Source organism: Bradysia coprophila, assembly GCF_014529535.1.
Source record: "Bradysia coprophila strain Holo2 chromosome IV unlocalized genomic scaffold, BU_Bcop_v1 contig_81, whole genome shotgun sequence".
NCBI classification, from domain to species: Eukaryota; Metazoa; Arthropoda; class Insecta; order Diptera; family Sciaridae; genus Bradysia; species Bradysia coprophila.
This window is the reverse complement of record NW_023503375.1, coordinates 3,267,757-3,327,106: the sequence shown is the minus strand read 5'-3', so window position 1 is coordinate 3,327,106 and position 59,350 is coordinate 3,267,757. Positions and strand designations below refer to the sequence as shown.

General features: G+C 36.7%; 7 protein-coding genes across 7 annotated transcripts; 5 read left to right on the top strand and 2 right to left on the bottom strand.

Annotated features, from left to right (window-relative positions):
- The first annotated feature begins 1,552 nt into the window (after positions 1 to 1,552).
- On the top strand, positions 1,553 to 4,886 carry LOC119072465 (E3 ubiquitin-protein ligase RNF25). The gene is made up of 5 exons (XM_037177689.1): positions 1,553 to 1,791; positions 1,907 to 1,975; positions 2,065 to 2,524; positions 2,590 to 2,817; positions 2,886 to 4,886. The coding sequence occupies exons 1-5, from the start codon at positions 1,784 to 1,786 to the stop codon at positions 3,201 to 3,203; spliced, it is 1,083 nt and encodes a 360-aa protein (XP_037033584.1). The 5' UTR covers positions 1,553 to 1,783; the 3' UTR covers positions 3,204 to 4,886.
- A 2,765-nt stretch (positions 4,887 to 7,651) lies between these two features.
- LOC119072463 (DNA-directed RNA polymerase III subunit RPC7) lies at positions 7,652 to 8,712 on the top strand. Its single transcript, XM_037177687.1, has 4 exons — positions 7,652 to 7,908; positions 7,975 to 8,106; positions 8,164 to 8,388; positions 8,458 to 8,712. The coding sequence occupies exons 1-4, from the start codon at positions 7,765 to 7,767 to the stop codon at positions 8,578 to 8,580; spliced, it is 624 nt and encodes a 207-aa protein (XP_037033582.1). The 5' UTR covers positions 7,652 to 7,764; the 3' UTR covers positions 8,581 to 8,712.
- LOC119072458 (exocyst complex component 1) lies at positions 8,598 to 11,756 on the bottom strand. Its single transcript, XM_037177681.1, has 3 exons — positions 9,692 to 11,756; positions 9,097 to 9,607; positions 8,598 to 9,030 (listed from the first exon to the last, which is right to left on the bottom strand). The coding sequence occupies exons 1-3, from the start codon at positions 11,473 to 11,475 to the stop codon at positions 8,683 to 8,685; spliced, it is 2,643 nt and encodes an 880-aa protein (XP_037033576.1). The 5' UTR covers positions 11,476 to 11,756; the 3' UTR covers positions 8,598 to 8,682.
- A 5,686-nt stretch (positions 11,757 to 17,442) lies between these two features.
- Positions 17,443 to 39,943, bottom strand: LOC119072456 (toll-like receptor 3). Its single transcript, XM_037177680.1, has 5 exons — positions 39,464 to 39,943; positions 18,103 to 20,015; positions 17,929 to 18,038; positions 17,852 to 17,869; positions 17,443 to 17,769 (listed from the first exon to the last, which is right to left on the bottom strand). The coding sequence occupies exons 1-5, from the start codon at positions 39,819 to 39,821 to the stop codon at positions 17,514 to 17,516; spliced, it is 2,655 nt and encodes an 884-aa protein (XP_037033575.1). The 5' UTR covers positions 39,822 to 39,943; the 3' UTR covers positions 17,443 to 17,513.
- LOC119072460 (A disintegrin and metalloproteinase with thrombospondin motifs 9-like) lies at positions 25,778 to 28,204 on the top strand. The gene is made up of 10 exons (XM_037177683.1): positions 25,778 to 25,873; positions 26,056 to 26,103; positions 26,174 to 26,415; positions 26,482 to 26,586; positions 26,648 to 26,841; positions 26,897 to 27,028; positions 27,092 to 27,230; positions 27,292 to 27,403; positions 27,465 to 27,585; positions 27,648 to 28,204. The coding sequence occupies exons 1-10, from the start codon at positions 25,819 to 25,821 to the stop codon at positions 27,994 to 27,996; spliced, it is 1,497 nt and encodes a 498-aa protein (XP_037033578.1). The 5' UTR covers positions 25,778 to 25,818; the 3' UTR covers positions 27,997 to 28,204.
- LOC119072461 (A disintegrin and metalloproteinase with thrombospondin motifs 9-like) lies at positions 31,863 to 34,289 on the top strand. The gene is made up of 10 exons (XM_037177685.1): positions 31,863 to 31,958; positions 32,141 to 32,188; positions 32,259 to 32,500; positions 32,567 to 32,671; positions 32,733 to 32,926; positions 32,982 to 33,113; positions 33,177 to 33,315; positions 33,377 to 33,488; positions 33,550 to 33,670; positions 33,733 to 34,289. The coding sequence occupies exons 1-10, from the start codon at positions 31,904 to 31,906 to the stop codon at positions 34,079 to 34,081; spliced, it is 1,497 nt and encodes a 498-aa protein (XP_037033580.1). The 5' UTR covers positions 31,863 to 31,903; the 3' UTR covers positions 34,082 to 34,289.
- A 3,535-nt stretch (positions 39,944 to 43,478) lies between the features above and the next one.
- LOC119072459 lies at positions 43,479 to 57,304 on the top strand. Its single transcript, XM_037177682.1, has 7 exons — positions 43,479 to 43,946; positions 47,616 to 47,932; positions 52,049 to 52,402; positions 55,706 to 55,840; positions 55,897 to 56,216; positions 56,497 to 56,996; positions 57,053 to 57,304. Exons 2-7 carry the CDS (start codon positions 47,821 to 47,823, stop codon positions 57,171 to 57,173), a joined length of 1,542 nt encoding a protein of 513 aa, XP_037033577.1. The 5' UTR covers positions 43,479 to 43,946; positions 47,616 to 47,820; the 3' UTR covers positions 57,174 to 57,304.
- The last annotated feature ends 2,046 nt before the right edge of the window (positions 57,305 to 59,350 follow it).

The window sequence follows — 59,350 nt, the reverse complement described above, 5'->3', positions numbered from 1 at the left end:
AGAAACAAAACAGTCGAAGTAGTTTCTCAACATGTCATCAAAACAGTAGTGTTGCCAGTGATGCTTTCGGGATTAATATAATGAAGAAGTGTGAACCGATCTCATCAGCAGACTAGATTCGTTTTTAAACGTTTCAATGCAACAACAGATTTTTTTGTTGGTTTTGTGCTATCGGTAGTTTTTTTGTTTAGTATTAGTCTGGCAGTGAATGAAATAGCGCGACATAAATGTTGTGAAATTGTGCATTAATCTAAAATAATCTTTTGATATTCATGAGTCTGCCAATTGTCTCCTGGAACAGTGTTCCACGAACACTTTTGGTTTTGAACTCTCATGTCCTTGGGTGGGAAAATGTACTCGTAACAACAATATTCCGGGTGGATAGGCAATAAAACAGCATACGTTGGATGCTGCTTGGTAGTTCATTACACTCGGAATCAATTTTGTGAACTCCCGAACTCACTCGTGTGGTTTTAAGCAACTCGCTTTGGAAACGGTTATTTTGACTCGTCTAGTTGCATACCTCGCCTTCGGCTCGGATATGCAAACTCTACACTTGTCAAAATAACCGTTTCCAAAGCTTGTTGCTTATAAGCACACTTGTGAGTTCGGCTCGTATCACAAAATTGATCCCTCGTGTAATGAACTACCTCCGCCAAAAATGTCAACGCCTACATGTATTGGTGTAACATTCTACGTAAAATCGTGCGAAATGTGCATCTTTTACAAACTGATGTTGGTACGCATTACCAGTCTAGATCAAGGCTTTTATACTTGGTAAGGTCACGAGGTCACGCGTATCGCCATTTTATGGGGTATGGTCTAATATAGGTCATAGGTATGGTTTAATGTCAAAATTTGTATGGAGCGGAGCGGAGGAAATTTCGATTTCATATATATGAAAATCATTGAAAAGTGAGTTTTTTTATGTGAAATCGTGATTTCCTCCGGTCTGTATGGACAGACCATACCTGGTTTGTACTTTCATTGCATTAAAAGAATTCATCTATACTATGAAGTTGTCAACTTTAAGAATCCACGTACTACGTAAACGTATGAAACTGTCAAATTTTGTGTGTACCATGTGTCACCCACGTATCTGCATCTGCATGACCTCCCCAAGTATATAGCAGTGGTCTAGTTATGATTAGTCTAAGATATAAAAAGATTGATAACATGACAGCACCTTTAAGTATGGTTTCCACTCAACAAAAAGTACTTCTCGCGAGAGCCGTGAGAGAGCAAACTGTCAAGTAAACAAAGCAAAAATTGAAAAAAAAATCAAACTTGTCTCTAACACGGAGTACTATTTCGGTTAGTGGAAATCAAGCATTAAGGTGTTTGAGGACGGCAGCTTGAAAAATACGAAAATTGATGAAAACGAATTAGCACCATTTACTGCATACATAAAAATCCCAGCGACGCCTCGGAGTAGCAGTTCCACGTATAATACAATAACTTGTTGGATAACTAACCTATATGTCTCATCCTCCAAGGTTCTTTTGGAACCTTGTCATCCTCTGCCAAATTTACCATTGTAACATCAAAATTATCATACCCCGGTCTACGAACGAAAGGCAACGAATCAACAACGCATGTCCATTTTTGGGTCGGCAACTTTTTTTATGTCTTTTGACACTTACGAGAGTGAAAAATTTATTTTCCTGAATAATAATCATAATAATCATAACAAGAAATCAGTGTTTTGACCGGAAATCGTGTTTACAGCAAATATCTGAATCTATTTTATCAAAAGTGCACCACAATTACCAAATTCGAAGCAATGGAAGTGTAAGTTGTTGATTCGATTGATAAAATTTGTGATGTTTATCTCCTAACCTCATTCGTTTACATTTTCTTTCGATATTCTTCTTTCGTTTGCAAATAAAAAAAATAATGCAACCAGACTCATGGATGAAGTGGAATCGTTGGAAGCGATTTTGATGGATGACGTGAAAATTGTTCGGAATTCTGAGTGAGTTGATTCGCCTAACGTTCATCCATTTCAAAATGTTCATCGATTATTCAAAACAAATTTGTTGTTGTTTTGCTTGCCACGAATAGGGGTGGTGTCGAACTGATTGAAACCACTGTCCTGCCGACTGTTGGCGAAGACGTCGACAGACAGTACGTGTGCATAACTCTGCAAGTTATTCCTTGTGAACAATATCCCGATGTCAAACCGAAATGGAATCTACGAAATTCGCGAGGATTGGACGATATGTCCATCAATAAGATACGAAAGGCGATCGAAGAAAAACTGCATGAAGCTGTCGGTCAACCGGTGGTTTTCGATTTAATCGAAGTTATACGAGAACATTTGACTGATAGCAATCTTCCGTCGGGACAGTGTGTCATCTGCCTGTATGGCTTTCAAGACGGTGACGAATTTACCAAAACAATTTGTTATCACTATCTGCACAGCTACTGTCTGGCCAGGCATTTGATTGCGTCGCACAAGAACTATGAAGAAGAATTGGAAAAGCTGCCAGTCTGGCAACAGAAATCTTCGAAGCCATTCCAGGTGAGGGAATTTTCTTTGTCGTCGACGTAAAAACGTACACGTTCCGATAAAATCCATTCTTCCAGCCATGCTGTCCCGTTTGCCGAGAAGTGATCGACAATGACGTTCAACCGTTGTCTCAATGCCGGCCGCCAAATGAGTTACTTCAAGCTCCTCTTTTTGAAGTTACCACCGAATTGAGAGGTCTTCAGGAAAAGATGTCCAATTTGTTCATGCGCCAAAAGAGTCGCGGTGGCATCATTGACCTGAATGCAGAGGATAATAATGTGATTTCGATTGACAGTGAAGATGAGGTAGTTTCAATAAATGACAGAACGATTGCAGTCCATGTAATTCATGAATAAAATTCGTCTCATTTCAGGCGAGTAAAAGTCGCGAATCATTTGTCAATGCAGCTGATGTGGTGACTACCAATACGAATCGGCCAATTAATGGAAACGCAGCGCGTTCGAATAAAAATCCTCAACGGAAACCCGATATTCCGGCTAACAGATCCGATGACAGTCAGAACAACAAGAGCTCTCATTATGGTCACACCGGACGGCGTCAAGGCGGCAGGCGTGACGATCATCGTCATCACCATCAAAGGCGACGGCACGAGTTCCACCATCAAAATGGTGCTGACCAGGCGAACACAACATCATCAAATCAGCAGCCGTGTGGATCGAATCAAAGATGACAATGGTTCCGCATCACAGCAGATTCTTATGGCATTCGAATATTATGATTTTTTATTCAAAAAATTTTGTGGTATGTACCGCCACCGTTTAGTACTGTGATTACTTGTTTACTTTTGGTGTATCATCAATTCGTTGTGATTCCGTTCGGGTCATCAAATGTGCAGGCAATGATGTTGCACAATTTCCGGCAGAATCGTTCAATTCTCTTCCATTGTCTATTTTGTAGTCGTAAATTTGTAACGAATTTTGCTGATTTGTTGGTCAATTTTGTTCGTCTACGGAAAGCCATCACATGATATACATTCCTAATTTTCTTGCTCTAGTCAAATAAAGTAATCGTTTTAAGCTCTGAAATGACCAAAATCGTAGTGGATTTTCCTATTATGAACAGTGCTGTAGAGCGCAAGGAAATTGAAAGATTTTTTTTTTTGGTTTTAACGAAAATAATTTGTCGATTTGGCAACACTCCGAACTGTAGTAAAACCATGGATTGCTATTTCATTAGCATTAATGTTGACGAAACCACAGTAGACCTGCCACTCTTCCTAAATTTCATAAAAGTAGCACAAATTTCTTAAATTTCCTTAAATTCTTCAATTTATTGAAATGTGGGGCAACTGCAAAATGCTATGAGGTGTTGTTACAGCCTCACAATTTTTATTTTCCTAACGATAAACACTGCCCAAGACCGATTGTTTTTTTTTTAATTTCCGAGATATAAGAGCCTAGCGTTTATATCTCAGTCGATTTTGCATGGTCCATAGTGCCAACGAATTCAACAAATTTAAACAAAAATTTTTGTTTTTACTTTCCCCTTTTCATTTGTTTACAACATTAACGGTTCACTTACCGAAAACAAGTAACCTTTTACATGCAACAACCATATCACGATATAATCTTTGAATCTGTTACTTCTTCTGATAAAACTCAAGTCGAATGTTTGATACAAAATCTGTTACTTCAATAGTTTGAACCGAGGTTTGAACGTACATTTTGATAGAAAAACGACTTATTTTTGTCGTTGCTTTCGTTGTGTTCGGCTTGCCCGATGAACCATTAAAATTACATTTACTGGCTCCACAGATGTTTATTTACCATCTCAAGTGGCCTAAGGTCTTACACGTTTTTCTTCTTTTTTTGAGTGACAAGCTAATCGTAGTAGTGGTGTTGGTCTATTGGACTATTGGAATTTGACCAAAGACATCTTCCATATTAGTTAATTCTAACAAAAAATAAAAAATTTGAAGTAGAAAGTCCTTGTACGTTTCATAGCTAAATGATTAGCCAAAACGAGCGGATTATTTTTCGTTAAAATGAACGTCTTTCGTTTTCCACTTTTTTAGATTCGCACAAACGTATAATATTCATTCGAATTTGTTGTAAGTTTTTGTTGTTAATTTTTAGGGTTTTTTTTTCAATTTGTTTACAAATGTTAGTCGATAAGTTTTCAGTACAAACCAACAATACCGAATTTTGATATTCTAATTTGATATTAATTTTAAGTCAAATATCCCAAAATTCTGTTTTGATCGAGCAATGTGTGATTGATTATTTATACGATTTAAGAGTAAATTTTGAAATAATGGGCTGATTGATGAAGTTTGATTTTGTTTAGTTTTTTGTATTTATGTAAGAAGTCACAGGTGTTTCGTAAAACCGTAAAATACTCAATAAATCCTCTTAAAAAATTATTTTTTTTTGTGTGTAATTGAAGTTAAAATGGGGTAGAGGCTAATTCGTCAATTTAGGAAGGATGAAACCACCATAAGACCGCATTAAATTTTTTTTGCAAACATCCGTGAATTCAGTGCCAGCTCGAAAAGCCCCATACAAATGTGTGTTGTGTAAAATGCCGAAAAATGAAACATTTTTATACAAAAATATAAATGGCCCTCCGCGAATTGCCCTAATTCACAGTATTCACAGCTGGTGTGGGATTTTTTGATCGTGATCGTCGCAAGTGAAAATAATAAGAGAAAATTAATCTACGTCTGTAAAATGACTTGCCAGGGCCAATTTTTTGGAAATTAATTCTTAAAAATTACTTGAAGTTCTTTAAAAAATCCTTCAGGCCAGGTTAAAGCGGTTTACTATCGCAATGTTTACATGCTTTAACCTGGCCGCAATTTGTAAATACAGATTTTTATGGATTTTTTAAAAACTCTATTCCTAAAAACGGACTCTGACTTGCAGTCATTTCTTGTCTTGCACCGTTGTGGACTGTAACTGTCGAAAAATCTGGAAAACAATATAATTTTAACAATGTATTCCATATACGGGGTATGCGTGCGGGATATGGAACCTTCACTCTGTCCAAAGAAATCTCACACTACAATCATTCCATAATCATTTACTGTGGCATCATTTATAAAGCATATCAAGCGAAACCCAAGCGAAATTGATGCCGTTATAGTGCGCCTCAAAATTAGAATTTTTTGTGAACGAATGAATAAAAAATGAACCAAAAAATAAATATTAACCTGTCACATACGGCACTTCATTCAGGCGATTTGAGGCTGCGTAAGTTCCGTAAGATCACGGCAGAGTAAAATAAACAAGGCAGGAACGGTTCATTTTTGAAATGTCAAAGAAGGGACAACGTCTAACATATTACACAATTACACCACTAGGGTAACGAAAGAAGATATTTGGAGCTTACACGAAAACAGGACTTTTAGACTTTTTATCACTTGTTATGTAAATTTTGAAATATTATTTTGAAATTATTTGGTGATTATTTGGGTACAAATAATCACCAAATAATCCAAATAATCGTCATATAATCCAAATAATTCTACGACAAATAAAGAGTGGTTCACCCCTCAGGCCTAAAGCTGTATGAAAATGAATCAAATGAACACTGACATCAATTGAATAAATTTTTTTCCCAAAATATAAGGCTGAGGGGTGACTCACTTCTAGATTAAATGGATTAAATGGATTAAATGGATTAAATGGAATAAAAATTGGATTAAATAGGAAAAAAGTTAATTTTACCAAATACTTTAAAAGTCTTAAAAATGGTTGATTTTGATTGAACGACGTACTACAACTCATACTACAAAAGCGTAAAATTCCACTTTTAGAAGTCTTTGGTGTAAATGAATTAAATGGATTAGAGGTGAGCGCCGGCGCTAGTCGCGCCGATTGCCGCCGAAATTTTCAGTAAAAAGTCAGCCGCCGCCGGTCGAAATTTTAAATTGTTCAGCCGATTGCGCCGCCGCCGGTAGCAAGCGAAGCATATAGCTTTCGGCTCACATTTTACTGTCAGATTTTTTCAACTTTCTTCTTTATTGACCATGTAAAAGTATGAAACTAGTGCAGATTTCGAAAAATCTGGCAAAATAAGTTTGAATTTCGGCTGGTATGTTGCTGATTAGACTTTCTCGAATACTATATGGACGGTTTGGATTTTGAGAACTTGAAATTAGTGGAACATTGGTGGCCTTTTTACATAAAGTTTAATAGAAAGTCAATTACTTATTTTTCCGTTTGAATGTCCAATTTTTCTGGTAACAGCTACTTGAAATTTGAGTAACAACAAGATGAATTAAAAAATGGTTTCTGAGGTATTAGTTTCACTGAGAATGTCTTGGACCGCTTTTTGTCAAAACAAGAAATTGAATATTTAGCAAAGGTTTTCAAATGAAATATTATAAATCTAGAGTGAAGCGAAAAAACTTTTCCGAAAAGTAATAACAATTCGCCATATAGCGCCGATTTTTGCGCCGAAATGCGCCGCCGCCGCCGTTTCAAAATTGTATTCCGCCGAAGCGAGCCGACGAAAAAAAAACTTCAGTCGGTTCGCGCCGCCGCCGATACTATGAAAAATGTTTACAGCCGCCGCCGAACAAAAGTTGACCGGCGCACACCTCTAAAATGGATTAAATAAATTTAATACCATTTTTACTAAAAAATTTTTTTTTTACCTCACGAGTACTTAAACGCCCTGGAGATCGTGAAGATCTAATTTTCGTAATTAGTTTACAAATTTTTTAGGTGGGTAGCCTAATTATTTCGGTAAAACTAAAAAATTTTTTTTGGATATAAATGGATTTAACCTTTCGAGGCTACTAGATTAATCAGGTCACTAGCCAAATCAAGCGCTCCAGACTGTTTTATTTTACTCTCCCGTAATAAGATAGACACACCTTCACACGTTCCATTTCGAATTTGTAGCGGACGAAGTCTCACGGTCTCAATTTTTTTTGTTTTGTTTTTAGTCACGTTTTACGAGCTTTTGAGATTTTCAGTTTTTTGAAGTTTTAAGATTTTCATTTTTTCCCAGTGACTCGATGAGCACTCCGTTTAAAATCTCAGGTCCTGACAGTTATCCATCAGTGAATTTGAATTTTGCCACACTTACACTTAAAGAAAAGTGGTTAAATGTAATAGAGTTTCTCACTGCATCCAAACGTCATCGGGCTGTATCGCATAAATATTATGATGTCACTTTTAGAGGTTATGTGACTTTGTTTATATCGAGTGTGTCTGTTAATCACCCGAGTTTTCTCAATTTAATTTTATTCATTCGAATCGACACGAAAAATCATAAATAAAATGGCAGGCCGTGGCAGACCGGCAACATCTTTAACACAAGAACAGTTGATGGCTCTTGGCGTTAACAGCAAAGAAATGCAATCCGTCACAAATGCTCCACCACCGATATTTCCACCTTTATTTTCAAAACCCGCTCCATTAGAAGTAAGTCAAATGATTGTCATGGCCTATCGGTTTCCCAAAATAATTTAGTTTTATTCGTCCGTATAGACCCGCAATGCCCGAGACTACAAGATATTGTGGAAGGAAGATTTTGTTTCCTACTTGAAGGATTCTCCATACTACACAAATCCGACCGTGGATCATGACAAGAAGATTCAACGTTACTCGGACAAATACATCGTAAGTCCAGACTTTTGTAATCACATGAAAATGTTCTGGCACAGTGTCTCTTTACAGCAAGTCTTCTCAAAAACGAAAGACAGAAAAAACAGTGACTTTGCATGGGATCGAATGCCAGTGGAACTGCGACCGAACTGGAAGCGAAAGAAGGAGACTGTTGGCGCGCGAAAGAAAATCAAAGTGGTTAACATCGAGGAGACGCTTAAGGTACTCGAAGAGAAGGAAAAGGTCAAGGTGCCGGATGTCGTCGAAAAGGAAAGCGATGCCGATGATAATGATGAGGTAAATTTTTTGGTTGATGAGTGTATGGTTTCGTTGGTTCGATGTTAATTTACTCGTGATACTTTGCAGGAAGAGATAGACGAGCATGACGAGGAAATGGATGAAGACAACGATTATGGGAACAGCTATTTCGATAATGGTGATGCGTACAACGACGAAGACGACAATTTGGACGATGGCCCGGTGTACTAATAGGTAAACACTTGTAATGTTATAGCCATTAACTACAAAATATATTAACCAATTGTGTCTGTACATAATATCTCTAAAAATAAAATTGAGAAGCAGATCGACCTAGTGCGATCTGGCTATTTCCGAAAAGAAGTTCAAAATGTCTTCTATACTGAAGTCCAGGTTGATCATTGCGCCAGCGTAACATCGTTGAATTCTTTCCTCGAGGAAATTGTATTGAACGATGAACTCTTCCTGCATAGCTCGCCAAACCACTTGTAACAGATTCTCTTCATCGCACAAATGTTTTTCCACTTTTTTGTACAGACTCTCCAGTCCCTTCTTCACCTCTCTAGCCGGATACTGGCTGATAACTTTGCGCAGTTCTTGTTTGGAATACGCCATTTGATAACTGATTTCCGTTTCCTTTACACCTTGCGACACCTTCTGTTGAACACCTTCGAAGAATAGCTGAAAAACGGAAAATCGAATTGATTAACATTCCCTCCAGGAAGAGCTGCACAAAAGACAATTTACATTCAATTTCTCCAGCGGCCGTCCGAAATACTTTATCACATACGCTCGTAGTGCATCATTGTACCGAGACTTGGCGTCTTTCTTCAAATTGTCCAACACGGCTACTTTCAACTGAGCCAGCAGAGAGTGCATTCGATGGAAGTTTTCCATTTTGACCACTTGTTGCGGCGTTTTCGGATGATCGTTGGCGTGCACCGATATTTGCTCGAAAATTATGCCAACCAATTGGATGTACCATTTGTCTAAGTCGTTGCGGCGTTGCGCTTTACGGAATATGCTTTCGGCGGTGGTGGAAAATTCTTCGAAATTTTCGACATACGGAAGGAGGCCACACTTGGATCGTTTCGGTATTTTCGATTCCTTGATCGATTGCACCTGCATTTGCATGAATTTGTCAAAATTACGTTTGACTTGGACCAAGGATGAAGCGAAGGTCATGCTGAGGAATGATTGTGCGTCTTGGGCGGACATAACGTGTTGTGTTAAACGAACCAGCACGTACATGGAGTAGCTGAAAGAGGAAATAAACGAGTCAAAGTCAAAATTAGAGAAGGCAAATTCGTATAGTGGAAGCAACAGATGCATCAACACTTACAAACTGTCCAACTTTTCAAAGCTGACGATGAAATTGTTTAGCTCCGGCTCTAAGACGCCAAACAACGAAATCATCATCCGTCGCACTTCCTCATTGATCTGACGATCGATTCTTTTCTGTGGTACGACTATTGCCGCTCCCAATGCCGTATCCTTTTCGTCCTTCCCGACATCAGCTGCTACAGAATCCAATGTAGTTTGTGTATTCTTACCAGTTGGACTTAATACATCCAACTGGAAGAATCCGATGCAAAACATTTGTTCACTGAGTGCAACAGGTTCCAGTTCAGCCAGTACTCTTTCCAGTATCGAATCAAACTTCTGCCGTTCACTCGCTTCAACACCATTCGACCATAATTCCCGATTGATGCCCAACAGACCGTATGGTTGAGCCACTTGTTTCGTATTGGGTTGTGTCTTAAATTTGCTTGACATTGAGGTGCTCATCTCATCTTTGTTTGTCGCAATCATTTGCCGAGCCTGCTCGAAAAAATGTCTCATCTCCCGGTCATACACTTTCCCCATCGACGAAGTGTAAACTTTTGTCAGGCCGTCGTACGCTTTGCGATCCATAATTTTGGTCCAGTGCATCAGCTCGGCATACGTCGATAGTTCCTTGTGAACGGTGCTGTGCTTGGACAACGAAATTTCATGTGCCGGAGCATGCAGTTGCGCCTCATTCAAATCGTTGCCCAGGTGAATGAACATGTTGTTCAAATGACGGCTGATTGTTTGCGAAAATTTTGCCTTCCATTTTTCGAATCGTTTTCTCTGATCCTGAACGGCAGTCAAACGTAGCAGAGCCGTATCGATGTCAGAATTCATGGCATTTTGCAAAGCTTTACCGGCTGCTTTTGCTGCTGCTAATCCGACTGCTGTGGTGAGATCCGTATCGGTCAACGCAACTTGATGAACGTGTGGTAAGTCCAATTGAGTTATGACCTTTTCCAACTCATGCAGCAGCTTTATGTTGTTGTTATTGGCTATCTCAATCATCATGTTCTTCTCGCCCATTTTCTCCATGGTGTCCCTTGTATGACACAATATCTCATCGTATTCATCCAATCGTCGTTCAACCGATTCTGCTTCATTTATCGCTGTTTCAATTTGTTCCATTAGAGCGTCCACCTGCTTCTCCGACGCCAGAATCGTGCTGATATTTGCCCCATCCAAATCTTGAAGATTTTTGCTCAGCTGTTCCATAAACAGTTCGGCATTGCTTATAGCAAAATCACATTCCGATATCAATTTACTCAAATCCGATTCCTCCTTGTCCGTTAATGCATGAAAATCCTCATAACTGTCCGATTCCTCTGAATTTTCGTTGGCATCATTCTTACTGTCCCCTTTGATCGATTTCTCCGGCGAACTGTCCGATAGCCACGACCTGGGAACATTTTTGAAGACGGCCTTTTCGCCTTTAACATGCCGATTGATTTGCTTGTACAGAACGGCAATGAAATTTTGTCGCTCATGCAAATTAGCCGTAAACCATTTGTACTGTTTCTCTAGCACAATGTCGAATTCGTGACTCTCCGCGGACTCGCTTTTGCCATCAATCGATTTCACCTCATCCAGCATCCACGTTCGTTTCCGTTTGTATGTTTTGTCCTGCTGTTTCACTTGCACAATATTAACAACCAATTGTGGCTTTGTCGTGGCTACGATGCACAGATAGGAACTTTTCTTCTTTTTGATCAGTTTGGTGACATTGCAAACCGACAAAATTTTCTCGTCAGGTGAATCGAACACTTCCTTCTGTAGAATGTACTTGATACCAGCCATGATCAATAGCAGGATTTATTGAGTAGTGGAGAAACTGATTTGCTTCGGAACTAATGAATAAACGCCCACAGTGAGAATGGCATTCGATGCTATTAATTCGGCTTACAACTTTTGGAATTCAACTTAACTTTACATTGAAATTGAAGAATTTGTTTTTCGTCTTCTGATAGTGATTGCGTGATTGAAATTCAGATATCACTGGGACGGGTCCTTTAAAAATTCCAAGATTTATTTTTCAGATCACCAAAGTGACATTGTTATGACTGTTTTAATGACAGAGCATTTTTCGTCTAGAACTGACTAGCAATTTGTACTAGTTCATGGAAGTAAATATTATTCGGGCGGTAAAATTTAAATTTAAAAAAATCCAACTTGACATCGACATTTTATTTTGTAAGAAAGTTTACCTCTAGCATCTCATTTATTTTATGTAATTTACGACACATTCCAGTTAACCCATAGACGACAAGCAATTCGCTATGATAGTAATCGAATCTGTTACTTGAACTAGATCTCACCCAACAAAAATCTCTTCGAGAAAAGTGTGACGCAGTCTTTGAAATACAATTTCTAAAATGAATGATATCGCTAGAGTTGACGCTTTCAGCTTCGTTACGCAAAAATTAAATTTTACACCCAATTTTAGTTAAAACAAGCTGGCTTAGGTTTTCTCATCATCTGCCAAATAATTTTTACAAAAAAAAATTTAGACTGGAAACTACCAACATTTTACCAAAAAAATCTGCGTCGCATGTGGCAGATAAATTTTCTTGCTGGTCTGTTCCTGAACATCTGCCACTTTGCGACGCAGATTTTTTTGGTAAAATTTTGGTAGTTTCCAGTCTAATTTTTTTTTTTGTAAAAATTATTTGGGAGATGATGAGAAAACCTAAGCCAGCTTGTTTGAACTAATTGGGTATAAAATTTAATTTTTGCGTAACGAAGCTGAAAGCGTCAACTCTAGCGATATCATTCATTTTAGAAATTGTTTTTCAAAGACTGCGTCACACTTTTCTCGAAGAGATTTTTGTTGGGATATCAGTCGTTTTAGAAGTGTAGTCAACACTGCTTTTTATAACAGTTTACAGTTTTAATTCAAAAATTTGACGAAATTCGAAAATTTGACAAAATTCGAAAATTTGACGAAAGTAATTCTTTATCTGCCACCATTCAAGAAATATCTCCAAAACCCCAATTGACCCACCCATTTCCAACTTTCGACATTTTTCACATATGCCCCTCTGTTCTACTCGTAAAACTCTGAGACTTTGCCGAAGAAAGTAACTCGCTATCTGTCACCATTCAAGAAATACCTCTAAAAACATAATTGACCCACCCATTTCCAACTTTCGACATTTTTCACATATGCCCCTCTGTTCTACTCGTAAAACTCTGAGACTTTGCCGAAGAAAGTAATTCTCTATCTCTCATAACCCAAAAAAATATTAGTCCTTTCATCCTACGCTCGAGTAGCTCAAAATTTGGTCACTCTAATCACTCTAGCTCAAACGAATCTGCCCCGATTTTTTTAATTATTTTTTTGTTCGAATCGTGTTACGAATACCTTTCATTTGATGGGTCGCACGCCTCTGTAGGTTTCAATACAGCTAAGCTACAGCCGAAAACGCGTTCCCGACCCTCGAAAACCACACTCAGAAACCACTTCGAGGCCAATAAAACAAAATTCTGGTTTTTCCTGGGGTAATGGCGTATCACATTTTCATTTTTATGCCCACCCTGAGGTTCCTGCAAAATTTCATGGAGATTGGCTGACTAGTTTCCGAGATCGACCGTCGATAGATAGACAGATAGACAGATAGACAGATAGATAGAAACATACAGAGTAAGTTGAAAGATTTTGATTGTTTGGAAAACGTTAATTTGGTGCATTTTCTATCAAAATGACCAACTTCAAAACGATGTATTTCCGGCAATTTTAAAGTTACATAGTCGAGTGATAGCTCGTTTTGCTCGTATTTGAAGCGCGAATAAGATAGAATAGGATTTGTGGTGATACAGGCCAAAGGAAAGAAACTTAAATTCTCGCCTATATATAGTTGCCGCGTCTCAAAAAAATTTCTTCGTTCTTTTTTTGGAAGTTAGACTGCGTCAAGTCCTTCGCTATCGCTCCGGACATGATCCGATATTTTAAACAGACTGTGATGAAATCTACATCTTCTTTTGTTTTAATCAACACACTTCAAGCAAAAGTGCTATTTATGACAGCTGCCAAATAGAGTACTTTTTGTATGAAATTTTATCCCCACTCTTTTTACAGTGTAAAATTTTGTATGGAGCACTGTCAAGTTTTAGTACCCTATTTAGAGTATCACTTTTGCTTGAAGTGCGTTGTTTTAATACGTTATTTGCATATGTAAGACGGTGTAAGTTGAAACTATAGTCGTTCCACACTTAGAAAAAGAAAAACAATAAAATTAAATCATGAAAAAGAGTCTGTGATTATGAATTATGTCTTTGAATATCTGAATTCTCATTTATTTCAGATTAATTTGAATATCAAAGATTTTACAATTTAAAGATAGAAAATTTCGCCGAGGTTTTTCGATTCAGGTATTGTACCTAATATCGAAACCACATTTCCTTTTTGTATAGCTACACTTATTCGTTGAATTAAGTAAGTAGTTGAGCGCTTTTCGTTTGTTAAATCAGCAATTTTACTCCCTATTTTCTTTATCAAATTCATGGCAAGTTTTCCGAAAATTCCAGAAGTTTCTGAGGCGACCGGCACGAAAACAAATTGATTTGATAGTTCGGAATAGTGATTGATATTGTCAACTTTTGCTTTTTTGGCTGCATGTCCTGCATGTTTCGATGTTGAGCTCAAATATGATGGAGCGAAGGTGTCTCTGCACGTATAATCCCAGAGCAATGATTTGCCCTTTGTTGGAGTCCGCGAATCTTGGGACATGAGTTCAGTGATACAACGATTAATACGGAGAAAAGTTTAATACGTCAGAACATGACGAATATATAATTTAGACTAAATGTTACTTTGATTACAAATTGATACGATTTCTATGTCGATCTCCAACACTCCTCCTCAATCAAATCAATTTGTACGTCTCAATTTTGCATATTGATTCGTTGAACAAACAATTTAAAGAAGAATCCGTCTCCTCCTGAATTAACGATTTCCGTCGAGTCTATTAATTTATATATTCAAACAGTCCTTGTGCAATGCTTGATTATGCAACGCCATGCAAGACTATGCATTCTGCCATGCTCAGCTATGTGACCTTCTATGGTACTCCAATCACTATGCTCAGCTATACAAATTGCCATGTCGTTGCTATGCAATGCTACACCGAAGCTACGCCATCATATATCTTCACCGAAATAATGTGTCCATCTTCCAAATTACTTGTGAATCTCGAAACAATATTCAGCTATTCTGCTACGCCTTGCTACGCCGCTATGAATTGCTACGCTGCTATGCCTTGCTATGCCTTGCCATGCTCTTACGCTGCTATGCAATTCTCTCGTGGCATGCCAAATTACGCTTCATTAATTGATTTCCACACGATTTAATGAACGTCCCTGGGCCCATAACCTGTTGGAAACTGGGGAACGGATGGAAAGAACTGGTTCGGTCGAAATACTTTTTAATAGTGACAAACAACATTTAGAATTTTGATTAAGGCTACTAAGTAGAAACACAAATTAATTCCTGTAATTCATGCTACTTTGATTTCTCCAACACCCTTTGCCCAGGGTATTAGAGTCAATCCGTCTGGCTTCTTCCCATCTGGTCTAGAGCAACCAGGTGGTTCCAAATTTGCAGGTACTTCAGCTGATCGTAGCGATCGTTGAAGGATATTGTTCACTGTCGCATGGCATGTCTGACTTTTGTACCTTTGGCTTTTGAACAAGATAGCCCATGTCGTCCGAATTCGTCTACTTTCTCTCCACAGATGCACTTATGTATGAGGCTGGACAATGGTCGTACCAAGACGAAGAGACATTGCGATTCTGAATTCGTCATTAGACAAATGTGTTCCCAATTGTGGCGATGGTAATACTTGAAGCCAAGCGCCTGTTTCTGTTATAGAATTAGCCAAGAATCTTGCTTTGTCTACTGTTTTCTCGAAAGATGTGCTCAAGGAATCGATTTTGTTTTTGATTGCGTCCAATTCCCATATTTTTTGAAAACGTCGTAATCCTTCAACTGGCAATTTACCAAATAAAACTCTTCACACCAAAGTTCTTCTTCTTCAGATTTAGGAGGATCAGTCTGTTGGTATTCTTCAGATAACAGATCATCCACCAAATCAAAAACTTGGTAAATTGATGAGAGGAAGCATGGTAAAGCGATTTCGGTCGCGTGCCTGATTCCAATACCTCCACTTTTAATAGGCAGAGCGGATTCTGACCAGGCTTTTGGTGTTAATTGAATATTGAGCAGGGATTCCAATGATTCTTTAAAAACATCTTCATAGCGTTTTTAACCAACATGATTACGCCACATCGGTGTGGCGGATAAGTGAATAAGTGGATATTTTAATTGTCGATATCATTATTCTATAATTGTTACGCGAGAGATACGCAATGGTAAGGGATACTTTCATACCTAAATGCAGATGTCAAATTAGTGAATTATGCAAAGAATGACCTATCATTGATTTAACTTCGTTCATAATAGTCTGTCGTTTGATCCCTCAGAAGAAAAACAATCGTCAGTCTAGTTAGCAATTGAAAATGAGACTATATTAATACAATTTCATTTTTCATATAATTCACTAGTTGGACAGGTCACATTTTTGCATTTGGATATATTAATTACTCTAAATAAATCTCGATATTTCGTGTAGTACAATTTACGACATCGTCACAATATCATTACGAAATAGGCTTTTACATAACAAGAGATGAAAATTTAAGTTTTTGTGTGATTTTGTTTAGCCGAGTCGAAATCGAGGTCAATCAATACACGAAAACAAGACTCCTTTTTTATTCCGATCCAGCGAGCTATGTAATGGATTTTATAGTATACTGTGTATAGTGGGGAAACACCCCATCAAAATTATTCAACCAGTATGTATAATCGAAAATTATTCTTCTCTAATGGAAGAAATATGCAGCGCTCCCACAGTGTCCTACTTTTTCAATATTGGGTAGTGTCGATTTCAATTTTTATTTTTAGAGATTCCGACCTACAGCGATTCACCATCGCACTAGAAATAATAATCAGCAAAAAGTTTTTTTTTTAGAAGTCAATATACGCTTGCACAGCTACTTTAAAAAAAAATTCGAGCTAAACGAGGTATCTGGATTGTGGGTCCGAACAAAAAAAATTTACAGATGCTTTTGCAGAGTTCTCACTCTGTACGGCATCTAGAGGGTCTACTAGAACATACAAAAATAAAAAAAATTTAAAAAAATGTTTTACCGTCGTTTTGGTATAGCACCAAGTTTCACCGAGGTGCAATTTTCAAGAATTTTATAAGTGAAAAAATAATCTCTTTAGGGTGAAATCAAGGATGGTATTGACGTCTACAAGGGTGTTATGAATATTCCCATATCTGATTTAGAAAAAAGCAGCAGGACGAAAGAGCTGATCGTGAACATAAGGACAAAAAAACCGAAGGACGACAAGATAAGGGAAATCGATAAATTGGCAATGTTAAAAGTGGCGGAAAAGTTATTGATCGACAGTAACAAGTGTTTGCTTAAAGCTGTAACCGAGAAAATAAGTGAATTAAGGCATATGCAGTTCTAAAAGCTGCAATCCAGCGAACAAAGGAGAAAATAGAGGAATTGAAAAAACAGAAACCGTCAATAGAAACATAGTTATTTATGCAATCGAGGTGCAAAGTACTTTATTAGGCTGCTTTATGAAGCCTTAGCACACGAGGTTCATTCAGTTATTGCAAACATCCTGCCTCGTTTTCAAGCGAAAATACTATTTTATCTCTATGGATATTTTAGCAATTAAAACCATTTTTCTTTTTTCTTCTTTTTAATCAACTGATAAAATTTCAATACGATTGATTAAACCTAAGAAAAACCGATCGAGAAATTCAGCTACGACTTTCATCATAATCATACGGCACCAATGCTCTCGTCAAACGCCTCCAGAACATTTTTTTCTCTTCTTCGATGTGTAAACCCTCTTTGTCGACTCTGAAGCCATGATTGTCCGTCGTCGATTCACTTTGGGGCCACTTGATGTAAGTCTTCGTTTTCATCAAATAATGCAATGTTTTGGGTCGTTTTCTTGTTGGTATATCTTCGAGCAACACCAGTATGAGTTGGTCGCGATGCGTTTCTAGCAACCTGATTATGAAATAGAAATTTGGTTTTGATCAAAGACAAGTTAGTTACTGAAGTAATTGAAAAAAAAAATTATTGGACGAACCTATGCTGCGCAAGGTGCCTGAAAGACAAAATATTTAATTATCAAAATTCATTGAACTGACGTTACAATCGAATTACATTTCAAACTGGCACCACTGACTCAACAGAAAACTCTGTGAAACCACCAGTAACAAGCATCTGGAGCGATCCATGCACGAAATAATATTCTCCAAAATGCTTAATCCCACCTAACCGACAACAACAAAAACGTTGAATGCCTGATTCACCATTAGTTTATATTAAATCCTTTACCTGAAAATCTCGTTCGTGCAAGCACACCCTGATATCCCGATGATGTTCCACATTAGGAAGGAACTCGTCAATGATCCAATCGCGATTTTGTTCGCAGTAGCTGACGAAAACATCATACGTAAAAGCTTCGTCCTCTTCTTCCTCGCGCGAAACCTGGACGATTTTTTCCTTTCCCAGGTAACTCAAAATCGCCGCATTTTTTATGATCACAAAGAAGTATCGAACATACCACCACTTATAGTAGATGACCAGAAACGAAATGAGAATGAAGACGAATACCGATATGATGATGATCAATTTATTTGAAATGGATTGGATGTCACCGATGCCCAGTGATCGACTTTCGATGCACTCGTCGATTTCACTTAAATTGTGGTATTTATTCGAGGAGGAGTTGATGCATTTGTAGTTGTCTTCAAAGAAGTCAAGCAGCTGAAAAGTGAAATCTAAATCGTCGTCGTCGACCTCGTTCTCGACGTCGGTTGGAGTTTCCTCGTCATCCGTACTCCGTTTGATAATTTTCGGATTTCCTGCTGGTTTCGGTTTGTAAACTTGTAGATTATACTTCACGTTCTTCTTCTTCGTTTTCAAAATGTTTTCGTAGCTGGTGTCTATCGTAGCTAGATAATCGTACAATATGCGCTGGCGAATGTTGTACGAAAATGTTAAATTCTTGTTGAGCATAGCTTCGTAACCACTCGCTACAATGTCACTCAGTGTATCGGCTACGGTTGGCATTTCACTTTCGATATGGCTTGAATTTACCCTGTGGCTATTCTCAATCGCTCGATCAATGAATTCTCTCATTTCACAATTGCAAATGAAATCATTGTTACCTAACGCAAGGTACTTCAGCGAGGAAAAATCGTCATACATAGCGGATGTGATCAAATTAATGTTATTGTTGCGAAGCTTCAACAATCTCAGATTCGGATTATTTTCGAAGACCCGCGAATACCAATTACTCAAATGGTTCGAACTCAAATCCAACATTTCCAGATGTTCCAGACCGTCGAACGTGTTGCGATTGATCTGATTGATGTTGTTTCCCTCCAATTGTAAAATTTTCAAGTTTTTCAATTTGCAAATCAATCCCAGCTTCTTTATCATCGAGTCCTCCATGGACAAAACCTGAAGTGAATGGGATAAATTCGATAAGGATCCACCTTGCGAATAATAGGCCAGAGATGGATTTCCTGATAGGTCCAGTACTTGTAAATTGGAATCCTTAAACATTCCTTCGGGAATATGCGAAATGGTTGTGTAGCATAAGCTCAGCATTCGTAGCGAGGAAGGCATTGCAGTAAATGATGGTGTGCTCAATATAGATACCTTCGAGTGCGATAGGTCGAGGAACAACAAACCTTTCAGATGGCTGAATTGAAAATCGTTATCGAATTTAATGCCCTCGAATGTTTTCGTTAGAGCGCCTCTTGTTAGTGTATTCTCGTCGACGTTGTTGTGCGATAGGTCTAGATGTATTAGATTCGGTATGGTACTGAATACTGTTGTTTCAATCTGGTCAATGTAATTATGAGATAGAAAAAGTTTCTCCAAATTAATTAGTTCTCTAAATGCGTCGTCTTGTAGATGATGAATATTGCACTTTCTCATATCAAGTTCCCTTAACGCATCCATTCTATTGAATAATGTTGGTGAATTGAATACCAAATTTGTTTCCGGCCTTTCCTCATCATCGGAAAAATCGTTTCCTGACAAGGACAGATATTGTAATGTTTCTTGTAACAGACCAAGTGCGTCTTTGGGTATCTCGGTAAGATTGGAGTTTGCAATGGACATAAACACAATGTCTGGTTCTCCCAAAAGCTGCGTGTCTTGTATGTACCGAATTTCATCAGCTAACGCGGTAGAGTTTAACGCAACGAAACCTGAGAAATCCAAAGTCATTTCAGCTGAAATTAGAAATAGAAAACATTGACTGGTTATTGGTATATCGGTTGGTACGATTCTAATTTTGTGTGCTTTGAATGACTCAGTTCATTTTTAGATTGATCGTATTGGACTGAATATATCCGAACCTAAGTACCTATATAGATTTATAACAAAATGCAAGGGAACGCGGACGAATAGCTAACGAGGTAGATGCAACTTTTAATCTGTTACAGACGGCTGTCATCTGATATCGACAACGACAGCAAGAATAAACGACAAGCGCTGACTAATGAGGTCATATACAGCTCTGAAAATCTTCGGTCAAATGAAGTAATAGTTTGAATAGTAAAACTGTTAATATGATTGCCGTCAGTGACAGGGTAATGCTGATCTACCGCACCTTTTTTCAACCAAAATAAAGAATTCGATTTGAGTATAGCATTGGATATTTGAGTTTTTAGGTCTTTTTTCCATAGGAAAAAAAGACCTATCGTGGGCACTTCATCTGTCCGTTCGTCCGTCCGTCCGTCCGTCTGTGTCACATATAAAATGTGATTGATAAAAGTTAAAATTGCAATGCTACTATGAACAAACCAACACCAGGCAAATCAATTATTATTTGTTATCTGGTAACCAATCGCTCATACCAGACATTGCAATTTGAAAGTTTGGTAGTTGTTGGTAGTTGGACCCCCAAAATATTTAGCAGCAGAGATGTTTACCGTTTGAGAGCTACGCACCGAATGACGAAATTATTCTGCCTGCTTGCCTATTTATAACTCAACAATTTGGTAGTTGACTACCACGTTGGTAGGTTTGCAATGCTACTATGAGCAAACCAACACCAGGCAAATCAATTATTATTTGTTATCTGGTAACCAATCGCTCAAAGCAGACATTGCAATTTGAAAGTTTGGTAGTTGTTGGTAGTTGGACCCCCAAAATATTTATCAGCAAAGATGTTTCTTACTCGATAGACGCACACCGACTGACGAAATTATTCGGCCTGCTGGTCTATTTATAAATCGAGTATTTGGTAGTTGACTACCAAAGTGGTAGTTGACTACCAAAGTGGTAGTTGACTACCAAAGTGGTAGTTGACTGACTACCAAAGTGGTAGTTGACTGACTACCAAAGTGGTAGTTGACTACCAAAGTGGTAGTTGACTACCAAAGTGGTAGTTGACTACCAAAGTGGTAGTTGACTACCAAAGTGGTAGTTGACTACCAACATGGTAGTTGACTAATACGGATGTTGTAGATATGTTTACTGTTTGAGAGCTGCACAACGACTGATGAAATTAATCGGCTTGCTTGCCTATTTATAATTCCAAAATTTGGTAGTTGAATACCAAAGTGGTACTTGAATGAGTACCAAGCTAGTAGTAAACAGAAATTGAAAAAAAATGAAAAAAGACCTCACCAGGCTTCAGCCGGTCTATTCTTGTTCCTATTAGCAACGAACGTCTATCCAACTGTTATTGACACCATCGACAAAATCTGTATGTTTAAACAAATGAAGTAAGAGATTTTGAATCAATCTTCTGAAAATACTTAGATCAAGTAAGTGAAGTAAGATGTACAATCATTTTACTGATGTCATGCTTCAAAGCTTTGCATGCTTGCGTGCTTTGCATGCTTGCGTGCTTTGCATGCTTGCGTGCTTTGCATGCTTGCCAAATGACTCGAAACAAGTTAGTAGTGTGCCTGTCTACGCCTCTGTTACCACATTTGCTCTGGCGACTTCAAAATTATTTTCGTCAGAGAGTTAATCCTTTCTTATTATTATCCAGTTCTGATAATGATTATCAAAGCACACTTATAAGTAGACTGAGAGCTTATGCGCATCTGTTGTTGACGGTTGATTTTAGGCACTTTCGCTTGTAACCCGAACGAAGTGAAATTACGTAAAATCTATCTTCAGGAGGCAAACTGTGGTAACCAAGGAAGTAATTTTTATATTTGTTTAAACAACGCACTTCAAGCAAAAGTGACATCTGCCAAATAGAGTACTATTTTGTATGAAAAATGTTTCCAGATTTTCGTATAGTGCCAAAATTTGTTTGATACAGTTTCAGTTTTCTATTTAGAGTACCACTCATGCTTGAAGTGCGTTGGTTTAAATGATAAACAAAAACTTGCTCGTTCGGAGTTTTTTTTGTCGATAAGAGGCAATAATGAATTGCCGAAGAGGAGACACCATGAAATATTGCTGAAGAAATAATTATAGCAAGAGGCTATTTGCTGCTGCTGCTGGCGGAGATGGCAAGTAGAGGTAATTTCCTAGGTGGTAGATTTGTTATTTTCTTGAGCAATAGTAATTGACGTCTATATTAACTGCAGCTCTTGGATGGTAATTTAAATTCTATCAGAAGACTCGCCATCATTGTTGTCTCGTAAATATAATTAATTAATTGAGCGTAATTACAATCAAAAACTCTTGAAATTGAAGCGCAAATACATATAATATATTTCGAGTGGTTTGATTGGGGGATTTTTGAATTTTTTCGATCAGAGAAATTGTTATCTTGATTCTTCGCAATAAACACTCTAAAACAATAACTAAACTATAAAAGCGGTAGTTAAACTGACATCGAATATTACAAAGTCTTTGGACGAGCTTCAAGATGAACGCAAAATTGGTAAGAACATTTGAAAAACTGATTCCGTATCACAAGTTATTTTTATAAATTTTCAACTAGAATAAAGAACTCATTTATATTGTATGGTCCTATTTGCACTTACAACTTAAGTCTTGAATTCCACCTACGAAAAATCCACTCCGTCTTCCCTCCGTTTACACTTTAAACAATAGAAAAGAGGCATGGTTCAGCTAAACGAAGGCAAAACGTAGTGGTTTTTTTGCAAGTGGAAATCAAGTCTAACTCGATTTCTCATCTACAGGTCTTCTTGTTCGTAGTCGTTGCAGTTGCATATTCTTCGGCCGATGAAACGATCGTAAATTCGCCGGCCGAAGAAACGATCGCTCTGAATGCAAAGGCCGCAAGCCCACGTATACGTGATTGCATACAAATTGGTAACTATGATGGCCGTGATTTCAGAGAACATCGCTGTCCTTTGAGATGGTACGTTGCTGGTCTGCAATTTGTAGGACATCAGAATCAGGAATCAGCCTATGTTATAACATGCTGTCAAGATGTATAAATCGAAGTGTAGTGAAAAAATGAAATAAAAACGAAATCTTAGAAATTGAATTTGCAGTGCGAAAATAGTAAGTGACATTTTGTTGTCCCAAGAATTGTCTTGATGGGGTAACCTAATATCCAATTATACATACAATGTACCTATTTCAATAAGTATTTTTGGTAAGTGCTAAGAATAAATTTGCGAAAATAAATTGCGAAAATTTCATTTAGGTCGGAATAAATAGTTTGTATTGAGTCATAGCACTGAAGCAGTCTGTTCTACTGCTTGGTTGCAGATTACTCAGAAAAATTACTCAATACATTCAATCATACGAATGTATTGAGTAATTTTTTTCAATTTCTTGTCACTACTTGTGACAGTAACGACAAACGGCTATCGCAGTATCGTTGGACTTCTGGCAAACCACTCTTCGATATTCAATGTCAAATTTTTTTGTTTGTTGTTGGGTATCTATCGCAACACATTTGTAAGCACTACAAACCTTCATTAATTTTTGTTTACCATACGAAAACCAAAGTTACAATAGTGTCACTCCTTTAGTTACACTTTTGTTCGTAGAAGGGAAACGTTACAATAGTTCCACTTGTAGAAGGAAAGTGGAACTAAAAAAGTGGAGCTATCGCCAATTCCACTTTTTTCTTTTACGAAAAATTTGGAACTAAAAGATGGTGCATGAATTTTATTTACGTTAAAGCGTTTATCAGATATTTAACGATTACAGAAAAGCAGAGAAAAGAGATAGATACCCCTTGAACTTCACCGTAGTTTTCAAAATTTTCTGTTAAACTTTTTACAATTCTCACAAACTTTCCCCAAATTTCTTGATTCTCTTACAATTTCTTAAATTTGACGCTATTCACGTGCATGAAAATAATGCGGTATCCTGGTATCCTAGATGCCGGGAAGTCATCAGGGCGATTTTCTTTTTTTTTACTGTAAAAATTAGACCTCACCGGGAAATATCTATCAGCGGGAAGTGCTCACCGGGAAATTTTCCAATGAGTTTATATCTGTTTTATCAAAGGATGGGCTCGTACATCTTTACAAACATTCTCTTCTACAAATTGACGAGTGAAAATTCATACAGAAGAAAGTCACGAAAAGGTTATAGCATTGTAAAAACTAATGTTAGAATTAAATCTGCACAAAAAGACTACAAAGAGTTTGACAAATAATATTCGCACCACCGGGAAGTTAATTGCGACTCACCGGGAAATTTTTGTCAAAATTTTCGGATACCGGGAACTTTTGACTTTGGTTACCGGGAAGAAAACATTATTTCCATGCACGGCTATTCATTCCACATGCATTACCAACGTTATGACATTTACGTATGTATAAAGCGTAAATCGCAAGTGGAATGAGTAACGTCGATTGGATTGAACACGTAACTTCTTATAATTCTCCAACCGTATGGGGGCTGATCAACGGCCAAAAAATTCGGATAAAAAACTCCAACTTCAAAGATCTTCCACCAGCAACCAGGTGTGGCTCAAGACTGTGTGAGGCCTGTTTTTAGGACTACTGGCAAAGACCTTTCAAACCATGTATATATACATCCCAGAAGAAATTTTGATAGGTGGATTTTCAAAAGAAACCCTCTCTATCACATGGAGTAACGAGAAAATTCAAAAAATGAAAAGCGAGCGGATTGAAACAAGGCCTGGACAAAATCTAAATATTTATTTTGAAGAAACTTGTGCATTTTCAGACCTGTACGAAGTACTAGGGTCTTATAGGTTTACGCATACGTTTGTAACACTTAATTGCTGTTGATTCACGACGTGTGACCTACCTTATACAGACTTGCGCGGTAATGGTCCGAGGATGTTACTAACATCTTTAGATCTGTATAACGCAGGTCGCGCAGGTCACACGTCGTGAATCAACAGCAATTGTAATAATCACAGAGAAGTAATTAGTTATATGTGTGGGGTTTCAGGCATCCCATATGTGGGATATATATTGAGCTATAATACAGGCATATGTAGATATTTTGAGCTCTAGTTATTTATGACATCCAGTGCAAAGTACTTTATTAGGCTCTAGATTTGTAATACACATCGTGAGCCTAATAAAGTATTTTGCACCGTGATTCATACAACACTTTATGCCACAGAGGCATCTAAAGTTTGCAAATTTTGCATATTATGATGCTGAGTGGCATAATAACATATTTATCTGTAAATATGGCGTTATATAGCTTTATAGTTTATATTGGAATTTATTAAATTTAACTTCGTACGGGCTGTCGATATTGCCTCCGGCGATTTATTTGTACATGATAACAAGGAAAAGAGCGATTTCAAATGGCTCATAGCTTTTCAGCAAAGCAGATAATGAAGTGAGAGAGATGAAGAGTTCCATATTAAAAGAGTTTTGATACGGATAGGTGTTTCGTATGGGTCGGCGTGAGCTTATGTTTTAATTATTTGCTTCCTCAATGTCAACATTTCTTTCGATATTGTCTTTGAATTTTGGCTTGGTAATTTATTTTTGTGTACTCAGGTGTTTTAAGTTAATTCTAGTTTTCGTCTTTAGGCAAATGATATGGAAATGTTGAATGTACGCAATATATAAGTAGGATGAAAATGTGATTGCGCGTCAAACTTAAATAATTTTTTGGTTGTTTCATTTGTGAATTAGTACCTACATCATGAATTGGATCACTTGTCTTCCTTTCCTCGTTGGATGTTTGAGCATTCCCTTAGGTGAGAATTATTATTTCAGTCTCTAAATATCAAACTTTTAACAATTCAGGCCGAAATTCAGCAGCCGAATGCCCAATTTTCATCTTATATCTTTAACTTCATTTATAACCTTTCTGATGAAAATTTGAACATTCATCGATGTGCAAGTGAGATAAACCATTTAAAATTTCGATTTACTGTAGATGCCATTCAACCAATTGACAATTACGTTGAAGGTACATTGGATTATGGTAAGAAAATCAGAGATGTCCTAGTTTATCGATAACAAATTAAATAATTTTTGTGGAATGTCCTATCAAGTTCCAATCAATCGAAATTTTACTAGTCCACCGCACAGACGTGCGAAAAGAGCCGCATCGACTGGCCCTGCCGTAGTTGAGTTGGTAATCGTAACGGATAAAGAATTTGGGGACATTTTTCAACAAGATTATTTCAAAATTTTGAATTATTTGACTGCGTTCTTGTGGGACGTAAACATGAGATACAAAACGCTGTTGAACACAGACATCTCATTCCGACTCAATGGACTGTTAACACAGACAGTAAGACAATATTGTTGAAAATGTACACCGATCAATTTTTATCAAAGTGTAACTAATTCCATTCAGACCAAAGAATCGCAACCATTCATAGAAAATTCGAGAAGAAGTAGTGATGGAAAACTGGTATTCGGAGATGCTTTGGAATCGTTTAGTAAATGGATGTATGCTAGGGTGGGTACAAAAGTAGAAGTGGAAAGAAATGAAGAAAAGAAATTAAGAAAAAATTCAACAGCGAGACTGGCTGCTTAAATTTGATATGGCTCTTCTCATCACTAACACACCTGCTGAAAGGTTAGGTGGTTTGGCAAATTTCGGAGGAGCTTGTTACCAAGATGCAGCGAATGGCAAAGACTTTGGTACAGTAGTTATTACAGATAGTGGCGCTTTTACCGGTGTACCAGCCGCAGCTCATGAGATGGCCCATAAGTTAGCCACCATAGAAGATGCTTTTGACTTTCTTGAACAATATTTTTTTTTGTAGTTTAAAAGCTCCTCATGACGACGAAGTTGATTGTCCCTATGGTTTTATTATGAGTGGAGATTTAGGACAGGACGGAGACAGCAGATATTTCTTTAGCAAATGTACTGATGCCGCTATAAGTGCGTTTATCAAGTAAGTTTATCTGAAAAATGCAATGGAAAGTAAATATTCGTTTTACTTCGTTACTTCAAACAGCTCCCCCAATGGTGATTGCCTTAAAAGGTACGATGGCTATGAAACCACTCCAATGGACAGAAACTTTTCCACTCCGAAAGCCGGGCCTATGCTAGATATGTGTAGAGCATCTTTAGGTCCGACCACTTCGATTGATGAGGCAAGAGTTCGGTTTTTCTTTTGTTCGTCCCCATTACTAACTGACTCATCACAATTTCTAGTCTTCTACATCTAATTATTGTAAGAATGTGCAGTGCATATACAACGGTCATGATCTACCAAGGGTACCAGTTGAAAATATTCAATGTGGTAACAGTGGTAGATGTTTTAGAGGTAGGAAATAGGGTTTCTTCATCGATAAACTTTAATTGGCCATTTTGATGTTCACACATAGGTAAATGTCGACCCGAAAGCAAATTATTAAAGAACGAAGCAAGTGGTTTTTGCATGAACACGGACAATCGTTTGTTCGGTTACATGGTTCCTGCTAGAATGTTTCAGTGTCCATCTGCAAAGTAACTTACCACTTTTTGTGTGACTTCATTCGTCAACAATTAATGTTTTTGATATTTTCAAGAGACAAAACACCACTCGAAACAATAGAAATTAAAACTGCCCAATCTGGACAAAAATTGTTGGCAACACCGTTCCTGTATAACGATAACCAAGAATCTGGTGATCGATGCTTTTGGACGGGACAGAACGAAGGCGACATGTTATGGACTGACAGATGTGGTAGTAACACCAATCCTTGGCACTACTGGGATCTGAAAACGATTGACGGGAATCCGGATAGGTTTCAGTTAGTCCACAGTGTTACGGGAAGATGTGCTCGTGTAATGTCGAATGCAAGTGACTCCTATATTTACTCGACTCAATGTGGTACAGACAGCAGTATGGTTTGGAGTTGGACAGACGGAGTATAAGAAATGTAATGAAAGATAAGTGTTGGCTGATGGATGTTAGTATACATAGTGGACGTATAAAAGTGTTATCAGAATGCTTTTTTCCGGACATACTTCTTCGCCCATGTTCGTTTACATATGGTGCGTATGTTAACTAACATAAAACACGTATGCTTGCTCAGTGAGCAATGCTCACGCATCCGAAATTAAAACATTTTCCTAGACTTTTTTTAATTTTTTTTTTGTTTCTGGCAAAAATTTTAATTGACTTGAGCTGGGTTTGAACTGGGAACCTCGATATCTCCGAGCGGCTCTCCAACCAATGTCGCCATTAGGTCATGTTTGGTTTGAAGTTTTAAAGCGTTGTTGGTACAAAAGTCTGTTCACGTAGTGCAAGTATGCCTTCGTGGTTTCTTCAACTAAGACACAGGTTCCTGGTGGCGACTGAAAGGTCTATATGAGTCAAATGATGACGTGAAAGAAACAGCAAACACGAGAAGTGATCGTCCCAAACTGATAAATCTAAAGCCTTCGTGGTGGTAACATACGTGCGCCTCGTTAATATACGTGGCTTAGGTTGGATAAAAGGCAACATGATAAATACGTAATTAACGTAAGATAAATGCAAGTCGGATATGCTGAAAAAAACAGGCACCGATTTTCCTTGTGGCTTGTATGAGCTCTGATTCGATTTTGAAATGAAATAAATTTACAGACATTTTAGTACGTATCTCTTAGGATATTTTCTTCAATGTTTCTCAACTGATATAACGATCTTTTTAACGTTGCGGCTTTAGCAACGGACTATTCGCACATACCTAGATCTCGTAGGTGTTAGGACCATCGAGAGTAAGAACAGCAAAGACAGAAACGGAAAGCCAGATCAAACAGGGTATAGATGGAAGGTTGATGTACATAACATCGAAAGATACTGTTTCGGCCTCAGGTTGTAATAGTGGCCCTAGGTCAGCGTGGTCTGACCATCATCAGTTGCTTCCTATTACACCTTTTAGCAAGACAGTGTGTACTAACGCATTTGAACTAGTAAAGCGTTGTAAAGACGATTTTGACTGGTCTGTCACGTGCAGGTTCGATCGATAGGAATGAAGATTAGGGACCAATAAAGCAGACAAGACACGGTCGGGAGATACAATCAGCCTCATAACACGTCAATCTCACTCACATTATCCCACTTCCTTCTTAGACGATACATCACAAAACTTTACCTTGAAAATTTGACTTTGGTTTTGTGAATCCTCAACGAACGAAACGGCGCGAGACTCGGCGGATGCAATCAGCAAAACTTTCAGACGATTCGTTTCCCAATTGCTTCAGATCGAGCGAGCTTTCCAACGTAATGATAGATTGTGAGCAGATAGTCCTTCGAATTTTAGGTCATTTAACGGAGGAACGAATTGAATGTAGAATCGTTATATCAGTTAACCTGTCCCAGACGGCAAGCATATTACAAGTTTGACTATCTGATCTATTACTTCATTTGATCGAAGATTTTCAGAGATTTATTTCGGAAATCTTTTACTTCATTTGTTTTGAACATGCTTTTTGCTGTATAAGACCTCTTTAGTCAGAGCGTGTCGTTAATTATTGCTGTCGTTGTCGGTAACAGATGACAGCCGTCTGTAACAGGTTAAGTTTCTGAAATTTTCTCAACTATTAAAGAGAATTGCGAAAATATTATTCTAAAAAGTATGATCTGATATAACCGCAACACTCTTACAGCATATATGAAAGAGTGGTATATATGCGACAAAGTTGAATATTCGTGGCACAAAAAAAACCTGTGTTGGTATGCCTGATTTTGAGATAGTGTTGTATGGGGACAATCTAGCCTTATCTAGCGTGTAGCTTCATTTAACTATGAAATTTAACAAAGAACACTAGCTAAAAATCAGTGTGGCCAACTGAGTTTTTTGGCCTATGTCTCTCATTATGAATGGTCCCTAAGCGTTTATCAGATATTTAACGATTACAGAAAAGCAGAGAAAAGAGATAGATACCCCTTGAACTTCACCGTAGTTTTCAAAATTTTCTGTTAAACTTTTTACAATTCTCACAAACTTTCCCCAAATTTCTTGATTCTCTTACAATTTCTTAAATTTGACGCTATTCACGTGCATGAAAATAATGCGGTATCCTGGTATCCTAGATGCCGGGAAGTCATCAGGGCGATTTTCTTTTTTTTTACTGTAAAAATTAGACCTCACCGGGAAATATCTATCAGCGGGAAGTGCTCACCGGGAAATTTTCCAATGAGTTTATATCTGTTTTATCAAAGGATGGGCTCGTACATCTTTACAAACATTCTCTTCTACAAATTGACGAGTGAAAATTCATACAGAAGAAAGTCACGAAAAGGTTATAGCATTGTAAAAACTAATGTTAGAATTAAATCTGCACAAAAAGACTACAAAGAGTTTGACAAATAATATTCGCACCACCGGGAAGTTAATTGCGACTCACCGGGAAATTTTTGTCAAAATTTTCGGATACCGGGAACTTTTGACTTTGGTTACCGGGAAGAAAACATTATTTCCATGCACGGCTATTCATTCCACATGCATTACCAACGTTATGACATTTACGTATGTATAAAGCGTAAATCGCAAGTGGAATGAGTAACGTCGATTGGATTGAACACGTAACTTCTTATAATTCTCCAACCGTATGGGGGCTGATCAACGGCCAAAAAATTCGGATAAAAAACTCCAACTTCAAAGATCTTCCACCAGCAACCAGGTGTGGCTCAAGACTGTGTGAGGCCTGTTTTTAGGACTACTGGCAAAGACCTTTCAAACCATGTATATATACATCCCAGAAGAAATTTTGATAGGTGGATTTTCAAAAGAAACCCTCTCTATCACATGGAGTAACGAGAAAATTCAAAAAATGAAAAGCGAGCGGATTGAAACAAGGCCTGGACAAAATCTAAATATTTATTTTGAAGAAACTTGTGCATTTTCAGACCTGTACGAAGTACTAGGGTCTTATAGGTTTACGCATACGTTTGTAACACTTAATTGCTGTTGATTCACGACGTGTGACCTACCTTATACAGACTTGCGCGGTAATGGTCCGAGGATGTTACTAACATCTTTAGATCTGTATAACGCAGGTCGCGCAGGTCACACGTCGTGAATCAACAGCAATTGTAATAATCACAGAGAAGTAATTAGTTATATGTGTGGGGTTTCAGGCATCCCATATGTGGGATATATATTGAGCTATAATACAGGCATATGTAGATATTTTGAGCTCTAGTTATTTATGACATCCAGTGCAAAGTACTTTATTAGGCTCTAGATTTGTAATACACATCGTGAGCCTAATAAAGTATTTTGCACCGTGATTCATACAACACTTTATGCCACAGAGGCATCTAAAGTTTGCAAATTTTGCATATTATGATGCTGAGTGGCATAATAACATATTTATCTGTAAATATGGCGTTATATAGCTTTATAGTTTATATTGGAATTTATTAAATTTAACTTCGTACGGGCTGTCGATATTGCCTCCGGCGATTTATTTGTACATGATAACAAGGAAAAGAGCGATTTCAAATGGCTCATAGCTTTTCAGCAAAGCAGATAATGAAGTGAGAGAGATGAAGAGTTCCATATTAAAAGAGTTTTGATACGGATAGGTGTTTCGTATGGGTCGGCGTGAGCTTATGTTTTAATTATTTGCTTCCTCAATGTCAACATTTCTTTCGATATTGTCTTTGAATTTTGGCTTGGTAATTTATTTTTGTGTACTCAGGTGTTTTAAGTTAATTCTAGTTTTCGTCTTTAGGCAAATGATATGGAAATGTTGAATGTACGCAATATATAAGTAGGATGAAAATGTGATTGCGCGTCAAACTTAAATAATTTTTTGGTTGTTTCATTTGTGAATTAGTACCTACATCATGAATTGGATCACTTGTCTTCCTTTCCTCGTTGGATGTTTGAGCATTCCCTTAGGTGAGAATTATTATTTCAGTCTCTAAATATCAAACTTTTAACAATTCAGGCCGAAATTCAGCAGCCGAATGCCCAATTTTCATCTTATATCTTTAACTTCATTTATAACCTTTCTGATGAAAATTTGAACATTCATCGATGTGCAAGTGAGATAAACCATTTAAAATTTCGATTTACTGTAGATGCCATTCAACCAATTGACAATTACGTTGAAGGTACATTGGATTATGGTAAGAAAATCAGAGATGTCCTAGTTTATCGATAACAAATTAAATAATTTTTGTGGAATGTCCTATCAAGTTCCAATCAATCGAAATTTTACTAGTCCACCGCACAGACGTGCGAAAAGAGCCGCATCGACTGGCCCTGCCGTAGTTGAGTTGGTAATCGTAACGGATAAAGAATTTGGGGACATTTTTCAACAAGATTATTTCAAAATTTTGAATTATTTGACTGCGTTCTTGTGGGACGTAAACATGAGATACAAAACGCTGTTGAACACAGACATCTCATTCCGACTCAATGGACTGTTAACACAGACAGTAAGACAATATTGTTGAAAATGTACACCGATCAATTTTTATCAAAGTGTAACTAATTCCATTCAGACCAAAGAATCGCAACCATTCATAGAAAATTCGAGAAGAAGTAGTGATGGAAAACTGGTATTCGGAGATGCTTTGGAATCGTTTAGTAAATGGATGTATGCTAGGGTGGGTACAAAAGTAGAAGTGGAAAGAAATGAAGAAAAGAAATTAAGAAAAAATTCAACAGCGAGACTGGCTGCTTAAATTTGATATGGCTCTTCTCATCACTAACACACCTGCTGAAAGGTTAGGTGGTTTGGCAAATTTCGGAGGAGCTTGTTACCAAGATGCAGCGAATGGCAAAGACTTTGGTACAGTAGTTATTACAGATAGTGGCGCTTTTACCGGTGTACCAGCCGCAGCTCATGAGATGGCCCATAAGTTAGCCACCATAGAAGATGCTTTTGACTTTCTTGAACAATATTTTTTTTTGTAGTTTAAAAGCTCCTCATGACGACGAAGTTGATTGTCCCTATGGTTTTATTATGAGTGGAGATTTAGGACAGGACGGAGACAGCAGATATTTCTTTAGCAAATGTACTGATGCCGCTATAAGTGCGTTTATCAAGTAAGTTTATCTGAAAAATGCAATGGAAAGTAAATATTCGTTTTACTTCGTTACTTCAAACAGCTCCCCCAATGGTGATTGCCTTAAAAGGTACGATGGCTATGAAACCACTCCAATGGACAGAAACTTTTCCACTCCGAAAGCCGGGCCTATGCTAGATATGTGTAGAGCATCTTTAGGTCCGACCACTTCGATTGATGAGGCAAGAGTTCGGTTTTTCTTTTGTTCGTCCCCATTACTAACTGACTCATCACAATTTCTAGTCTTCTACATCTAATTATTGTAAGAATGTGCAGTGCATATACAACGGTCATGATCTACCAAGGGTACCAGTTGAAAATATTCAATGTGGTAACAGTGGTAGATGTTTTAGAGGTAGGAAATAGGGTTTCTTCATCGATAAACTTTAATTGGCCATTTTGATGTTCACACATAGGTAAATGTCGACCCGAAAGCAAATTATTAAAGAACGAAGCAAGTGGTTTTTGCATGAACACGGACAATCGTTTGTTCGGTTACATGGTTCCTGCTAGAATGTTTCAGTGTCCATCTGCAAAGTAACTTACCACTTTTTGTGTGACTTCATTCGTCAACAATTAATGTTTTTGATATTTTCAAGAGACAAAACACCACTCGAAACAATAGAAATTAAAACTGCCCAATCTGGACAAAAATTGTTGGCAACACCGTTCCTGTATAACGATAACCAAGAATCTGGTGATCGATGCTTTTGGACGGGACAGAACGAAGGCGACATGTTATGGACTGACAGATGTGGTAGTAACACCAATCCTTGGCACTACTGGGATCTGAAAACGATTGACGGGAATCCGGATAGGTTTCAGTTAGTCCACAGTGTTACGGGAAGATGTGCTCGTGTAATGTCGAATGCAAGTGACTCCTATATTTACTCGACTCAATGTGGTACAGACAGCAGTATGGTTTGGAGTTGGACAGACGGAGTATAAGAAATGTAATGAAAGATAAGTGTTGGCTGATGGATGTTAGTATACATAGTGGACGTATAAAAGTGTTATCAGAATGCTTTTTTCCGGACATACTTCTTCGCCCATGTTCGTTTACATATGGTGCGTATGTTAACTAACATAAAACACGTATGCTTGCTCAGTGAGCAATGCTCACGCATCCGAAATTAAAACATTTTCCTAGACTTTTTTTAATTTTTTTTTTGTTTCTGGCAAAAATTTTAATTGACTTGAGCTGGGTTTGAACTGGGAACCTCGATATCTCCGAGCGGCTCTCCAACCAATGTCGCCATTAGGTCATGTTTGGTTTGAAGTTTTAAAGCGTTGTTGGTACAAAAGTCTGTTCACGTAGTGCAAGTATGCCTTCGTGGTTTCTTCAACTAAGACACAGGTTCCTGGTGGCGACTGAAAGGTCTATATGAGTCAAATGATGACGTGAAAGAAACAGCAAACACGAGAAGTGATCGTCCCAAACTGATAAATCTAAAGCCTTCGTGGTGGTAACATACGTGCGCCTCGTTAATATACGTGGCTTAGGTTGGATAAAAGGCAACATGATAAATACGTAATTAACGTAAGATAAATGCAAGTCGGATATGCTGAAAAAAACAGGCACCGATTTTCCTTGTGGCTTGTATGAGCTCTGATTCGATTTTGAAATGAAATAAATTTACAGACATTTTAGTACGTATCTCTTAGGATATTTTCTTCAATGTTTCTCAACTGATATAACGATCTTTTTAACGTTGCGGCTTTAGCAACGGACTATTCGCACATACCTAGATCTCGTAGGTGTTAGGACCATCGAGAGTAAGAACAGCAAAGACAGAAACGGAAAGCCAGATCAAACAGGGTATAGATGGAAGGTTGATGTACATAACATCGAAAGATACTGTTTCGGCCTCAGGTTGTAATAGTGGCCCTAGGTCAGCGTGGTCTGACCATCATCAGTTGCCAAACATAGACGAATGGAAAAACAAAGGGAAAATTTATGCGAAGAAAAACTGAGTACCATGGAGAAGGAATTGAAACAAATGGAAACATCATTGGAGGCGATACAAAAAACAATTAACAACATAAAGCTGGACATTAAATCGAAGACCAACAACAGAGGTTTCACGATGTGGTCCAAACGTATAGAAGGCATTTCCAAACGGTTCAAGATAATGTACTCTGATGAATGCAATAGCTTGTACAATCATGCCTATAAGTTGTTTAAAACCAATAAGAACACTTGGGACTACATTCTGAACGACATGCACGAAACACTGGTTGAAGGCTTTAACGAAGGCGATCTGACGAATTTATTTTCATTGAAGACCGAAAGTACGAATACAGAGAAGACTTTAAAACGTTCCATGGATAACAATGGAGGCCCCAGTTCAATATGTCAAGAATTTAAAAAGCTCAAGAAAAATGAAGGAAAAGAAAATTTGAATGGAAACAACAAAAAAACTAAAGAAAAAGAAAAAGAAAATTCGTCTAAAAATTCGTATAAAAATAATGGAAACGAGAATCCATCTACCCGGAAGATGAAAGAATATCGAAAAATAGGTGATCCATTGGTAAACAAGGCTTTAGCGACGATAACTAACAATGTTGACGAAGTTGGAACAGTGGACATGGAAGGTTTCGAAGAATTTGTTGGTAGATTCATGGCATCGCAGTCATAGTTCTGATTCTCCATCGCTATGCTGTTTTCTCCAAATTTGCAGTTTTTCGTACCGGTTGTAATCAGAATTGAATTAATATTAGGGTGGTATAAGGCGGCAAAATCTACACTAAAAATGGGTAGGTCAATGTAATTGGAATAAAGCAAGCTTTTATAACAAGTAAAAGTCTTTTGAAATCGCACTGATCAAAGGCGTTTATGCTTTTGAAAGTCTAAAAAGAAGAAAAAAGAAAAAAGAAATAAGGAAGTGAAGACCTGAAAAGTCGGAGCCGAAAAATCTCAAATCTGAAGCCGTGTTAACGTGAAGTTCAAAGTAAGACGAAGAATTTCTACATTCAATTCGTTCCTCCGTTAAATGACCTAAAATTCGAAGGACTATCTGCTCACAATCTATCATTACGTTGGAAAGCTCGCTCGATCTGAAGCAATTGGGAAACGAATCGTCTGAAAGTTTTGCTGATTGCATCCGCCGAGTCTCGCGCCGTTTCGTTCGTTGAGGATTCACAAAACCAAAGTCAAATTTTCAAGGTAAAGTTTTGTGATGTATCGTCTAAGAAGGAAGTGGGATAATGTGAGTGAGATTGACGTGTTATGAGGCTGATTGTATCTCCCGACCGTGTCTTGTCTGCTTTATTGGTCCCTAATCTTCATTCCTATCGATCGAACCTGCACGTGACAGACCAGTCAAAATCGTCTTTACAACGCTTTACTGGTTCAAATGCGTTAGTACACACTGTCTTGCTAAAAGGTGTAATAGGAAGCAACTGATGATGGTCAGACCACGCTGACCTAGGGCCACTATTACAACCTGAGGCCGAAACAGTATCTTTCGATGTTATGTACATCAACCTTCCATCTATACCCTGTTTGATCTGGCTTTCCGTTTCTGTCTTTGCTGTTCTTACTCTCGATGGTCCTAACACCTACGAGATCTAGGTATGTGCGAATAGTCCGTTGCTAAAGCCGCAACGTTAAAAAGATCGTTATATCAGTTAACCTGTCCCAGACGGCAAGCATATTACAAGTTTGACTATCTGATCTATTACTTCATTTGATCGAAGATTTTCAGAGATTTATTTCGGAAATCTTTTACTTCATTTGTTTTGAACATGCTTTTTGCTGTATAAGACCTCTTTAGTCAGAGCGTGTCGTTAATTATTGCTGTCGTTGTCGGTAACAGATGACAGCCGTCTGTAACAGGTTAAGTTTCTGAAATTTTCTCAACTATTAAAGAGAATTGCGAAAATATTATTCTAAAAAGTATGATCTGATATAACCGCAACACTCTTACAGCATATATGAAAGAGTGGTATATATGCGACAAAGTTGAATATTCGTGGCACAAAAAAAACCTGTGTTGGTATGCCTGATTTTGAGATAGTGTTGTATGGGGACAATCTAGCCTTATCTAGCGTGTAGCTTCATTTAACTATGAAATTTAACAAAGAACACTAGCTAAAAATCAGTGTGGCCAACTGAGTTTTTTGGCCTATGTCTCTCATTCATATATGCTTCAAGCACCAGAATATTTTTTTTCACTGACAAATGCCACAAAATAAACTGCATGTATCCGCCTCAAATTTTAGCATATTAGGGTTGTATACGCAGGCCTCTTATTTCATTCAGCTCTGGTGCTTGTATTGGTTTAAAGTGAGTTGATATTAGTGATGATGTCGAGGTGTGGATAAACAGAAAAAACAAGTTTCGATACAAAGAAAAACAAATTTTAAGACAAGAAAAAACAAAAACTAAGAAGAAAAAAACAAAGAACAAGAATAGACCGACTAAAGCCTAGGGATGTCTTTTTTCTATTTCTCAATTTTTTTCTGGAGCTGCCAACTACCAAATACGTGAGTTATAAATAGGCAAGCAAGAAGAATAGTCTTATCCGTCGATATCCAGCTGTTGAACAGTCAACATTTCCACCAACTTTGTACCAGTTTCGTAGTCAACTACCAATTTGGTATTCAACTACCAAATTATCGAATTATAAATAGGCAAGCATCCTAAATAACTTCATCAATCGGTGTGCACTGCACACTGTGCAGCACTCAAACAACAAGCATCTCTATCAGCATGGTAGTCAACTACCAAAAATTTAAGCTTTAAATAGGCAAGCGGTTAAAGAATAATTAAGTTCCAAACAAAACATTTTTATATTTTATTTCGATTCCGAACGTTATTTGAAGTATTTCTGCATTATATCATGCATCGAAATTTTGCATAATTAATTTTTAATTCAGTAAAGTAACGTGAAAATTTAAGAAAATAAGCGAAGTCAGAAACCTACTTCAACATGCGTGCATAGCGTGCCATCTTTTTATTCAGTCGAAATTGCGAAAATTTACTTGTGAAAGAATCGGGATATTTAGCAAAGATGTAAACAAAATGTCCTTCTTCATTTGGCAAATGACCCTTCCACGGTTCCCCTCAACCGAAATAAAGTTTTATTTTTGGGTACCCAAAAAATGAGTCTTGATATGGATGAAGGGACCCCTAAGGACTATAAAACAGGTTTCCTTCACTCCAGATCTGCTGATCTCCCCATAGTAAAATTTTCAAAATTCGTTTTTTGGAGGCATCTATGGTAGGTTTTTAATTTTTTTTACCTTATATTAAGATCCCTGAGCTCAGAAACAACTCAGGGAGTCCGTCAATGAATTTTATGAAAGAAACTTTCTTTTAAAAATGAGTCATTCATAGCCGCAACACTAATTTTTTGAACACAAAATCAGCTTTATAAAAAAAACTAAAAACATTTTTGTTATACTCTAGAATGATTTTTTGCTCATAATAATGCTCTAAATCGAAATAAAATCGTTGTTTGGAACTCAATTTCGTCAGTCGGTGCGCAGTTCTCGAATAGTGAACATCTCTGCAGAAAATTACGTTTCGTAGCCAAAAAGTGTCCCGGGCATTTCGTAAACGATCGTTATACATTAGTATTACTCTTTTAGTTCCACTTTTGTTCGTAAAAGCGAAAAAGTGGAACTATTTTAACGCCGCATATATACACTTGTAAAATGAACGTGGAACTATTGTAAACGATTGTAACGCTGCATATATTCGTTGTAAAGATAATAATTCCACTGTTTCCTTTCACGAAAAAAGTGGAATTAAAAGAGTGGTACTACTGTAACGCTGGTCGGAAAGTCCAACAAATTGATTTACGACTGAACTTTTCGATTCGCAGTGTCATTAAATTCATTAATTTCGATGGTTTTCTGTAGTCACTAACCTCACCTCCAGACGTATTGCGCCAAACCAAAATTATATAGTCATCAACAACTCACTTCATTGTTTTACGTAAATATTGATAACAACGAAGTGTAATTGCGATAGGAAAATCAACTATAAGTAAAATCTTGATAGCAGTGCCTACAATAAAACTCATTACTTTATTGCAAATCTAAAGACATCAGGGTAATAGAATATGTAGTCAAAATGCGAGATTTCGAATATAACATTCGACCGCTGAGTGTATTGGTGTTTTTTGCCGAACAAATACAACCAATCGAATCGACATCACTTTTGTTTGAAAAAAAGATTAATTGATAAGACGAAAACAACATTAGGTTCATATCTTCCGGAGACATTTTTTGTTGCCATCTCGCTCATTCCCACATCACACACACACATTCAATGAGTAAAAGAGCGAACACGAACAGTAAAACTATTTTCAAATTTATTACCCATATCCTCCGGCAGAGACAATGATCCGTTCTCATAAATCCACCATGACAGATACAGGTCGGCCGAGCCCAGCACACACGGATCATGGTTCGAGGGATGGACTTCGATTGGAGCCTGTTTAGACTGATCCTCGACAATTGTCAATAACTCATCACTGTCACTACTAACACTTTTCGGTTTTTTGGTCGTTGGTTTAGTTGTCGGGGGTGGATATCTATGTGCTGCTGTTGTTGGAGCAGGAACTCGGTATGGTGGACTAGTTGTTTTTCTCCAACTTTCAACGAATTTCGACACTAGAAGCAACACCAATAATCCATACACTAATTTAACGCATTTACGGCTAAGTTCCGTTGACATACTTCTGTAAGACTGTCCCGACGCGTGATGTAACAGTCACTTTTGAACATCCTGAACGAATGAACGGTTTAATAAGAAAGGATTTTTGCGAAAATTACAATTATTTTCAACATCTCTTGTTATGAGCACAAAATAAAAAATTGAAAAATTAATCAGTCGCAGAATGTTATCACCTTAGACTGAATTTGATAACTTTTGCCAAATTAATAAGCGAACTTTAAAACGAATTCGACACTCCAATTATTATTTCCATTGTCTTGAAGTGTTTGTTAGATATCGATTCGCTTTATATGTGTATATGAGATAATCAAATTGTTTATGAGATATTACCGTAGGCATACTCGCAATTGGCCGATAAAATGATATGTAGGCATAACAGAACACCATCTGACATTGTCTCTATTTCCTTGATTTGATAGTATACTCGTGTTGGAAACTTGATAAATTTTCAGGTACGTTAGGCTAGGCGAAGAAAAAACTAAAACAAAATTGATAGTTCCGATCTTGTTGCACATTATATACCGTCGGAGATTTAAAAAAAAAAAATATTTTTTTGGTCCATCTAAATTCACAAGAAGGAACGTGACAAATTTTATGAAAAATCTTCTCGACAATTCTTAGAGTCATGCTCAAACTCCTACCGTCCATTTTTCTTACCGTGTACCCCATTACGAAGCGAAAATCATTCAAATATTTATCGAATTACCTCACGCATGGTCTTATTCTCACATATGTCTGCTGAAAGTCCATTCACAAAAAAAAACCAACTCGTTTTCTCAATGAATTTCAGATGGTATTTCCCGAAGTGTTTCCAGTCGTAAAATGAATCCACACGCTCATTAATTACCCATTGTAAATTTTATCGATAACAACGCAAACGTCTACGTATGTCAGTTCGTCAGTTGTCAATAACTACCTGCAAGAATCTACCAACAACTTATCTTAATGCTTAATCTTTAATTTATTAAAGATTGAGCTGTCCTGGGTGTCATTGTTTTTAATATAAATAAATAAAGAAAACAGACACTCGATGGGGAGTTGAGAGAGAAGATAGAATAGACGAGTTTTAGAGGAGAGACATGGAAGATCCTTCGAGGTACTTGACCTACATATTTAAAAAAAATAAAACGGAACGGAAGGAAGATATTTTTTAGAGAAATTTTTCTGAGTTCTATAGAAAACTCGTCGCATTTGAGTCACAATTTAACTCACTTCACAAGCTCTACATTTCAATAATGTTCCATACTCTTATTGTCCGCCTCTCCTTTAGTCTAGACGATTGAATTACGAAGTGGGAAATACCGATGAACACATTTTTGTATTGAAATTTTTTCACACTCACACTCACTTCAAAATTATTGGCGAATTTATGTCTTTGGTTGTTTTTCCTAAATTTTACCAGTACAGTTCCACTTCGCGCGTTAGTCTGGTGCGAGTTGTCCTTTCGGTCATATTGAATGTAAAAAGCGATTTTATGGTTGATTATCGTAGGTGGGTCGGCCACGAACGCGAATCGCAATGTTGCCAAGCTGGGATCGACCTGGTTTGGGCCAGGGAGCCGCCGTCAGCTAAAACTTCTTTCGGCTCTATAAAATTGAATTTTGATCCGAATTGAGTGGCACAAAAATCTTGTATTCCTTGAACCTTTCTGCAAACGAGAAAAATATAAGTTCTTGAAAAAGTATGCAGGTGGCGCTGTAATTCAAGATGGCGCCCATCAATACAAAAAAATGTTCAAATCTGGAAAATCCGAGAAATGCTTTTTTTAAAATAATTATTTTTTTTTCACATAAAATAGACACCATTCGGAATAATTTCGCCCATGGAACCATGTCAAAAACATGTCATTTTATATTATTAAATAAATTTTCAAAAATGAAAATTTCATAGAGCGAAAAGAAGTGTTAGGCAACGTCGGCCCGCTAGACCAAACCAGGCCGATACCAGCTTGGAAACATCGCGATTTGAGTTACTGGTCGATCAATCTACGATAATCAACCATAAAATCGATTTTTACATTCAATATGAGCGAAACGGCTTTTTTGGACAACTCGCACTTGACTACGTGTAAACAATAATTCCGGGTATAAAGGTAATCATACTAACATATGACACGTGTGGGAAACAGAGAGACGCTTGAATATTGCTAAGTATTTTGAGGTGAGTGTTTGTTCCAAATAGAAATATCAAATTTATAAGGGTCTTTTTGAAGAAAAGAAGTAGTAAATGTCGACTAATTCATCTCTCAAATGATTTTTTTCTCCATTGAACTCCACCTACCCCAGACATAGATTCTTCCAAAATATGAAGGCTATGGCATTTGTTAAAGACAGCGACGACAAAAACGATTGTGAATGGACTCTTGGTAATGTCATCTTATATAGTAAAATAATTACTATTAAGTAAGTAAAAAATCAATCTGCAGAATATGCATAGATCAAAAGAAGTAACAGATTGAAATATTAGTGGAATGGTTACCGCCTGTGAATGGTCGGTATCGGGGAATCTGACACACGGTGCCAAAAGAACGCACTTTTAAACTAACGTAAAAGGTGAAGTCGCATACGTAAGCTTATTGCTGCAAATGCTTTTTAGCCATGTCATCGACTTAATGACTCCTTTTAAAAAAATTTGGTATTGAAAAAGTCGTGTGCGAGTTCACCTTTTACATAGTTGATTTTTCTTGCATGGGCAGCGTTCGGAAAACTCAGACTTATTTTCAAAAGCAAAATGAATAATAGTCTGAAACGCAAAGTTTTCGACACTTGTGTCCTTCCAGTGCACACTTATGGAGCGGAAACGTTAACTTTAACGAAAGCATCCGAAGATAAATTGAGAGTGACACAAAGAGCCATGGAACGGAGTATGCTTGGAATAACACTCAGAGACAGAATGACGAATCAATGGATTCGACAACAAACCAGGGTCGTTGATGTCATGGAAAGAATAGCATCTCTGAAATGGAGCTGGGCGTGCACCGTGTGCCAAATTACCCCACGCCGAATGGTCAACGGTTAAATAGCATAGTTTGCTAAACCGGGAAAAGCAAATTTGTTCACATTTCACATTGTCTGCGATCTACTGGTTACAAACGACTCATAAGCTATAGCAAGGTGTTCCTTGGGTTTTATTAGGTTTCTGAAGTTGCATTGTAGTTGGATGAAAGAGTTGATTTGAACTCGCGAAATTGCCTAAATCTACCGTCCACCACAGGTAAGTATAACTATTTCAGTGAAAATGTGGTAACATAAATGAGAAAATGTCAAGAGGTGATTCACACATTCGGTGTTTTAAGAATTATCAGTTAAAAGTGAAAAGAATGAATCACATGCCTGACTAATTAATTGATTGGAAATAATTAAAAAATTATTGACTTCGCTGAAGAAAGCAGTATATCACAAACTCTACTGCGTACGTATAAACACTCAGTACTCGATAACAAATTGACAAGGAAGCATTTTGTATCCGAATTACAAAGCAAAATTATATGAATGCTGTGAACGATTACGATCACACGACATTGTGTTATCCACAATATTTATTTTGTTTAGAAGAAATAAATTTTATTCACCAGTTATATTCTTGTGCAATGAATTGCTAAACTCTCTCCTCTCCATGCACACGATTTTAAAAGACAGAAGAAAAACAATCACAACATAAAAACGATACGATCCGATAAAGCTCTTCTCTTTTCCCGCATTTCAATTTTTATATCTTTTACCATTCCCATTTTCATACCATCATCCATGGTTTCATTATGATCGCATGGCGGTTACAAGAATTTCTGTTGGTTCAGTATAAATGTTGCGGTGCTACCTAACAAACGATATAGCCAACCGTTTTTTTTTTATTATTAATAATATTAAGCACTTATCACAATGCATATAACGACGAAACGTTCGGTTTGACACAGTAAATTTGAAAATAAAAAAAAGCAACAGAAACCAATAAAAATCGTGTTAATAAAGTTTTTAATGTGTGACTGTGCAGTGATCTCAATTAAAAATTAATCGGCGTGAATTTTTAAACCAATCAGACAGATTTATTATGACTATCCGAAGCTGAAAAAAACGTTTTTTTGTTTCGATTTTTTCCTTCTAAATTGTTAATTAAATGAGCAACTTGGTAATTGATTTTCGGTTGATCTACTTTTGATTTGAAGTAAAATTGAAATTTGCTACACACTTTATACCAGTTAAGACCTACCGTCGAATATTATATCGAATTTAGATAGAAAAAAATAGAAATTTTTAGAGAACTGTGTCATTTAGTCAACTAATTAATTTGTGAAATGTTTGTTCAAACACTGGATTCAGTCCTGTAACAAATCTTTAATAAGTAGGTACATCGAATCCGGCCGTTCGAAAATGGAAAAGTGAAGCCAAATCTCGGATTGAACTCTTCATCGATATATTTCTTTGTTAGTCTCTCCACTTGAACGTGTAATATACCATACATTTATCATGCCGTGTTTACTTATTGGATAGGTCAAGAATGAGGTGATACCAAAACACTGACTAACGAAGTCGTGCGTTCATTTTTATAAGATCGCAAAGAATTACCATCATCACACTCTATTAATGTACAAAATGTATCAATTAGCCAAAGTCTATAAAATTGGATTTTTTGTTGTTGTTTAGTTGCATTCCAAAATAAATCTTTCGCACAACAATAAATAAAACAGCAGCGAGAGATTGAGGTTCTTGCACTCTGTTCTACTTTCTGTTAATAAAATTTAAATTTGATGTGTAAATAAAGTTAACAAAATAAAATATAAATTTAAAGGTGAAGGTAGCAGATGAAATTAGATATTCAGATTAATAACAAAAAACCGATTGGATTTTGCAAACTTGAATGCCGTTTCACCAGTTCCGAGAAATTCTAGAACAAAATCGAATCGATCATATTCGAATATTCGATTTTTTATAGATGTTAAAGTTTAGATAAAATGAAAATTTCTGATTTCAAAACCCGTTCGTGATGTTCGTTACGCGACTGGACGTTTTATACTTTGAGTGCAATTTTAGAAATTGAATGTTGAAGAAAAGAGATTACGAACAAGCGAAGTTTATAATGATATGTTAGGAATGGGACAGAATTTAATGTGGCACTCTCACCAGTTCTGTTTTTTTGTCACACTGAATTTTATTTATATGAATAGACGCTACATAGGCCTTAAACTCATCAAAAAAAAAGTCCACTTCAAGTCGTATAAATGCTCCATGGGAAACGTTTGGTTATTGTTACATGTAGAGACACACCTAGGAAGCGATGAAAGCTTTCACTTCACAATTTCAATGAACCCCCAAAATTGTATTTACTCATCACTTCGCAATGTTTTAATACTTTTGCGTCTTCATTCGCTAAATATTCACTGTATCAATTTTAAGTACAGTCGTAGAACTTAACCTCCAGACACCAATCCTCATTTTGGCATTAAGTATAAGTGACGATATATTATTGAATGGTTCCGAAATGACTTCCTGTTTCCTAGTCTGTAATCGCTCAGAAAAGAGGCTTTAGTTGTAATTTTCTGTATAAAATAGTACTTTTTGATCTTTCCACTGCACGGAATTCTTCGAGTGGAGGAATCGAGTGTGTCACAAATTTACACTCCGAACAACTCAATTCAACAACGCACTTCAAGCAGAAGTGATCAAAGTCGACAGCTGCCAAATAGAGTACTATCGTGTATGAAATTGTTTGTTACAATGTTTTACAGTTATAGTTACAGTTTCAGTACCTATTTAGAGTACCATCAACACACTTCAAGCATGAATGGTACTCTAAATAGAGTACTGAAACTGGACAGTGTAACAAATTTTGGCACTGTAAACAAATGCGGAAAGATTTTTCATACAAAATAGTACTATATTGGGCAGCTGTCAATCGAAGACATTTTGCTTGAAGTGCATTGGTACCACTCATGGTTGAAGTGCCTTGTTTCAAAGGTACATTTGTCGTGACACTACTCTTGCATGTTTGGTGTCATTGTAAAGCTGAGACCAGTTGGGATCAGGAAAAACCTTTTTTTGATGTTTTTGTTGCGCTTCGGATGCAGATGAACTGCTAGAAGTTCACCAAAATAATACAATTTTTACCGTTTTTTTAACTGCTCATATCTCAGTATGAATGAATTTTAAACCCTATTTGCCCAAGAGCTGCCTGCAATTACCTTTCTAATGACAACTTACACGAACCTATCATGAATCGATGAATCAGAAGAAATTTCCACATGAAAAGTCACTACTCTCACTAGCAAACAAACTCTCAGCTCTCTGTGACAAATTCCTTTGTATACCACATTTTGACTGACTACGCTCTAATGTACATGTAAATTCCAAAGGCTACTTGTTCGCTACCATGATAAAAGTAGTTTAGTTGCTACAGACGGTATTGGAAAAGTGCATGCTTTCGGTTTTTTGAATACTTCAACTAGCCATACTAGCGAGTTTTTTTAAAGTAGTTTTGGCTTCTAGCGACACTAGGTACAAAAAAACAAGTGTATTGGCCGTATTGGCCGTATTGGTCAATACGTCTGACTTCCGTAGGCTCTTTTTCAAAAGAATTCCGCTCTACGAACTGAAGAAGAAACCTGAAATAGTTATTTGTGTATCTGTTTTGGACGATTATTTTTAGTCAATTTCGCTTGTTGTAGCCCGAACGAAGTGAGGGCTACATGCGAAAGTGCCTAAAATCAATCGTCCAAAACAGATACTCAAAAAAATTTTCATGTAAGGGGTCGAAAACCTGAGACAAATATCGAAACTCCCTTTCGCTTTCGCCCCTTAAATTGACATTTCTTTACTTTCGGTCCTCTTAGCAAGCATACAAAACTTAATATGTAACTCTTTCGGCCTACTCAATCGATACGTAAATAACTAGTACATCGTAGGGTTGAAAACTAACCAGTTTTCACTGCAAATGTTTGAGTTATTCTTTCAGCATATTCGATATAGATCATCGCAAAAATTTTCTTTTAATTATTATCAGCTCAAAACTGCAAAGATTTTATACTTGGGAAAGATCTTGTTGTCATCTGTTAACAACGGCAATGACAGAAATAAGAAATAGGATCTGATTAGTATTCATTCATAGCAAAATGTCTTTAGTTGAACTAATGAAGTAAAAGTTGGATCCGTTGAAACCGATCTATACAAATGATGTAATAGACTCAATATATTTATGTATGGTATGGTTTTCATTCCAATAGCTTAAAAGGAATTAAGTTATTAAATTTTGCATATCAAATGCATAAACACCAATTCAATTCAGATCCATTGACCTACCAAATTTAAATTATGAATGCAAAAGGCACATATTTATGTGTGTGCTAATAGACCAAAAACAAAAAAAAAATGGTTTAACCTTCACCATAGGTAAACATACCATAAATTAAGTTAAACAAATCAATTCACCTAAAAAAAATACAGAATAAAATTACGTAACATCCAGAGAGTTTCATAATTTCTCTGTCGGACGAAGTCAAATAGCAATAAATTAAACAAAATTTTCTGTGTTTTTTTTCCTTTACAATTTTACAATTTAATAACAATCAACACGTCTGAGCTATTACACTGAGTTGCGTTATTTTTCGCATTCTTTTTTTTTAGTGTAACATTAGGTGCAATTTTTATACGTATATACGTACCCATCAACGGCGAAATTAGACATCAATTATATGTCCATTTGCGAATGAAAATACTTTTCAAAAAATATAAATCAAACAAAATTTCTAAATAAAAATTGCTCATTGACATAACACCAGATTTTCAACAAAAATTGTAATTTCAGTCTAACCTTTATGTGTTACGAGCACTTTATATGTGACAACGAAAACAAGACTCAAAAACTCTTTCTTCAAAACTAATGTAAAGTGTTGTTCAAAGTTGTTGCAATAGAAACACGACGAAATGATTTCGATAAAGAAATTGGTCTAATTCGGATTGGACGTTTAAGTGCTGTGTTTTCTTTATGAACCAGTTTTTCCAATGGTGACATGAGTGACCCTATGGGAATAACAAAAAGTGTTTGGTATTTTGTGACAGTATCGCTATGTACATCAATTCTAAGCGCTGAGCCTAATCAACTATTTTCGGAACAAGAAACAGGTAAGATTTCGATTGGGTTTGTTGGAGAATTTACATTAAACGTTTGACAATCGGCATGCGCATCGTCATAATCAATCTGCTACTTCATTTGTTTGAACTATTATTTAAATCTTTTACTGTCTTTTACTATTGCTGTCGTTGTCGATAGCAGATGACAGCCGTCTGTAACAGGTTACAGTTGAGTTCGAAATCCTGTACTTCGTTCATTTAAACAAACCATTTGGCTGCATAAAAAGACGCAAGCCTGAGCTTATCGCTTATTCTTTTCGTTGTTGCTGATAACCCTGATTCTGGTTTTAATACCTTGTAGCGTAAACGGCCAAAGAAACGTCGCTAAGCACAAAGAACGTTTGAAAGGCAGATTTACATACAAATTTATTAAAAATGAAAGCCTTAGTTGCTATTTTACTTTATAATAATCGTAAAATTGAATAACTTTCGATTTATGCTTTTACGCACTCCAAAGATACTACACCATCTAATGATTTTTGCGTATTTTACATACATATGCACTTGCTCCATTGACTCCAATAGCGACATAGTTTTTATTCGATTGAACTCTTACTTATGTTGTGTTTCGATTCGTTGCATTCCACATTCCGTTAAGAAAAAAAAACTGGAATGCAAGTGGATTGAACATTTTTTTTCGATAAATTGAGTTGATTCAGTTATTATTCTTAATGCAATCTTGGACAATGAACTTGGTGGTATCATCGAATTTATCGATGTACGATCATATCAGGCATCCCACTTCAACAGTAACTCTTATGTTGTACGTGAGTTTAGTGTCATGCCGAGAATGAAAAATTTACCTTATAAGATTCGACGTACAGTTCGTGAAGAAGGCATACCGAACCGAAACTTTTCCTGTAAAATGTTTCTAAAAACGTTTTTTCGTAGAGATAGCACGTATTGAAACCGATTTTCAGTTAGGCCATTTGGTATAGAATCGCTTTCTACTCGTGAAAATCTGTGGGCTCCTCTTTACCCAATTTTATTTGAAAAAACACTAAAACATCGAACTTGTTACATACGGCATACGTTTATTCATCTGTTATCGATAATGATGAGAAAAATAATGACAAGCTCTGGATAATATGATCCTTTATATGGCAAAATACATGTTAAAAAATTGAAGTACAAGATTTGAAATCAACAGATGGAAATACTTTGATAAATGGAAGTAATAGACCCGATAATATTACTGCTCATATCTTGCCGTCTGTAACAGATTAATGAATTAAGTGGCCCCAGGTCAGTAAGGATTTCCCAGATAAATAAATTTTAGAAATTGAATTTACTCAAGTTAGCACAGTACTTTCCATCTATACAACAATTTCTGGCTAGTTAGCAGTTTTTAAGTTGACAGACGGCGTGACGGAAATAACTATTTTTCCGTTTGGCATCGCAATTCTTGTGCTGTGAAACAAACCACTTGCGTGGCTATAAACGACCCCAAATCAAAAGTTCATCTGTTATCGACAGCGATCACATTAAAAATATAGACGATGGCTATGGTGAATGTCGTCTTATATAATAAAATATTTGATCGAGCTAATTGAAGTAATAGATTCTGTATCAAACACTAAGATTTAATGATTATAATGCATTCCAAGGCGTTCAGCAAATATCAAAGAATCTGTTATGAAAGAAGTTACAGTATGATGAATCTAACCTTCGAAATTCGGTTGATGATAATCTTAAAAGCAAGTTGCTCTGAGCAGCCAACCAGCATTGATATAGAGTCGTACACTGCCAAAAATTGTACGATACACTGTCTAGTTTCAGTACTTTATTTAGAGTACCACTCATGCTTGAAGTGCGTTGTCTCGAGTCATATGTACTACAATTAACTCAATAGAAATTCTCCAATTTATAAATTCGTAAAATAAATCTAAACCGTGTGGGAACCCTGTGATCTTGAAAGCAAAACGAGTTGCAACCGCATTTTTATATAGTTGCAAAAACCAAAAAAGAATTTAAATTTAGTGAGTTACACGATTGGGTATGTCTGTAGACTATTTTATACGGCATCCGTACAGAGCAGGCCCGAACTGGCTGTACTGGGCGATCGGGCGATGTCCGATCCGCTTTTTGCTTTTTGGCGCTCTTCACATCAATAAAGTTTATGTATGCGAATCTGAGCGTTTTTCAGCCATTTCGCCCGATGCGACTTTTGGTAGCCAGCCCGGCCCTGGTACGAAGTCAGAGCAGAAATTATGATTTAGAAATTTGATGTTTTGTTTCATAAACCTTTTGGATTTAGAAGATCTCATATCCCTTATGACATTATCGCATTATTGATGGAAAGCGTAACGATAATAGTTTCACCTTTAGGCATGGCAAAAATGTTCATTTTAATCATCAAATAATTTCCATCTTCCTATTCAACAATTATCACAAGTCTTTAATCAGTAATTATCCCGAAGGGAAAGCGGTTTTGAATATCTATTAAGAAAAGGCTATAGAAAATGTTGCTGGCGATATTAAAATGATGCAATTTACTTATTACCAATTAGCTCTAGCATCGGTCCGTCTCGTAATACTTAACTGATAATTTCTGTTTACCACCAATAATCTCTCACCTCTTCAGTGCATATATAACGCAACGTTTTCCATCAATTGAAACGATTGTAATTATGCAATTTAAACCTGATCAATTGCTTGTCTCAACGTCTACATCGTAGACTTTTGAGACATGAAATAGTAAACGCTGATGTTGCATTCATATCAAAAGTATTATTCAATTAATTGCTACACAGATTCGAAATTATGCGCTGTATCATGATGGACCAGCAGATATATGTAGCATAACAAATTGAGTCATCGATTTGTAGGCAATTTTCGTTTGTTTAACATTTTAGTAACCTTGCTCCACACAGCGAACCAAGAATGAAAAGGGCTTTGTAGTAAATCCATTCTACGAACGACTATATCAACTGTTATCGACAATGACGACGATGACGACACACGTGAGAGCGCAGTTTTATTTGGTCTTATATAGCATAGTTTATGCTATAACTATGAAGGAAAAGATTCAATTTGTTAAAGAAAAAATGTAGATCAAAACAGATTCGGTAATTATGCTGGTGATATGCTTGTCGTCAGCGAAAGTTTAGTAAAATTGTTTGGTCGGAGATGACACGTATTTTGATTGAAATCATAACATCAGCGATTAAAGTAAACTGCTATGCCGCAACTTGACCTGAAGACGTGATGAGAATATTAGAAATTTTATTTAGATTTATTTAACTTAGACCACTTTCAAACTGTAACCTTCCATCTCCACTCGTTCTTGTATTCCTTCCCTAATTACGAACGCAAGGTGCCAATATTATGTGGAGCAAACTTCCGTGGTAGTAAAAATAATTCACCTCAGGGAAATGAGTCCTTTCCGTTCTATGGTTCAATTTGGTTTTGTGTACTCTTCCTATTCATTTAAATTGACCATCAAATGTGAAGTGAAAATAGGAAGAATATGAAAGCAAGTAATAGATTCGGTATATGCCTATCTAATGGTCATGATATGTTTGGTGTCTGTGGAAGGATGAGGTTTGCATACATTTGTCTTTGTGTTTGCATACATAATATTCAGTTACTTTAAATCAGCAACCAAACAGGGTTCAGTGCTATGATTAAACTCTATATTTCAAAATTCTACCAGTTGACTACGGACACAGCACTGCTGGAGCAGTTCTGTGATATGGGGCTAAATATGAAGCTGAAAGAACCGTTGCTGTGAATCTGCCTCTTACCAAAAGAATTATTTACTGCTAGGTGTTCGAAAAGTTCTTCCTATTTTCATTTCACATTTGATGGTCAAATTTAATGAATAGAAAGCATAAATCAAAGACGAGAATGGAATAAATCACCATACACAGTTATATCATCAACGAACGACGAACCGTTGAAACTGTCGTATAAATTTATAATATTTGGTCACACATATTTAACTAATAATTATGCTCGCGATTCATGTCTAGGTCAATCTTCTATTCATATTTTCGTAACAAAAGAATATTTGTTAATGGCAATAGCATACGGATTTGATGTAATTTGTTATGATAAAATCACAACCGTTTCTTCAACTGTTTCATTTTTCTTTTGTCAATATAGTGGAAACATTGGTAAAACGATGGGCACCACTGGTATGGCTGAGTCCAGGCGAGAAATTCATGCCAGGCGATGTAACGGAATTTCTGCAACACGTACACGCCGAAAAGAATAAACCATCATCAACACCCGTGAATGAGGTCAATTACGAGTATTTGGACGATGAAATTGTCCGGTATTATGAGAGCGAAAATGAATTGAATAAAATTGCGCGTCGTGATGGTAAGGAACCGAATCAATGGGAAACCCGAAACAAGCGCATGTTCAAGGATCGGAATTTCTTGTTGGATTATATCATTGATTTGCCGATTGGACGGCGATCAGCGAACTGGTTTTTGGTGACGAATGATGATGTGGGTAAGTTCGATCGAGTTATATAGCATTGTTCGTGGAATCATTCATTATAATTCGCGTAAAATTTATAATTTTTCTTAATTTTTATTGGTAGATGCTATTTGCACCCGGGTGCAATTAGTCATATAAACACTATTTGCACCCGGGTGCAAATAGTCATATAAACACTATTTGTACCCAACTATATCAAAATCCAAGGAAATTACGTTTTTTTATGGAAACTATTAGAAAAAGCTGCCGTTTAAGTTAAAAGTAACAATGGAAGTACTTAGTGAATGAAAATTGTATTTTTATTTATCAAAAATACAAAAAGAAAGAATTTCAGTGTGGAAAAGTACAAAAAAAATTTAGATTCTGCAAGATGTGCAAAAGAATGTCACATTTACTTGTTTTGCTGCAGCGGCAGTAATATCAGTACGTAACAAATGGAACCAATCGAGGCAAGTACACAGCACATTACCTGAACTGTGTAGATAAACAAGGAAATTCAAAGCACTGCCGATGGTTTTGTACTGATACGATAATCTGTAGTAGAACAGAACTTTGTTTTTAAGTAGATAAATTTTGGATAAGGTTCAGACTCAATATCTGAGCTGCGATCTAGTGTGTTCGGACCCATTCGTAAAAGGAAGAATCTAATTGCTAAAGTCCAACAGAGTATTTTCGTTCCTATTCGTAAAAGGATGAATCTAATTGCTAAAGTCCATCACAGTATGTTCGGACCCATTCGTAAAAGGAAAAATCTAATTGCTGAAGTCTACCGCAGTATGTTCGAACTCATTCGTAAAGGGATTAATCTAATTGCTGAAGTCCATCACAGTATGTTCGGACCCATTCGTAAAAGGAAAAATCTAATTGCTAATAAAGTTCGGAACAGATCACTTTTATCTGATCTGAAACTGAAAAACGACGATCTGAAATTTTCAGATTCAGTTCAGATTGATTTAAAATTTATCTGATCTGAATCTGAAAATATCAGATCAAAACTGAATTCAAACTTTAATCTGAAAATCTGAATTTTTGCAATCTGATCTGAAAATTTTTGCAATTTCCTGAAATTTTCATACAAATTTTTCGGATAATCAGATCAAATCAGTTTTTATCCGAGCTGAATCTGAAATCACGCGATCTGAAATTTCAGATTCAGATCAGATTCAATTCAATAGTAAACTGATCTGATCTGAAAATTTCTCAATCTGATCTGAAAATTTTCAGATTAATCTGATCTGTTCCGACCTCTAATTGCTAAAGTCCAACCGAGTATTTTCGTTCCTAATTGTAAAAGGATGAATCTAATATTGCTAAAGTCCATCACACTATTTTCCTATTCGTAAAAGGACGAATCTAATTGCTAAACTCCATCACAGTATGTTCGAACCTATTCGTAAAAGGAAAAATCTAATTGCTAAAGTCCAACAGAGTATTTTCGTTCCTATTCGTAAAAGGATGAATCTAATTGCTAAAGTCCGTCACAGTATGTTCGGACCCATTCGTGAAAGAAAGAAACTGATTGATAAAGTCCAACAGAGTATGTTCGAACTCATTCGTAAAAGGAAGAATCTAATTTCTAAAGTCCATCACAGTATTTTCGTTCCCACTCGTGAAAGAAAGAATCTGATTGCTAAAGTCCAACAGAGTATGTTCGAACTCATTCGTAAAAGGAAGAATCTAATTACTAAAGTCCATCAGACTATTTTCGTTCCGATTCGTAAAAGGAAGAATCTAATTGCTAAAGTCCAACAGAGTATGTTCGCTCCTAGTAAAACGGTAACTTTTTTCTTATTTTTCCATAACAAAAGCGGGATTTATGTTGGAGTTGGGTGCAAATAGTGTTTATATGACTATTTGCACCCGGGTGCAAATAGTATTTATATGACTATTTGCACCCGGGTGCAAATAGTCACTTCGATTTTTATTGTCATAAGTTCCGCGCAATAAAATTGTTGTTTTTGTATTGATGGCTCTATTGAAGAACGGATTGGTTGTTTAATTTTGCAGACATATTTTTCTGCAACAGCTTTCAAGGTACTCTTTTTACGAAACGGCATTGAACTCCATCTCTAAACATGTTAGCCCAATAATTTGAGGAAGTCAAATGTGATTTCTAAGTGCGACTTTTTAATTGCATAGAAATCGATGACCCACCATTAATATAATTAGCAAATCTATTACTTCACTTATTCTAAGCATTTTGTTAGCCAGAGCTAAACTTTCATTTTTGTATTTACTGTCTGTAATAGATGGACATTGGGGTAAAGCAACGCACTTCAAGCATGTACGGTACTCTAAATAGGGTACCAAAACTTGACAGTGTATCACACAACTGTAAAACACTGTTAAAACCAATAAAAAGTATATATTTTCCTGTCGAGACCAAGTTCGTAGATGAGCAAAATAGTTTCAGTTGGTTAAGGATACCTGAAACAATTACAACCATCTGAGGATAAAGTTTGTGGATATTGGTTGGATATATTGGGTCGGTAGCTATGGTCAAAATTGTGATCGTATATTTATACTTCCTGGTTCAGTAAACCAGTACTTAGTGTTTCCATCAAAACGACGTAATGTCAAAATGAAATTTTTAGTGTGTACGTTGAGGTGCAATCATGAAAATTACACAGGTGCTACCCTTTTTTGGCTTCTCCGAACCTTTTACAAACTGCTATTCTATCTGTTATCGGCAGTAATGACAAAAAGACTTGTTTGAAGCGATATCATATAGAAAAATGTATGTTCAAACAAATGAAGTAATAGATTTGCATTAATATGTTGGAAATGTTTATATCAAAGGAAGTAATAGAGTCGATAATTGTACTGTGTGATATGCTTACCGTCTATTAAAAGTTAAAGCTCCCAAAATTATACATATTTCCTTCGATTTAGCACTACAGTATAGTCTAGCCTAGCCCGCCTCACAGACTTTCCTCAACACAATAAGTAGGGCTGGAGCTTTTATCATTTAAAAATTTTTTAGGTATCCTGCAGTACCCATAAGTTCAATGTTTTCCGACTGAATAATACTTACTTGTTGTTGAACATATAAGTGCGAAGCATTTTAGTTGAAAACTAGATACTCTTCAATATACGCGTCTCACAGTGTTTTCTTTTCTTCTTCTTTTTTTTAACGTTTGTTTATACACTTCCCATTGTTAAAAGTAAACCGATCGTGAAGGTCCACATCGATTGCGTTAATCTGTAAATTAAACAAAACTCCATGCAAACATAAACTTGAACCATCACTTTAACAAAATGTAAATAAATGCAAAGCCAATTTGAATAACAAATGTTTAACTTTTGTCGCAACAGACGACTTACTGAAAGACAATTCATCATTCATCTATGGACAAAATCCAAACTTAGCGCAGATACCTATATACGCGATGATAAGTTTATGCGACTCAGCTGTACCAAGTGTATCCAATCCATCATTGCATTTGAATGGTGAATACAGATTTAATTGGTTAATGGTCATTGGTTAATGTGACATGTCTTTTTAGAAATTAACTACAATGATAGAATGGACCAACCACAACCGTCAAGAATTCCATACATTCCTATTGTACCAGAACCGTTTCCATATGCTTTCGATCAAATAAAGAACACCACGGCAAATGGTGCTGGTAAAGTGGATCTGAACGATTCGATTCCTATCAGACATCGACGTGAGCTGGACAATGGTGGTTTGGACGACAATATTCGCGTCGATTACATGAAACCAATGAACTTCCATCGGCCCATGCCACCCAAAATTCAGGAAATCGAAAAAGTTTTTCCAAGTTTTCATGTCACGTATTGGATGTTTTACCCTTATAGTCAGGTGAATGAGAACTTTTCTTTCATTGTAGTGAAGCGAGTAAGGACCATTTTCATAGAAACATTTACAAGAAAAAGCGTTGGGCTGCCCATCAGAATGTTTTGCTACATAGTCAACCCTAAATCATTCTCTAGTCTCTTCTGTGATGGTTTAGGATCAAAGATTCTAAAATCCGAGATTTTAGAGGGGCAGCTCAAAAATTTGTTGGTTGTAAACTTTTCCATGAAAATGGTCCTTACTCCCTTACTCCGAGCAATATCTGACCGGAACTTTACATTTACAGGGCAAAACTATGTGCACAATAAATCTCGGTCCATTGGGACGGCTTCCCATTCCGCTGATATTCGGCGTATGCTTAGGAACTAAAAAAGACTTTGGCAGTCACATTGGCGATTGGGAGCACATGAGTCTCTATTTTAAAGGCAGATCGGAACCGGAAGCTATGTACATTTCAACCCATGACGCTGGAGCGTATTACATGTACGAACGTTTAACTGGCACCTTCGATTTTCGATCACAAGAAACACGAAAAGGAATTTTCCAGAAACCAAATTTCCCGAAAACGGTTCGAACGTCTCAGGATCATCCGGTATTGTTTTCAGCTGAAGGTTCGCATGGACTGTGGACGGCACCGGGGAAACATCGATTCGTTCGTGTTCCACGGTTGTTCGATGTCAACGGTTTCGGTACTCCGTGGAGTACGTGGAAGAATATCGATTTTTCGTATGTTAATGAACGAAGTGGTCGGACAATGGGTCCGGAGTGGCTACAATTTTATGGAAGGTTTGTAGAATTGATTCATCAATTGTTCATACACTAAAATGTGATCTCATTAACAGATGGGGTAATCCGAAGAGCAAATGTCATCCATTGAAGCGTATTGGATTGAATTTTTGCGAGCACAGTGATGGTCCTACGGGGATTCCCTTAAAGAAATCTAATTTTTATTGTTATTTGTGAGGGTATGGTGTGTGGCGCGTTGTATTTATTTATTTTTTAACTGTGTGAACGGTGTGCTTGATGTGAAATTTGTTACTTTGTCGTTGTTGTGTTTCAAACTTGGATTTTAATAAAGTTTTCTCTGGAAACTGTGCAAGTCTTTCAGTATTGTTGGATGCCCTAGATTTCGTCAGATATGTGTGATGATTTCCGACCCTTTAAGGTTACCTAATTCATCAATAAAATCTCTTAGCCTCACGCAGAATGTCATAATAACCTACAATCATCCAGATCACACAGATGTCGTCTCTCAGTTAGAAGAGTCGGGAGATAACACTCTGCAGCGCAAATTTACAAAGTGTAAATGCAATGAAGGAGTGCAATGATGCAAGGAACTGCTTTAAAGTGTTTCAATTTGGTGATTATCAAGGTATTTCATTTATTTAGCATCCAGACTTATTGCCGATGCGACCATGATCATAACATTTCTTCTCACAGTTGCACTACTTTTTCAGCATTGTAAGTATGTCTGAGCTAAATCTAGATAAGACAAAACCATTTGAATTACATAAAGTATGTAAGTGTACCATAAACGCTCAATTAAAATCGAATAAAGTTTGCGGTGCGTATACCGAAATGATGTATAACAAAACAACGAATAATGCACTTGAATGCAGATGATATAAATCGAATAGACGGTCGGTTCAGATAAAACATAATATCATTCGTGTAACATTCAATTTATGCTTTGCAGAGAGGTCTTATGCATAAAGTAAATGTAACTGTAACATGACTTGGTAGACCTTTTTAACATCATATAAACGATTTAGTGTGTTTGCTATTATTTCACGTTTGGATAGACGAAAAAAGTGCTTTTGTTTTCATTCGCAATTTTTCAAAACTTACTTCCTAATAGAAATTGAAAGTATAAACAAAAACAATGTGTGCTTCTCGTACGATAAAATGCGCTTGTTAGTCAGTCAGTGGTTAATTAGTTGGAGTTTTGTTTTCATTTCTTTTTTTAAGAATTAAATTTACATGAAAACCATTACATCAATCCATTACAGGTTTTTGTCGCTTTAAATCGCAAAAATGTCCAACGTACGGTCCATAGCAAATTTAAGTCTAACACATTTCATACCCTGTTGCTCCGTGCATTTTTTTGATCTGTAACTTTAACTAACCGAAGCGTCTCTAATCTTGCATTTTCTGTCTGCAAAACAATTTCCAAGATTTCGCGGTTTGCGCTTCGATTAGAATATTTACAATGTAGTTTTAGTATTAGGTATCAAAGCACAGACTCAGACCCGAACTGGCTCAAAAAAGCCTTTCGGTGAAAAAGTCAAAAGTCCTTCCGTTCGGGCGACTGATTAATATTGTGTACCTTACACAGTGTAAGTGAATCACACAGTTCTGCCACATCACACGGACATTTGCCTAGAGCGCAATTTGACGGTGCAGAATTTTAACCTGTTACAGACGACTGTCATCTGTTATCGACAACGACAACAATAATAAACGACAAGCTCTGACTAATAAGGTATCATATAGCAAAAAATTTGTCAAAGCCAGCGAAGTAAAAGATTTCTGAAATCGATCTCTGAAAATCTTCGATCAAATGAAGTAATAGATCAGACGAAAGAAAAAAAATAGTTCAAAGAAAATTTTTCGAGTGGAATATAAAAATGTACACGGAAAATTTATTTAAAAAATTTCGCTCAATTCACTCGCCAGTGACAGCATACAAATTTTGATTACGAGGGGACTTTCCGTTAATTTTTTCTTCGATTTCCAATCGAAATTTTTCCACTGAGGGCTTTCTCTTAATTTTTCTTTGTTTTTCAATCGAAATTTTTTACTGATGCCTTTCTCTTAATTTTTTCTTTGATTTCCAATCGAAATTTTCCTACTGAGGCCTTTCTGTTGATTCTTCGGGAATCGCCCGAACGCCCAGTATGGCCAGTCCGAGCCTGCATAGACTGTTAGTTAGTATTGTCACTTAGATCGAGGGATACCCTCAGTGGATTTATGTAACAGAGTTACATGAAAGACGCGGTCACTTCTACACGATTGCATTCAGAGCCGAATTAAAGGGACTGGGCTTATCCCAGTGACGATAAAAAAAATCGCGAATATTGGCTCTGGAAATTTAAATGATATGTTTAAGCTTAGCGCTGGAAACAAAATAGTGCAGTGCT

Excerpts from the sequence above, each read along its gene's own strand:
- LOC119072465 (XM_037177689.1), top strand. Across the intron at positions 2,525-2,589 it reads AATCTTCGAAGCCATTCCAG|CCATGCTGTCCCGTTTGCCG; the intron begins GTGAGGGAATTT and ends CCATTCTTCCAG. Across the intron at positions 2,818-2,885 it reads CGATTGACAGTGAAGATGAG|GCGAGTAAAAGTCGCGAATC; the intron begins GTAGTTTCAATA and ends GTCTCATTTCAG.
- LOC119072463 (XM_037177687.1), top strand. The coding sequence starts at position 7,765 with ATGGCAGGCCGTGGCAGACCGGCAACATCTTTAACACAAGAACAGTTG. Across the intron at positions 7,909-7,974 it reads CAAAACCCGCTCCATTAGAA|ACCCGCAATGCCCGAGACTA; the intron begins GTAAGTCAAATG and ends TCGTCCGTATAG. Across the intron at positions 8,389-8,457 it reads ATGCCGATGATAATGATGAG|GAAGAGATAGACGAGCATGA; the intron begins GTAAATTTTTTG and ends GATACTTTGCAG.
- LOC119072458 (XM_037177681.1), bottom strand. The coding sequence starts at position 11,475 with ATGGCTGGTATCAAGTACATTCTACAGAAGGAAGTGTTCGATTCACCT. Across the intron at positions 9,608-9,691 it reads TTTGAAAAGTTGGACAGTTT|CTACTCCATGTACGTGCTGG; the intron begins GTAAGTGTTGAT and ends TTCCTCTTTCAG. Across the intron at positions 9,031-9,096 it reads GGCCGCTGGAGAAATTGAAT|CTATTCTTCGAAGGTGTTCA; the intron begins GTAAATTGTCTT and ends TCCGTTTTTCAG.
- LOC119072460 (XM_037177683.1), top strand. The coding sequence starts at position 25,819 with ATGAATTGGATCACTTGTCTTCCTTTCCTCGTTGGATGTTTGAGCATT. Across the intron at positions 25,874-26,055 it reads ATGTTTGAGCATTCCCTTAG|ATGCCATTCAACCAATTGAC; the intron begins GTGAGAATTATT and ends GATTTACTGTAG. Across the intron at positions 27,586-27,647 it reads TTTCAGTGTCCATCTGCAAA|AGACAAAACACCACTCGAAA; the intron begins GTAACTTACCAC and ends GATATTTTCAAG.
- LOC119072461 (XM_037177685.1), top strand. The coding sequence starts at position 31,904 with ATGAATTGGATCACTTGTCTTCCTTTCCTCGTTGGATGTTTGAGCATT. Across the intron at positions 31,959-32,140 it reads ATGTTTGAGCATTCCCTTAG|ATGCCATTCAACCAATTGAC; the intron begins GTGAGAATTATT and ends GATTTACTGTAG. Across the intron at positions 32,189-32,258 it reads TGAAGGTACATTGGATTATG|TTCCAATCAATCGAAATTTT; the intron begins GTAAGAAAATCA and ends TGTCCTATCAAG.
- LOC119072456 (XM_037177680.1), bottom strand. The coding sequence starts at position 39,821 with ATGTCAACGGAACTTAGCCGTAAATGCGTTAAATTAGTGTATGGATTA. Across the intron at positions 20,016-39,463 it reads GTCTCTGCCGGAGGATATGG|CTGAAATGACTTTGGATTTC; the intron begins GTAATAAATTTG and ends TTCTAATTTCAG. Across the intron at positions 18,039-18,102 it reads TGCACGAACGAGATTTTCAG|GTGGGATTAAGCATTTTGGA; the intron begins GTAAAGGATTTA and ends GTTGTCGGTTAG.
- LOC119072459 (XM_037177682.1), top strand. The coding sequence starts at position 47,821 with ATGAGTGACCCTATGGGAATAACAAAAAGTGTTTGGTATTTTGTGACA. Across the intron at positions 47,933-52,048 it reads ATTTTCGGAACAAGAAACAG|TGGAAACATTGGTAAAACGA; the intron begins GTAAGATTTCGA and ends TTGTCAATATAG. Across the intron at positions 52,403-55,705 it reads GGTGACGAATGATGATGTGG|ACGACTTACTGAAAGACAAT; the intron begins GTAAGTTCGATC and ends TTGTCGCAACAG.